At 40.8% G+C, this 52,000-nt stretch overlaps 1 protein-coding gene across 1 annotated transcript; it reads right to left on the bottom strand.

Moving 5' to 3' along the window:
* Nucleotides 1-19,710: 19,710 nt before the first annotated feature.
* On the bottom strand, nucleotides 19,711-47,132 carry LOC311077217 (interleukin-1 receptor type 1-like). Its single transcript, XM_084139041.1, has 11 exons — nucleotides 47,027-47,132; nucleotides 46,499-46,597; nucleotides 44,907-45,126; nucleotides 36,924-37,086; nucleotides 35,799-35,958; nucleotides 33,692-33,748; nucleotides 33,259-33,373; nucleotides 33,022-33,161; nucleotides 32,804-32,944; nucleotides 21,224-21,382; nucleotides 19,711-20,732 (listed from the first exon to the last, which is right to left on the bottom strand). The coding sequence occupies exons 2-11, from the start codon at nucleotides 46,554-46,556 to the stop codon at nucleotides 20,353-20,355; spliced, it is 1,593 nt and encodes a 530-aa protein (XP_083995167.1). The 5' UTR covers nucleotides 46,557-46,597; nucleotides 47,027-47,132; the 3' UTR covers nucleotides 19,711-20,352.
* Nucleotides 47,133-52,000: the final 4,868 nt, after the last annotated feature.

The raw sequence follows: 52,000 nt of genomic DNA on the forward strand, positions 1-52,000 counted from the left end.
GTCAGAGCTGAAGACACAAGCCTTAAATGACTTTGATTTGAATCTGTAATTGATGGACTGTTGGGGTGCAGGGTTGAAAGTTGACAAATACAAATGGGCACAAGGACATAGAGAAAAATCACAACGCAGAAAAGGGCATAATAAGACAGCCACTAAATGAAAACAAGGGTTAGGGTTTTTATATGCATACATATAAAAAATAAACAAACAGTAAAGACAAAAGAATTTATACAGTACATTTCAATACAAAACACAATAGTTTTAGTACATGGGAATGGTCATAAAATAGTCAATGGGACAGGGCCATTAAACAGCATAATGGCTAAGAGGGTAAGGAACATAAATGAAAGATGTATAGAAGACATTAAATCATAAACACAAAAAGCAACAAAAAAAATAGGCTTAGAAAAAAATGCAAAGACAAGAGACAAGAGTAGTCAGAAATACAAGGGATGGGGAACACACAAAAAAAAGGGGCCATTGAGACAATAGACAGAAAAACAAGTCTTAAACTGGATACATGAGGTGAAGGTGAAGACATAAATACAAAAGAAACAATTTCAGGAGTATTAAACAGAAATTTAATTTACGACAGTCAATAAATGATGTGCAGGGCAAACTATTAAATGTATATGTAAATGTATTATATTGTAAAATAAATAAATAAATAAAATAAATTGCACAAATCCAAAGAACTCAAACGTTTAGGGTTAAAATAAAACAAGTCCCTTTAGACCTGTTAGGGATACAAAGACAGTCCTTATTAGAAATGGTTCAGATTCAAATCACTAATTCTGAAGAGCTGTGGGATAAACACCATTCAAGCTTTGTGTGGGATGTAGCTGAATGTTACTCACCCTTTTCCAGTGACAATAAAAAAGCAATGAACTAATTCCTCATATTCACACATCGTTAGTGTCAGGGTGCGGTGCAGGCAGAAAAAGATGAGGAGTCAAAAGTTCCAATGCAAAACATTTACTAATAATATAATTCAAACAGGTACAGACAGGCAGAAGGTTCTCACACACACACCTGAATACAACGGAGAACAGACCAAGACTGACTGAACTGAAGGAACTTAAATACTAACACAGATGAACACTAATTAACCCAACACTGGTGGTGATGATGATGATGATGATGATGATGATGATGATCATGATGATTAACTAAACTCAGATGATACAGATGAACTGATAATGATGATGACACATAACATGAAGACAGGCAGACGAGTCCAATGAAAACAAACTAAACAGAACACAACTGTGACAGTTGTACCATGAAGCCGGTTTAGGTGGCTAGCCAGCTATGTTTCAGCTTAGTTAGGGTTAGGTGCTCCGGGGCAGGTTATGTTCTGGATTCAAGATCTCAGACTGAAGTTTGACCAATCAGCTGAGAGCAAAGAAACATATAGGTGACGTAACTTATTCCAAGTGTCTGTTGCAATGACTTCACCTTTTCTTCTAAATCCGGTGGACATCTCAGCGCAAATTGTTTGACGAGCACTTCGTAGAGAAAGTTTTTAGCCAGACAAAATCCCCTTGCCTTTCCTGATAGTTACTTGTATGAAAGATACAGATTTTCCGCAGAAGGAATGTCTTATCTTTGCGAACTTCTTGAGCCGCACATAAAGAATTTAACACGTCGAATTCATGCACTTACTGTACCGCAAATTGTATTGTGTTGCGTTTTTTTTTTTTTTGCAAGTGGTACATTCTTGCACGGTGGGTGACGCACAGAAGCTAGGGGAAACATATGTTTGTCAAACCATTCGCAAGGTGGTCCTCGCTCTGCAGGAGTACATGAATAGTTTCATTAATAGTGTTCCCCGGACATTTATCGACCATGTCCATAAAAGAGGGCTTTTATAAAATTGCCAGTAAGATATATTGATAGGGTGACATCACATGAACACTTGATTTTTTTTTTTTTTTCAAAAAGCAAATTTCACAAATGTACTATACAATATAATACATGTTAAGAATTATTTTTAATCTTTTTTATTATTATTCTGTTAATCTTATGATAGGATTCCCAAGTCATTGCAACATGTATGCAGTCTATTGCTCCAATCTCCACTGCTCTAGGGAACATGAGGCAGATTGTGTTAATAAGAAGTCCTATCACAGCCATAATGTTCAGGTAGAGATATGTTAGATGATTATTTTCTGTGAGATGAATCTTTAAATTAATAGTAACTTTAACAGATATAACAATGATCTACTAAACATTTCATCTGCAGACGACTTGTGGTCATGAACATATGATCAAGTTTGGATGCCAAATGGCCTGGCTCCAGTGCTTGTCTCACAAATTTTCCATGAGTCTGTGTTGTGTCAGCACTTTGAGGAAAGCAAGTTAAATTTGGTACAGTACAAAACACTGTTAATTTGAACTGAGCTAGAAAAACCTACACAATAACCCCCTATCATGACCCTCAGACAGGGCCACAGCACCGCTTCAATGTGCCCCTCAGTAAAACCAGAGTGAAGATAGAGATGACCTTTGGCATCCTAAAGGCACGTTTCAACTGTGTTCGGCGCTTCAGAGTCACCAGAGCGGGCATCACAGATAGTGGCTGCATGTGCCATTCTGCACAATATAGCCACCAGTAGAAAGGAGCGAGAAACACCACAAAACCAGCTTCTCCCCGATGAAACTGACCCGATCACACTTGACCACCCAGCTGGAGATGTAGATGCAATCACCATACAATATTACACTTAATAAAAGCACAATGAAACTGCAGATAGGTCTCAAACTGTTTTATTGCTTTTGTGGGATGGGAGGGAGAAAGAGAGCAAGAGAAAGTTGCATTAATAAATATTCATACTAAAGTGTTACTTGGTTAAATAAGTTATACTAATATATATATATATTATTATATATATATATATATAATATAACTATATACATACTGAGATCAGTTTTATCAAGCTGTTTGATTTTGTTTGGAGCCTCCTCAGCTCACAGTCAGCTCCTTTAGTGAACAGTCTAGTTCAAGTCTCCTTTAGTGTGCAGTCTAGTTCAAGACTCCTTTTGTACAGGGCCCTGACTGAGTCTGTTTCCACCTGAAACATAATTCCACCACAAACATGATCATTACAAGTTTTCTGGAGGCTCATCAAAATCACAAAAAGTTCCTTGACTTCCTACAAACACAGGACTGACTGTAATTTATGTCAAGGGTTTTAAATCCTTACACATTTCTCAGTTTCTGGGACAGGTTGTGAAAAATCCTACAATAAAAGAGATGTGTAAGGGCCAGTCCCTTTTTTATGCCATACATTCAAATGTTTGCCATAATAAAAAGCCCAGTGCATTCACATCAGCAACTGTCTGAGAACACACAGACAGAGTGTCTTCATTTCCTCCACCCTAATAAATAAAAATAGGCCAATATAAAGCATAACTGTTGTAAAGCAGGTTATGTTTGGTGTTCTGTCTGCTGCATACTGACCTCTGTGTGGAAGACTGTGTGTATGTGTGCTGGCTTCAACAGGGACACTGTATTTCCCTCTACTGCAAAACATAGTCAGCTATATTTAAAACTTAAAAAAGTAGTAATGTATTGCACACGTACCCAGTGTTACTTGCTTAGAGGAGCCAGCACCAGGGTCAGATTGTACAGCACCTGTAATCCATAATCGTCCATCCCTTATTGCCTACTCAGAGCCAACTCCTGCGCCACAGTGTATTCTGGTTTTCTGAATTTAACTCTTTATTTCTGTTTGCTGCAAACAAGTGTTTGTGATAAAATGTTCACAAAAGTAATAAAAGGTTGTGGTAAATACTCACCACTTTGAATTATATTTTTATATTTTGTCTTTATCTGCTGCCAAGAACATTTGGAGTTGGGGTTGCATCTAAAAATCAATGAATATTATTCTTTCTTAGTACATACATGCACATTTTTTATATATTATAAAAATAGGCTATAGGCTATATTACACATAGGCTACACACACATATACATACATACAGTACATACATAATTTTACATAAATATAGAACGTATTTGTTTACACATTTGTCACAATCACCATCTGTCATCGCCCTGTCTTCGTCTTCACTACAGTTCCCAGAATCCTACTTGTCTCCTCACCTGAACTCACTCCCTTCATTACCCACCTGTTCGTCATCATCATCATCAGCATCACCTGTCTTGTGTTCATCTGTCTGTGTATGTTCCTTCTGTTCACTCATCACTGTCGGTCAATGTTAATGTTTATGCCAGTGTTTATCTTGCTCTGAGCACACGCTCCCTGTTTCGTGTATCCTTGATATTTAGTATTAAAACCTTTGATTCTTCATCCTCGAGTTTGCCTCCTACTTCATCCACCCTGAAGCCTGACAGATTGACCGACCAAAGAAGGAGTCAGCATGGGAATCATTATCACCCCGGTTAACCCAGCTCACACTCTACTCACCATTTTCCAGGACGGACATTCAATAGAGGCTTACATCGCCGATTTCCTGGAACTCTCTGCTGGGGTAAGCTGGTCAGATGATGTCTTTAAATCTGTCTTTTGGTTGGGCTTAGACGATCATCTGCACCAGCAAGCCCCAGCAGCAGCTTTTCCAGGAACCTTCGCCAGTTATCTTGATCATGTGTTGTGGTTGAGTGGGTCAGCCCTCACCGTTGGTGAGGCTGAAGATGACATCACCACTCAACCACACACACCAGCCATCTTCACAACGCCACCCATCATCATCCGGAATTCAGTCACCAGCACTAGCGATCCGGCACTTCACGCCAGTCCAGCCGAGCCTGCACTTCACGCCAGTCCAGCCGAGCCCGCACTTCACGCCAAATCTGCTGAGACCAAAGCAGTATGCGTCGTGCCCGCTGCCCCAGTGACAGTGAGCGTCATGCCTGCCGGCACAAAGTCTTCACCGCTGGTCCCGTCCAGCACAAAGCCCTCTTCGCTGGTCCCGTCCACCACAAAGCCCTCTTCGCTGGTCCCGTCCAGCACAAAGCCCTCATCGCTGGATCTGCCCAGCACAAAGCCCTCATCGCTGGATCTGCCTAGCACAGAGCCCTCATCGCTGGATCTGCCCAGCACCGAGCCCTCATCGCTGCCCAGCACCGAGCCCTCATCGCTGCCCAGCACCGAGCCCTCTTCGCTGCCCAGCACCGAGCCCTCTTCGCTGCCCAGCACAGAGCCCTCTTCGCCGCTGGTTTCGCCCAGCTCAGAGCCCTATTCCCCGCTGGTTTCGCCCAGCTCAGAGCCCTCTTCCCCGCTGGTTCCGCCCAGCTCAGAGTCTTATTCCCAGCTGGTTCCGCCCAGCTCAGAGCCCTCTTCGCCACAGGTCCCATCCAGCTCAGAGCCCTCTTCGCCGCTGGTTCCGCCCAGCTCAGAGCCCTCTTCGCCGCTGGTTCCGCCCAGTTCAGAGCCCTATTCCCCACTGGTTCCGCCCAGTTCAGAGCCCTATTCCCCACTGGTTCCGCCCAGCTCAGAGCCCTCTTCCCCGCTGGTTCCGCCCAGCTCAGAGCCTTATTCCCCGCTGGTTCCGCCCAGCTCAGAGCCCTCTTCACCACTGGTCCCATCCAGCTCAGAGCCCTCTTCGCCGCTGGTCCAGTCCAGCTCAGAGCCCTCTTCGCCACTGGTCCCATTCAGCTCAGAGCCCTCTTCGCCGCTGGTCCTGTCCAGTCCAGAGCCGCCTTCATCACTGGTCCTGTCCTGCCCAGAGCCGCTTTCGCCCCCTGCCTCTTCCAGTCCAGTGTTAAAACCTGATATTTCCCCAAAGGAATTTTGGGGGGGGGGGCTATCAGTCGTCCCTGCCATGGCCACCCGAAGGGTCCGCACCGCCATGGCCACCCAAAGGGTCCGCACCGCCTTGGCCACCCGAAGGGTCCGCACCGCCATGGCCACCCGAAGGGTCCGCACCGCCTTGGCCACCCAAAGGGTCCGCACCGCCATGGTCCCCTGCTCAGCCTGTACCACCATGGTCCCCTGCTCAGCCTGCACCACCAAGGTCCCCTGTTCTGTCTGCACCGTCCTGATCACCTCCTCTGTCTGTCCTGCCACCATCCTGGAGTCCGTACTTCTGAACCGGTTCCACCTTCCCGTCACGGACTCCAGGATGCCCACCCCCCCTCCCGTATGCTGCCTTCGGCGCGGGACGCGCCTTACGGGAGGGGGGAGTAATGTCACAATCACCATCTGTCATCGTCCTGTCTTCGTCTTCACTACAGTTCCCAGAATCCTACTTGTCTCCTCACCTGAACTCACTCCCTTCATTACCCACCTGTTCGTCATCATCATCATCAGCATCACCTGTCTTGTGTTCATCTGTCTGTGTATTTAAGTTCCTTCTGTTCACTCATCACTGTCGGTCAATGTTAATGTTTATGTCAGTGTTTATCTTGCTCTGAGCACACGCTCCCTGTTTCGTGTATCCTTGATATTTAGTATTAAAACCTTTGATTCTTCATCCTCGAGTTTGCCTCCTACTTCATCCACCCTGAAGCCTGACAGCATTAACAATCAGCAATCTTTCTCCAACAGTCTTCTCTTGCTTTGGCAGCAGAGAACGTATTGTTTCGAGCTTGAAATACATATTTAAATTCATCGTAATTCTGAATGATTATCTCTTGCTCCTCCGCGGAAAAATAGGCCTCAATCGCTCTCGCTCTACTACCCGCGATTGGCTGTTCAGTGTCGACGTCACTCTTTTATGTGCACGCGCGCGTGGAGTAATCATAGCTTGAGGATCAAAGCCTGAGTTGACAGAGAAAGTTGATGAGCTGCATCATGGTACCAATAAAGCCTGATCGCATCGGTTTGGTTTTGTCAACTCAAAACTAATCCTGTAACCCCGAGTTTGTTCAGCTACCTTCATGGTACAGGCCCCTGGTGTATAAAACAAGCCACAATTAAACTAACAGGAAAAATAAATAAATAAACCAGTAAAGACTATAGAAACGCAAGAACAGAAAAATATACAAATACAATATTTGCCAAACCTGGACAGTTCCTATCCTCAGACAGTTTATCTTCAATCTCTTGACACAGCTTCTCACTTCCATGTCCCAATCAAACTCTTGTGTCTACAACAGCACTCGTTAATGAAACAACTCTTGATTGGGTCATTACATTTAAGCTCAATATTAACATTTTTTATGAAAATACAAATATACATAATTTGTCTTGTAGATCTCTAATCTTTAAGTACAAGTGAAAAATAAACAACATTAAAATACATTTCTTACCCTCACTTCAGTTGGTTCTTCCCTCTCCAACCATCCCTGTCTGCCTCGCTGCCTGCTGTGAGTGTGTTTGCTTCAGTGCTGTAAGCTCTGTCTTAGCCTCGTATTTCTTTGTTTTGAACCATCCTGAAAGGTGCTTGTGTGACAGTTAGAAGGGCCATGCCCCTTTTTGATAGCCATAAAGCTGAGGGGATTAGAGACAGTCATTCAAAATCGCCTGATGAGAGCTGTGGTCGAGCTTGAAACGCGTCGAGAAATGCCCCTGAATGACGCAGACTGTAAAACACAAAATGGCCGCCATCATTGGAGTGTTGTGATGTAGCTGAGCCGAATATAATTTTTTCTCACCGCCCAAACAGGCGTGAGTTAGTCTGTTTAATGTTTAAATGTCTCCCTTCGTCCATACAGACATGGGTAAAACGTATTTACGCCCTTCTCATTTTCACACTAAAACCTACCAGTTGTTTTTCTTGCATCAAGCCCTCATTGGCACAACCCACGGTGAGTTAACCCTGATTTTTATATTTTTATACATTCCTCTGGACATTATGTTGGTCCACCCCTGTGTTTGTGTTTGAAGCGGCCAGTTGTGTAATGGCCCGTGCATAACCAGACATCAGACCTCAGGTCTGGGTCTTGGATATTTATTTCCCCTAATCCAGCCAGTGCCTTATACTCTGGACTTCAGCACGGCATTTGGGGGTTCCTCATGGTGTTTGTGAGTGTGTGTATAGATTTATAAAAAATTTAAAAAATAAAAACAAAGAGTTTGATATGCATTATTTTATGCTGAAAGGTGCTTGTGTGACAGTTAGAAGGGCCACGCCCCTTTTTGAAAGCCATAAAGCTGAGGGGATTAGAGAATTATTAATACTAATTTATGACTGAAGTCTTGGATATAATCCGTCTTTTTAGTGGTACGGGTGTAGAGTAGATGCACGATACGCGAAAAAAAATGTTTGTTTGTAAGTGAGCGTGGAGAAGACGCGTTCAGCCGTGATCCCCAGGAGTAACCTTTAAGAGTATCCGGCGTTGGATCACTAATAGGCTTGAGACGCGTCTGCTCAACAGTCCGCGTTGTAACTATGAGGTTTGAGCAGCAGTGCTTCTCAGTGAAGAAAAGTAGAAAATGTTCGTTGTAAGTGAGTTTAAAGAGAAAAATCAAGAATTATAAATCAGATCGATGGAGCTCCAAAGACAACGCGTTCAGACGCGACGCATGCCTATTCGTCAACCTAACACAACAATCAAGTCTTTATTTTCTCCTGTGAACGGCAGACTGCCTAAGTTCTTTTGTGACTGAATAAATTCCGTTATCCTGCACCTCTTGCATTTGGGTCCTCTCTCCGATCCCTGACAAAATCAACTGGATTACACTGAACAAGGAACTAAACTATTATTGAATCAATAACATGACAGACAAATAACTGAATTATTCACACACATCAGTATTTGTTAAACAAATAAATCATTAATACAAATATTGATTTCTTTAAAACTTTTATTGAAAATGATTCTCATTAATGGAAGTGGCCTAAATTTTGGTCTGTTCATCATACAAATCCTATAGTGCACAAGTTAGGCACTATATTTATGATACTATATGGTGAATATTTGTTTTGGTCCATTTTGGAGCTCAACAGCCCCTGGTTACTGTCTGCTTTCATTATATCATATGAAAAAGAACAGTGTAAACATTCTGATAAATCTCTCCATTTTTATTCCTTCATATGGGTTTGGAAAAACATGAGGGTGAATAAATGCCAGAATTGTCATTTTTTACTGAACTACTGATTTCTTTATTGTTAATAAAAGTATAATTTTATGAAATTACATAATGTTGTTATAGTTGGTCAAAATTAAAAGATTGCAAGAGGTGTTGATGTGTTTCTTGATGCTATCACAAAATTTGTGAATGAGAGTAAAAGTATGAAGTACGTTGTCCTACAATAAGTGCTTTTTCCATGACTAAAGGGTATATAAATAAACATTGTAGTGGTGGTTAAAAAAGGTTAGGGTTAGGGTGTAACAGACAAGTCTGTTACGAAGTCTTTTTACTGCAGTCTTTCTTCCATACCACTAGGGGTGCTATTGTTAGCTATATATATCTGATATTCCGATTGTCAAATACATGCAAGTGGAAGTATACAGTATTGTTGTTTAAACACCTTTATAACGATCGCGTTAGTTGAGCTGTATGCGCAATGGGCGCCGGCATGTTAGTTTGTGCCGCACACGCAGTTCAGAGAATTGGATCTGTTGGATTTACAACACGTGAATTCATAGACTTCTCCCGAAATACATAAAAGTAAGTGGCTGGTGGACTGGGATAAGAATAGAGTAAACATTAAAGTTACTTACACAATGTGTATCTGATATGAATAAAACGTGTCGAATTATAATGGAAAGGATTATTATTACCTCTTCCATAGACATCAGTGTGTATTTTACAAATTCTAAATGTTTTTTTTTTTTTTTAGTACTTATGTGAATTTATATGTCTGAAACCTAAAATAAACAGTATGTGGTTGAAAACACTGAAAAGTTGTGATATATGACAGCTCTGAGCGCGACTGTCTCTGGCTAAATTCAACATTTTAATTTAGCAGTTGATCATGTGATGCACTGACCGTTCTAATCACACCGGTGTGATCATACTCCAGGGACCAGCCTAGACTGATTACACCGGTGTGATCGTATGTGCGAAAGGCTTAAAAACAAGACATTTTATGACACAAAAGTTTTAAATGTAGGCTTTAATCAAACACATTTTAATTCAGATTCTGAATTTCTATATATACATATATATATATATATATATATATATATATATATATATATATATATAAAAGAAAAAAAAAAGCTGGCTGACCCCCCTGTTCCAATGTCTATGATGCTATGTACAAAAAAAATCAGATGAGCCCAGAATATAAATGCAACGTTCCAATGAACTGCCGTAGCCAAGGCGACATCTATCTAGTGTATATAAACTATGACTTCGCACGACAGTGTAATTTACTTCCGGGTAAAGATGCGATCAGTCAAATGAAATACAATAAACGTACAAATAAATATTACAAATTAAAAACCGATCGGAAATGTCGTCCAATTTTCTAATACTATTATTTGATAACAAAAATACATTTGGAAAACAAAATACAGCCGTTTCTGCTTTTTTTCTTTTAAACAAAAAACCAAGCTGCACCCTTTTTTAAATTTCATCTTTCATTCCGAAATAGAATAATGAATGAACGAAAAAGTACACGGACCATTCAAGCACTTCGCATGTGATGCTTGGGTAAAAAAATTGCAGAACGACTATAGGTCTCGCACCATGTTTATAGTTCTTTTATTTATATTTGTAGTTCTGAACTTTTACAGATATTGATATCACTGGCATTCATCGGGTAACTGACCATTTATTGACTGATGTTAGCACATTAGCACATTAGCTGTTGTGTGCGGTGTAAGATTTGTCACAAACTGACAGCTGTACTGATTTCCCAAACTTTTAAACTGTTACCTATTATACTTACACAGCTGACCACTGCAAACTATTTATTTTACTGCTTTCAGTATAAATAATGCATCATTATGTGATCAGGGCAATTCTATTTGTAACAAAGACTTTACTGTTTGTAAAGGAGAAGCCTTTTTGCAAACCATAGTATTAAGTGTTTAGAAAAATGGATACAGTTGTCTGTTGTGATATTTCTCATTAGATAATAAACTACATATTTAATATAATGCAAATATGAGTTGACAGTTCAGGAAACCTTTCACATCATTTGGTAGTCTCTTATCAGTCCTGCATATATTTAAGATTTCAGCCAGTGGAGTCAATTTTTATTGAACTCATTCATCTTCAAAAAGAGTGTATCCTGAAGGTCTTGTAAGTTTTAACAGTGAAATTGATGTCAGCGTATCCTGCATGGGATACACAATAGTGTAATTGCCTGTGTTGATTATTAAAAAGGTATTGGAATAGCGATCTATGTCTGAGCAGCATTAAAAGCTATTGTGATTTGACACCAAGTGCATTTTGTAGTTATGATGGCATAAGACAATGCAAATGATTGTTCTTTTGTTTTATGTACACAACTTTAGGATAAACATCAGCTCAAAGTGAGATGGAGCTCCTCACCATGGCAGTGTTCATTTAATCAGCTACAACAGAATTGGTTAAATTTAACGAAAGCAAAAATGAAATATGTATTAGTAAATTTTAAACCGCTTGTTAAAAAAACGCAACTTGATCATACAAAATTAGTCAATTACAGGCCGATCTCAAATCTGCCTTTTCTGTTAAAGATGCTAGAAAAAGCAGTATCCTCACAATTGTGTTCCTTTCTAGAAAGAAATGATATCTCAGAGGATTTTCAGTCCAGATTTAGACCGTACCATAGTACCGAGACAGCTCTCATTAGAGTCGCAAATGATTTGCTCTTATCATCCGATCGTGGTTGTATCTCGCTATTAGTGTTACTCGATCTTAGTGCTGCATTTGACACTATCGACCATAACATTCTTTTATATAGACTCGAAAATTATATTGGCATTAGTGGAATTGCACTAGCATATTTTAAATCATACTTATCTGAACGTTATCAGTTTGTAGCAGTAAATGAAGAGATGTCTTATCGATCACAAGTTCAGTATGGCATACCACAAGGCTCAGTACTTGGACCGTTGCTGTTCACTCTGTACATGCTACCATTAGGAGATATCATTAGGAAACATGGAATTAGTTTTCACTGTTATGCCGACGATATTTCTTCAAAACCTAACGAAACCTACCAATTCACAAAATTAACGGAATGCATAGCTGATATAAATGGATGACTAGTAATTTCCTACTACTAAATTCTGAAAAAACAGAATTTCTAATTATTGGACAAAAAACTTCCACACGTAATAATCTAGAATACTGTCTAACACTTGATGGCTGCTCTGTTAAGTCTTTGTCGTCGGTTAGGAACCTGGGTGTGCTCTTTGATACCAATCTTTCATTTGAAAGTCACGTGTCTAGTATCTGTAAAACCGCATTTTTCCATCTTAAAAATATATCTAAATTACGTCATATGCTCTCATTTAAAAATGCGGAACAATTAGTTCATGCGTTCATGACCTCAAGGCTAGATTATTGTAATGCTATTATGGGTGGTTGCCCTGCACGCTTAATAAACAAACTACAGCTAGTTCAAAACGCAGCAGCTCGAGTTCTTACCAGAACCAGGAAGTATGACCATATTAGCCCCGTTCTGTCAACACTGCATTGGCTCCCTATTAAACATCATATAAATTTTAAAATATTGCTGATTACTTACAAAGCACTAAATGGTTTAGCTCCGCAGTGCTTGAGCGAGCTCTTAACGCATTATAGTCCTTCACGTCTATTGCGATCTCAAAATTCTGGCCAGTTAATAATACCTAGAATATCAAAATCGACTGCTGGCGGTAGATCCTTCTCCTATTTAGCACCAAAACTTTGGAACAGTCTTTCTACCATTGTCCGGGAAGCAGACACACTCTTTCAGTTCAAAGCTAGATTAAAGACACATCTCTTTGACCTAGCATTCACATAATACATTATAGACTTCTATAATCCAATGTTAGGCTGCATAGATTAGGTCAGCTGGAACCGGGAACACTTCCCATAAATCCTGATGTACTCGTTACATCATAAGAAGAATGGCATCTACGCTAATTTTACTATCTTTGTTTATCCAGAGGTTTTCCCGCAGCCTGCCGGATCCAGGCCGTATCCAGATCTGACGAAGGTCCTTCGCCTGGACCCGATGACAACGCAGTGCTGAAGTGCCAACTAGTCTCTCCCTGTGAAGGATCCCTTTCCCACTCTACAGATAAAGCGTTGTTGGAATAATTTCGGTTTCGCATATCTACCCCGAAGTGATAAAATTCTGTATAAAATTTTAAGGCCAGACAAGTAGTTTAAGGGTTGGTTTGTAGGGAATTACAAACCTGCGAACATATATTCAAATGTGCATAAATATAGAATTAATTCTTGATGCGCACGTGAGCACGTGACCTTTTACAACGGTGTTGTGTTAGCGGCCCCTAATTTAATAACTAATGATCCTTGCGACAGAAGTGAATCAATCAAAACAAACTTTAGCTGGAAAATATTTTTATTCAAGAACCGCTATAAAGCCAAAACAATCTCTGTTACCTTAAATTATTCGTTTGTTACTGTAAAGCCGCTTTGAAACAATCTACATTGTTAAAAGCGCTATATAAATGAAGATGACTTGACATGAATAAATGATATTAAGAAGAGGATCTATGACCTCTGGGAGCATCTCTTCCAGTAGCTTAGTCAATATAGGGTCTAACATACATGTTGTTTTGCCCCATGCACACAACAAGCCATTTAGACATTTGCAACAGTTTATTTTTTTACACAAAGTTTGATTTTATGCAATTAATCTGTTTTGCAGTTCCTGACTCGCTTTTTGTTATTGTTTTCGCTTGCAAATTGCTGTTCACAGGCCTGTAATGCTTTTGGCCGTATTTGTGCGCAAAAACCGCGCCAAAAGTGTAAGTGCGGAAAAATGGCAGTCAGAAGAATACAGATCCTATTTATTTAGCATTAGCATGAAGCTGCAGTTTCACAATACACGAATTACACTTACGAATAACAGTAAAATGCTGCAAATATTTTTTTCTTACACTTGAAAGGCGATTTACACCTTTACAAATCTTCTCTTGCGCATGCAAATTTAATTAACGCTTGCAATCTTATGTACACTTTCACAAATCTTACCCTGCGCATGCGATTCTTTATGGCATCATATTATCTTCATACAGAATGGGTTAGGGTTAGGGTTAGGGTTAGGGTTAGATGGGATTTATCTGACCTTGGTGACGTGAGGCCGCTCACAGACGGTCGGTTAAGCCAGTCTGTCTGCTTTCTGACCTGAGCCCCAGATTGTCATGTTTGAGCTCTAAGACTATGTGCCATATTACTAGAGAGAAGAGCAGCACCATCCCAGGAGGGATGAATACAAGGGCTGGGTAAAAAATATCGATTTCTCGATTTTAATCGATTCTCATTTTTACGAACCGATATCGATTCTTAAAAATCCCAAGAATCGATTAGTCATCCTGTTTTCAGTTGATGAATGAATGTAACATGTAGCGCGCATCCCATCCAATAAATTGCAATAATCTTTCTGCTTTGTTACTATTGATATGAAACAAAGTCTCAGATTTCAAATTACGTCCATTTTCTGATGAAATTCAAAAACATATAGCCTACCGTTTTGGCGCTGTAGTGAGAAATCACTCTGGCGCAGCTCAGCTCTAGAGAAGCAGCAGCGCACACATGATCTTCTCTTCCGCCTAAATAATAATAGCAGTTACAGCGTGAAATAAACATGAATGAGCATCTGAAAGTATGTTAAAAGGTAGAGTACAACTTATCGAATCCGTATCATGTCACATGGAATCACTCAATCAGTGTTTCAACCGTGGAAAGACGTCAGTAAATCAGCTTGTAAACAATGTCATGTATCGTCACATTTACCTCAGAAAAACCATATCCAGTGACCATAAACTTGTTAAGTCAGCTAGAAAAATTAACTCTAGAGAGGAGCATTTTGCTAAATAATATGCACCATATTACATATTCATTATAATATTTTAATGTTCTTCAATTTTTAATGCATGTTTGAATAAATCTGGCAGGACAGCCACCATTTAAATGTTTATATTTCATATAACTTTATTAATATAAAAATAAATAAAAGTGTAATTTAAGTGTTTGTATACAAATCAGTAAATTTTTACCTTCAATATTATAGTAGGCTAATGAAGCCAAGTAGGCTACAACTGACTCCCATAGTTTACAGCATTAGTTAAGAGATTTGTTTTCCTTGAGAAAATTTGCCATGTATTGTACCAGATATCCAAAATAATCAATATTGAATCGAAGCGAATCGAATTGTGAAATTTGTGTCAATACCCAGCCCTATACCATCTCTTTTCAACAGGTCAGGTCTGCCCCAAAAACATTTCCTATTGTCTATGAATTCTATATTATTTTGCGGACACCACTTAGACAACCAGCCATTGAGTGAGGACAATCTACTAACTATCTCATCACTCCTGCGAACAGGAAGGGGGCCAGAGCAAATTACAGTGCCTGACATCATACTTGTGAGTTCAAACACCTCTTTAACGTTAATTTTGGTGATCTCCGGCTGGCGAAGTCGAACATCATTAGTGTCGACGTGAATAATAATCTTAGAGAATTTACGATTAGCATTAGCCAGCACTTCTAGATTTGCTTTGATGTCAGGCTTTCTGGCTCCCAGCAAACATGTGACTATGGTGGCTGTTGTCTCTATTTTCACGTTCCGTGTAATAGAATCGCCAATAACTAGGACACATTCAACAGGATTCTCAGTGGGTGTTTCACTGAGTGGGGAGAACCTGTTTAATGTTGTTATCGGAACGGAAGAGCGGCGTTTTGTCCCGCGACTATAGCGTCTCACCATCACCCAGTTTCCCTGCTGCACGGGCTCTACAGCCGGAACCGAACAATGTACAAAGTTCACTAAGCTAGTCGCATCCAAAGCAGTATCTAAAGCACTCTTACTATCCTCAATTAAAATGTGGAAGTCTCTAGTTCTGAAATCGTCTCCGTCAGTCTGACTATCTCCCTGTAATTATCACATGTAAATCCTGTGCTGACAGAGAAGGCTATGCTATACATGTGACACGAAGTGCAAGTGACAAGGAGTAGAAGATGACATGACTCACTGTGTTTGTTGACTGATCCTACTCACCACAGTTGTATGATGGACTTGTCATCTTCATGTATATAACGCTTTTAACAATGTAGATTGTTCCAAAGCAGCTTTACATTGATAATAGGAAATTTAAAGTAAAGTGTTTTGGATTTATAGCAGCTCTAGAATAAAGTTATTGTCCAGATAAAGTTAGTTTGATTGATTCACTTCCGACGCAACGATCATTAGTTATTAACTTAGGGGCCGCTAACACAACACCGTTGTAAAAGGCGTGAGAGAAAAAATAAATAAATAAAGATGGCAGGCACGGATGGTGCGAGCGCATGAAAGAGAAAATATATAAATAAAAAGAGGGCAGGTACGGATGGCGCGAGCGATAAAAAATAAATAAATAAAGACGCAGGCACGGATCGCAAGTTAATAGGCTACCGAATTACTAGCGTGTTGTGCTAGCGATAACAATTTAGATTGAAGCTAGCGATATCAGGTTAATGTGTGGTGATAAGTAAGTTATATTTAGCAATATAAACAACAAGGAATGATGGTAAATAAAGATTCAAAACAGAAAGCTATGCGTAGCATACAGACGCAAACCACTCATCTGTGGTTGCAAGGCAGACAGGAACAATTGATCAGATATAAAGTATATATAAGTGTATATTATGTACAATACACAGCGTGGGGGGCCCCTTTCTACGGAAGCCCTAAGAGGCCATGAATTATAATTATTTTTCTTTTTTGTTTTCTCGTTATCACAACTTAATTTTCTCGTGATCTCGAGATAACAAAAGTTGTTTTCTCGTTATCACGACTTATTTTTCTCTAAGTTACACAAATGTGCAAACAGGTGGCAGTATAGAACCAAATATAACTGATGGGGTGTGGTATATCTTACTGTTAGTTCATATTGGCCTAAACCCAGATTGTGCGCATTTGGGACAGACATAAAGACCTTACCGCAATAGCATTCAGTGCGATTCTAAACATATTGCTTAGTAAAATTAATTTTGATGTCACTGACACAAATTATAAAGCCCTAAATGGCTTAGCTCCAGTCTATTTAACGGATCTTCTATCGCCCTATAATCCATCACGCTCTTTAAGATCACTAAATTCGAGGCTTTTGGTCATACCTAGGATATCCAGATCAACCAAAGGAGGGAGAGCATTTTCACATTTAGCTCCAAAACTCTGGAATAGTCTTCCTGATACTGTTTGTTGTTCAGACTCGCTCTCCCAGTTTAAAACTAGATTAAAGACGCATCTCTTCAGCCAGGCATTCATATAATACTTTTAATCTTATAGTTAAATCCGACCTCTAGTTCATAAAAATGCCAGAGGAGAACTGGCCCCCGACTGAGCCTGGGTTCTCCCAAGGTTTTTTTTTCTCCATTAGGTCACCTGATGGAGTTTTTCAGTTCCTTGCCACTGTTGCCTTTGGCTTGCTCAGTTGGGGATATTTGGGGATATTTAATTTAATTAATCAATCAGCAATACTATTGATCAGCATTACCAAACGTGGACGTTTTCCACTAGAAACAAGCATTGATGTATTATTTTAATTTAATACTGTGAAGCTGCTTTGATACAATCTGTATTGTGAAAAGCGCTATATAAATAAACTTGACTTGACTTGACTGTATAGTATTCTGTTTGCACCTTATTGTGCATCTTTAAGACGCCATTTTAATCATCGCAGTTTCAACTGTTAGTTTACCTCACTGTGTCATTCAATGTATATTGATATGAAATATGATTTATAGCCTATGTAAAGATGTGTAGCAGCCTATTATTTAATTCAGTGATAGTGTGTAACCTATTGTATTTTCTATATTTCTTTGTAGGAAACCACACACATATAGATAAACTCTTCTTAAACAGCATCCCAAGATTGTACTTGGCCTAAAATTAAGTCGTGATCATGAGACTTGTTATCTCGAGATCACATTCCATGGCCTTTTAGGGCTTCCGTAACCCTCAGATGCCAAACACCCCGTGATGTCCACCTATGGCAAGGACATTAGACCTCTGCTAAAAGTGTCTGTCTGCATGTGTTCAGCGATTAGAAGTTAAAGCTTAAAAAATATTTATCATAAACTAGCAATAAGACCCAGAATCTGCCCTACCTAAATGTACGGTCAGGAGCCACTACTTGCTGAAAAGAGTTTGTGAAGCTGTTTCATACCTATACATGACAAATGCTCTTTCTGGGTCAGAAGACAGGTCTGAATATTCACTGAGATTTTGTTAAAGGTTTAATAGACACAGGAGAATCACTGTATTTAGGAATAATATTGCATGGATGTTTGAACTGTACCCCGTCCATGTTTATCAGAAATGGTTACACATATCTCAGAACTGGAAGAAGTTATGTGTGTAATTGTAGCTGAATCCTGAATAAAATTTCAAAAAAGTTCTGTGTGAAATATTGTGTAACAAACAGCAGTTTAGACTCTTCAGCCAAACGACTTAACCAAACGAACACACATAATGCATTTACAACTTATATTTATTGTTCAGATTCTAAATGATGTTTAATTAACAAAGTTCGGGAGGAACACGTTCAGATAATTAACACGAGTGGAGAGCACTCAGCAATCAACGTTAAGAGGTGTATATATATATATATATATATATATATATATATATATATATATTCAGCAGTCTCCACTCAATTCATTGACAGTTTAGCAGCATCCCACCACCACCCCTTCTACACACTTAGTCCTAACCATTTACATAGTCCTAACCATTTACATACAGGGGGAGTACTCTGGGTTCGGGCCTAACTTCGAGCTAAGAGCCCTCCCCCCGGACAGCACGCCGAATACGCATTTAACTTTACTCCCTCTAATTGTATGTAAGTGTGAACTCGTGAACTGAACTGAGAACAGTCTGTTTCGGACATGTTCGACATGATGAGAACTCACTGCTCAGGATTTCATAAAAATTTAGCAAAAACATACATAGCAAACCCCTTCTAAAGTAAGTATATTTATCAATGTTTGATCTGGGTCATTTAACAGTGGTCTAGTGGCAGTTCTTGATTCACCAGTGTGTCTGATAATTTAATCAAATCCAATTTGCAAAGATGCAGTTCTCTAAAAGATAGTGTCGGACACGTTCCAATGGTTATTGCTTGTTGAGGCAAGCATCACTATTATTATTGCTCATAATTATAGTGTTGGTGATTAGAACAAACCCAAACTACTGCATAAGTTGACCTAAAATATGAGGATTGACTAAAATCATGTTTTGTTGTTGAAAGATGTGCTGTTCCTATAAGTCTAATTTACAGAAGCAGAAGCATTATAAAGTCTACTGCCATTAAAAATAAGACCATTTAGATTTTTAGACATTAGTTTAGAAATAATTGCTTCTATTAGATAAATAATTTGTTCATTATTCATTCATTATTAGAGAAGTTTATGTGACAGCGCAGCCATATGACATGTTCAGAGCTTCATGCTTATGAATTTATGTGGAAATAAAGCCAGACATGTGTTTCCAGCCATGGAAAGACAAAAAGCAAGAAGAGCAAGAACTTCCTGTTTTCTCTTGGGGGCAAAGAAAAGTAATCTCAGTTACTAGAAAAGTGCAAAACACACAGTGACAGTGTTAATTTCCTACAGGTATGGCTGCTCTTAGACACGACATTTAGTGGAAAAACACCCTGAACTCACCCTGAACTCTGATGGAAATCACTAAAATACTTACTGCTTTCAAAAAATCCAATAGTTACTTTTTTATTAATTATAATAAAAATTACAATATACACTTATGTCACCAAATAATTCAAAAAAATTCAGTTGGCAAGCAGCTATGACATGAATTCAGACGAAAGAAATCAGTGATTGTTTTTGTTGCATTGTTTTGTTTTGTTTTTCTCCAAACAAAAAAAGAATTTACAGAAACTTGTCTGACATGAACTGTAGAAGCTGTAAAAGCTGACTATTTATTATAAAAAAGTATTGAAGGAAAAACAAATAATAATCATAATCAATTAAAAAATAAAGGAAAAATAAAAACAAACAAACAAATAAAACGAATAGAAAGGAATGGCTGTTGCTCAAACAACTGTAAACACTGTCGAGGTTTTGACTGTGTCCCAAACCAAACTAAACACTGTCCCAGACTAAAATGCATGTTTGAGCTGTTTTAACTAAAAGCATATCTTAAAGATGTTAGTGCCATTGTTTTGTCTCTAGATTCACACCAGTTTTTTTCTAGGGCACATTTATAAAATCAACTTAAATGCCCTAATAGAAATAAGGCCTAATCCTGGCTTAATCTAAATCTAATCCAATCCTATCTGTGAAACCGGACCCAAATGTGCAGCTGCACTAGTTCAACATGCTGTATTTACCGCCTCTGAGCCGGAGGCATGTGGTACCGCACGTATTTCCAGAACCTTCTGTTTGCACGATCACTGGCGTTCTGCCTCCACTTGAGGATGCCTTTGGTGCGACGGATGAAGCGCAGAGACTCGGGCAGCAGATCTTCTTCAACACCGTCCTCCACCTGCACCAGGAGGACCTTCAGACCCTGCTTCACCAGAGCGTCATACAGACCCACTCGCTGCTCGTACGCCGCACACATCTGGGCAGAGGACGATTCTTCCAGTTGCACAGCATTGTCTGATATCAGGGATTTCTTGGTGGCATCGGTTTGAGACTGTGATGTAAGAACAATGATCAGCCTTCGACTTCGGCTCATTCTGTCAGCAATGACTTCATGCACCGCTGAAAAAGAGACTTGATTAGTGTCAAACTTTTGTTTTTTAGCAGGATTGCACTACAAAATACACTCAAAAATATTTAGGTCTGAATTTAAGATTTGTGTATTTTTTTGCATATAAAATTTCCATCCATTTGGATTAAAAATATAAAAAAACAAATAAACTTGTTAAACATGGCATAGTTTAAGATTAACTATTTGCATCTATTTCATTTATTCAAATAATCATATTTTCCATTTAGTGAAAAATGGTGTGAAAACATACATTCATAATTTGAACAGGATGTTATTTTATTTTACTTCTTACATTAAACAATTTGAATGACTAATTTGATTAAATGATTGAGGGAATCATGGGGAGAGAAATCAAGTTATTTCAGAGCAAATACATAAATAGACATTCATACTGTCTAAAGGCTGAAAATGGTTGAGATACATATTTTTAGCTATAGACCGAGCAGACCCAGTTGCTGTGTTCATGTGACAAGATGTTTACCTTCCCCAGGAAGTTCATCACGACCACTGATGAACAGTTTATAACCATAAAGATCTTCAAGCATCTCAGGAAGGAAATGCAGGGCAAAGGTCATTGCGGAAGATGAGATGAGTTGGTCACCATGGAGATAACTCACATACGCATCATACGACTTTCCATCTTAAATGAAGCATAAGAATAATCATTACACAATAAATTTACAATATAATTATAATTTGATGATTAATATTGATGAACAAGCAGTGCTATGCAGTTTTTGTCACTGATTGCTGATTGTGATTCAGGTCTGAGAATCAGGTCCCTTTCTGTCGTATCTGATACATGCTTTAATTGAACAATCAATGAGCTGTTCATCTTTGAGGCAGATTTTCAGTCAATATTCTATTGTTTATTGTGGAGATTTTGTCCACAACCCAGTTTTAAATTTTAAACTAATATCAGGGCTATTATTTTCAGTTCATTTTATTCACATTACTGTAATGACAATAAAAAAAAAAGATTAAAAAAAAAAAAAAAGTATATTCTAACATAGTCAAGTCAAGTCATCTTCATTTATATAACGCTTTTAACAATGTAGATTGTTCCAAAGCAGCTTTACAGTGATAATAGGAAATTAAAGTAACAGAGATTAGTTTGGCTTTATAGCAGCTCCAGAATAAAGTTATTGTCCAGATAAAGTTAGTTTTTATTGATTCACTTCCGTCGCAACGATCATTAGTTATTAACTTAGGGGCCGCTAACACGACACCATTTTAACAGAAAACTCGGTAACACTTTATTTTGATAGTCCGTTTGTTGAGATTTTACTAGTTATTAGTAGCCATTCAGTAACTTGTCAACAGTGCATCAGTTGACATTCAACAACACTGTTTTAACAGACAAGTAACATATGTTCAACTTACTGCCTATAGACTATAAGGTACAATTCAAGTGTTAATCTACAGATTTTATGAAAAAGTGCCTGTTGACTGTCAATGTTATTTTGCAACAGGTTATTAACCAATTGGCGACTAACTTTCAATTGTCAACTAACTTTCTGTAGATTGAGTACCAACAACTCAAGATCAATCTGTCAGTTAAATGTCAACAGTCATGTCAGCATATGAAGTATATGATACTGTATATCCTACTCAAGGGGTCTCATATGCATCAAATTAATAATTATTTTAGCTGATTTAAAATCTGTTGATAGTCAACTAAAGATTACATGTAGTTGCTTATTTGTTGCTTGTCAACAAAGAAATTGTTTATGATCAGTAGACTATTAACAGACATTCTCAACTAAGCGTTAGTAGATATATTTTAGGACTATCTAATTAAAGTGAAAAAGAGTTTATATCAGTAGAAAGTCTATAACCTATCAACAGATTAATATATTGTTTATGATCAGTTGACTATTAATAGACATTATCCACTAAGTGTTAGTAGATATCTTTTAGGACTATCTAATTAAAGTGAAAAACAGTTTATATCAGTAGAAAGTCCATAACCTATCAACAGATTGCATACCTAACCTGACTGAAGTAGAACAAACACTATGGCCAGCACATCAGAGAAAGAAAAAAAACACTTTTATTAAATAAAAAAAATAATACAACCCATTATTTACTAGGATATCACGATCACATCTGAACCATCTGATTATGTGAAAAACATTATATTGAGCATTCCAAATGAGAAAACTCTCAATAGTCTACATCATTTCAAATGCCCGAGGCCAAGATCAAAAGTTATAAACAACAAATAACAATAATTATTAATTAATACATTTAGCCTTTCATGACAGTAAGTTTTACAGAAAATCGCATTTATTAAATGCAGTTTAACGTTATAACAGTTAGGGTAAGTGTACCCATTAAGCCCACCAAAATCTAAATCTAGGTTTTTTGACATAGTTTATAAGAAAATTTTTTTTTTTAAATGCAAGATCAATCTCTCATTTGTAAATGTATTAATTAGTTGATGTACATTTTAGAATATAAAATTAAGATAATTTAGGAATAAAGTCAGAAGTCTGGCATGGGCTTAATTGGTACTTTGGCACCATTTAAGCCCGCATGTGTTCCAAATAAGCCCACATCATCTTTGATTCACAAAATATAATTTTTTTTATTGATTTTAAAGAAGTCAAGTCAAGTCAAGTCAACTTTATTTTTATAATGCTTTTCACAATACAGATTGTATCAAAGCAGCTTCACAGTATTAAATAAAATAGTACATCAGTGTTTGTTTCTAGTGTAAAACGTCCACGTTTGGTAATGCTGATCAATAGTATTGTTGATTGATTAATTAAATTAAATATCCCCAAATATCCCCAACTGAGCAAGCCAAAGGCAACAGTGGCAAGGAACCGAAAAAACTCCATCAGGTGACCTAATGGAGAAAAAAAAAAACCTTGGGAGAACCCAGGCTCAGTCGGGGACAGTTCTCCTCTGGCGTTTATGAACTAGAGACCGGATTTAACTGTAAGATTAAAAATATTATATAAATGCCTGGCTGAAGAGATGCGTCTTTAATCTAGTTTTAAACTGGGAGAGCGAGTCTGAGCAACGAACAGTATCAGGAAGGCTATTCCAGAGTTTTGGAGCTAAATGTGAAAATGATCTCCCTCCTTTGGTGGATCTGGATATCCTAGGTATGACCAAAAGCCTCGAATTTAGTGATCTTAAAGAGCGCAATGGATTATAGGGCGATAGAAGATCCGTTAAATAGACTGGAGCTAAGCCGTTTAGGGCTTTATAAGTCAGTAGCAATACCTTGTAATTAATACGGAACTTTATAGGTAACCAATGCAGTGATGATAAAATTGGTGTTATATGGTCAAATTTTCTTGATCTAGTAAGAACTCTAGCGGCTGCATTTTGGACTAACTGTAGCTTGTTTATTGAGGATGCAGGACAACCGGCTAATAAAGCATTACAGTAATCTAGTCTCGAGGTCATGAACGCATGAACTAACTTTTCTGCATCAGAAACAGATAGCATATTACGTAGCTTAGCAATGTTTCTAAGGTGGAAAAAGGATGTTTTTGTAACATATGAAATATGATTTTCAAAAGACAGGTTGCAGTCAAGTATAACACCCAGGTCTTTTACTGTAGATGATAAAGTAACAGGACATCCTACTATGTTAAAGTTGTATTGTGAGAGGTTTTGTGGGCGGTTTTTTGAACCGATAAGTATTACCTCTGTCTTGTCTGGATTTAATAAAAGAAAATTGCGCGTCATCCAATCTTTTATATCTTTAACACACTCTGTCAATTTGGATAATTTAGCGTTTTCATCCGGCCGTGATGAAATATATATTTGAGTGTCATCAGCATAACAATGGAAACTAATTCCATGTTTCCTTATAATATTTCCAAGTGGCAGCATATATATTGAGAATAATAGAGGGCCTAACACAGATCCTTGCGGCACTCCATAGTTTACTGGAGTTATGATCGATTTTTCTCCATTTAAATAGACAAAATGGTATCGGTCAGATAGGTATGATCTGAACCAGCTTAATGCTTGTCCTTGAACACCAGTATGATTTTTTAGTCGATCTAAGAGTATTGTGTGATCTATAGTATCGAACGCAGCACTAAGATCAAGTAAAACTAGTATTGAGATACAGCCTTGGTCAGAAGCTAAGAGTAAATCATTTGTGATTTTAACGAGCGCAGTTTCAGTGCTATGGTGCGGCCTGAATCCAGACTGAAACTTTTCATAGATGTCATTTTCTTGTAAGAAAGAGCCTAGTTGGGCAGACTCAACTTTTTCTAGTATTTTAGACATAAAAGGAAGATTTGAAATGGGTCTATAATTTGCTAGGTTATTTGGGTCTAATTGTGGTTTCTTAATGAGTGGTTTTATAACTGCCAGTTTAAATGTTCTTGGAACATGACCTAAAGTTAAAGATGAGTTAATAATATTGAGGAGAGGTTCTTCCACTATAGGTAACACTTCTTTCAGTAGTTTAGTTGGTATGGGATCTAATAAACATGTTGTTGTTTTAGAGGAAGTGATAAGTTTATTTAACTCTATTTGTTCTACAGTTGTAAAGCACTGTAATTGTTCTTGCAGGGTGATAATCGAGGCTGAGTTAGAGAAGAAAAACATCAATATATTTATTCAGTGACAGGGAATAATAAAAAAAAAATGCTTTTGCTAATGTTTGATTAAAGCCCTGGGTGGGATGGGTAGGTGTTAGTGGCCGGTGGTCTGGAGCTTTAAGTTGGCTTGACTGGAGTTGTAGCTGGAGTCAAGCTGGAAGTTAGACCGGGTGTATCTCGGGAGCCGAGCCGAGTTGGGGCTCCATATTCTGGGCTTGGGGGGGCTCCTAGTGGGCCCCCCACACCGGGAGTCTGGAGCCTTAAGCCGGCTTAGCTCCCAAGTTATGCCTGGTCAAAGGTGGAAGTTTAACCGGGTGTATCTTGGGAAGGAAGCCGAGTTGGGGCTCCAGACTCTGGGGTTTTTGGGGACTCTCAGGTCACACCGGGAGTTTGCAGCCTTAGGTCGGCTTGATTCTGGAGTTATGCCCAATCAAAGTTCCACTGGAAGTGACCATACCTCGGGAAGAAAGCTGAGTTAGGGCTCAATACTCCCGGCATAGGCGGCCCACTGGGTGACCCCTCCATGCCCTGAGTCCAGAGCCCCATCTCGGCTTGGGCCCCAAGTTTTGCCCGGTCAAAGCTGGACAGGAAGTGGCGGTATCTCGGAGCAGGACGGTCCCAGGGGCTCAGGACTGTGGGGAATATAGGGTCCCTCTGGGACCTCTCCATGCCCAGAATCTCAAGCCTTAACTCAGCTTGGCTCCCGAATTATGCCCGGTTATACATACAGGACTTTAGGACAAACCGGGCTCTATCTCATTTGAATGAATGTGTGTAATTTGTGTGCAAGTAAGGTAAGGTTAAAAGGTTAGTAAGGTAAAAGCACACAAAGACATGTTATCTTTAAACACTTTCAAAAAATGTATCAAAGTTAGGGTTAGGGTTAGGGTTAGATGGGCTTAAATGGTGGGCTTAAATGGTACACAGTGAGTAATGGTGAAAAAAGACAATGTTTTCCTTTAAAAATGTAAGCTATGTTTACAAATACATGCATGGAGCTTAAATATACTGTGGACTAGTATCATAGTAATTTTCATTGTGCCCACATTGAGAAATGTTAAGTTTTTTTCATTCAAGGTTAGCTTGTGTTGGCTCTAGTTTGCATGCGTTTTGTGGCGCTGTACCATTTAAGCCCATCTTAAAAAAAAGTTAATTTATAAAAATAATCTTCTCTACAAAACAATTTATGATGCATTTATTTGTAAATGAATGTAAAATGAATCACAAAACATTCATTGTTTGCAGTTCACATGCTTAATTCTTTGGCAGTCTATCTTTCTGAAAGGCTAATGGTTTGACCTAGAGATTAGCTTTGAACGCAAGCTAATAAAACTCATCTTTCCATTTAAAGAAAAATTATATAAAATGATAAAAGTACTATTTGTTCATACACAAAAAACAATACATTTATCTCTTATTTGACATAATATCAATGTAGTTACCAAAGAAATGGCTGAAAATTGCTGAAATGTGTTGATTTCTGAAGGGTCCCGAAACACCAAAGTTTTGGGGTGACACTGTGTGAGGTCCCCTGAGACAGCATGCACATGGGTGGGGCTAACTCAGCATTGGCAAATGTAATTGGTATGCAATTAAAAATGCCAGGGAAGTAACAAATCACTGGATTGGTTAAAATAATAAGCAGCATAAAATATTATTTTCTCTTTTTTTAATTTGACTTCAGAGCTGAAAGTGGGCTTAAAGGGTACATGGGCTTAATGGGTACACTTACCCTACTCATTTAAGAAATAATCTCTGTTCCTGCTGCAAACTCGCTTCGGAGGATTAACAGACAGGACTATAGTTTAAACCCTTAACAATACCTTCTTTAATCGTTTAACCATTTTGTAACATTTAGTTTATTTAACGTTACGTGAGACACAAAAGGCGTTTTCTCCTATAGAACCATAATACACCAAAACACAATATAAATGAACAAAATACATATTTTTTTATTAGCTAACATAACGTTAGATGTAATCCAAATCTTTATAATCCATACGCAAGCAAGAAACAGATCCAAATTCAGCCCTTCATCCACATCCAGCGATCTCCATTTCCATTTCCATTCTCAGCAGCGACCGTACATGTCAAATCCCGCGCTCGTGATGAATTTAAATTCAAAAATTGCGCCCTCAAGAAGCGTTACGACATGTTTTACGGCAGTGATATCAAACGTTCATTGGCTCTCGCCTGCTTCGTCACAGATTGCAGCATGCCGTGTTTCAGTTGAAACAACATTGAAATGCAGAAGCACGTGCGCCGTCTTCATGCAGAGGGAAGCTGCCTGGGTTAACATTTTCATGGATTAATAACTTAAATTCTGCTCTGTCCCTTATACAAAACTATTATATACTGCCAGAGAGGACTGCAACACATCGTCATTTGAGCGACTTTTGGTACCGATTTACATTTTCGCAATAAATTATTATGATTACACATCTGTTGTTTTTCTTCATAATTTTAGCCTGCATAGTTTTAAGAAATGGTTATGGGTAGGTTTAGGGGCAGGAGTAGGATTAATGTTAGTGGCTCGAAATATATTTTAATGCTATTAATAAAACTGGCATTTACCTACACATCTCTGTCCATAAAGTGTTTTATTCTTTTTATATTCTGTATAAAATTAGTAATGTATATTAAGGTTTGGGAGTAGGGTTAAGGGAACTTACATTTATCTATAAAACAGTATAAGGGAAATGATACAGATATCTTTATGATTCGTAAACGTTTTGTAGCTGTGAATTCGTAATAATTCTACGTTGCAGATATATCTATATCATACGTTTCAGCATCTATCCAAACGTACAAAAAAAGTATGTTTACAATCTGTTGATAGGTTATAGACTTTCTACTGATATAAACTGTTTTTCACTTTAATTAGATAGTCCTAAAATTTATCTACTAACACTTAGTGGATAATGTCTATTAATAGTCTACTGATCATAAACAATATATTAATCTGTTGATAGGTTATAGACTTTCTACTGATATAAACTGTTTTTCACTTTAATTAGATAGTCCTAAAATATATCTACTAATGCTTAGTTGAGAATGTCTATTAATAGTCTACTGATCATAAACAATTTATTTGTTGACAAGCAACAGATCTAATCTTTAGTTGACTATCAACAGATTATCTACAAATGGTTAACAATTTTTTAAAAACAGTTTTAAATCAGCTAAAATAATTATTAATTTGATGCATATGAGACCCCTTGAGTAGGATATACAGTATCATATACTTCATATGCTGACATGACTGTTGACATTTAACTGACAGATTGATCTTGAGTTGTTGGTACTCAATCTACAGAAAGTTAGTAGACAATTGAAAGTTAATTGACAATTGGTTAATAATCTGTTGCAAAATAACACTGACAGTCAACAGGAACTTTTTTGTAAAATCTGTAGATTAACACTTGAATTGTACCTTATAGTCTATAGGCAGTAAGTTGAACATATGTTACTTGTCTGTTAAAACAGTGTTGTTGAATGTCAACTGATGCACTGTTGACAAGCTACTGAATGGCTACTAATAACTAGTAAAGTCTCAACAAACGGACTATCAAAATAAAGTGTTACCGAAAACTCTTTAAGTTATCTCTACGCAAACTTTAAAAACGCGAACCTGTGAGAACGCTGATGGAGTGCACATGTGTATTACGAGTTCAGTCTATAAGGATGTGTGTTTGAATATATGTGTGCGCAGGCGTGTAGTCCTTCCCTACAAATCAACCCTCAACTACTTGTCTGGCCTTAAAATTTATAATACAGAATTTTTATCGCTTCTGCGTAGCCACGCAAACCGGAATTATCCCGACAATGCTTTATCTGTAGAGAGGTAAAGGGAGGCCTTCACAGGGAAGAACCTAGTTGACACTTCAGGACTGCGTTGTCATGCATTATGATACTATTATTTAACTGCCTTGCTGTAATTTATATCTTCAGAATTACTAAGTCTTGTTTCAAATATAATACTTTTGAAGTGTTGGTGCTTAATGTAACACTATCTAGTGTAAATGATAAATCACGTTTGAGATTTGTGCTGGCTAATGTATACAGGCCACCAGGGCACCATAAAGACTTTATCAAAGAATTTGCTGATTTTCTATCAGAGTTAGTATTGGCTGCAGATAAAGTACTAATTGTTGGTGATTTTAATATACATGTAGATAACGAAAAAGATGTTTTGGGATTTAAAGACATTCTGAATCTGAATTAGACAACACGTGTCAGGACCTACTCATTGTCAGAATCATACTTTATATCTAATATTATCACACGGAATCAATGTTGATGCCGTTGAAATTGACAGCGATGTCATCTCAGATCATTATCTAGTCTCGTGTAAACTTCATTTAGCCAAGGCTGCAAAGCCGACTCCGTGTTATAAATATGTTAGACCTATCACTTCTGCCACTAAAACTTGCTTTATCAATAATCTTCCTGATCAGTTTCATCATCTCAGCATCCCAGATAGCTTAGAAGAACTCGATATTGCTACACAAACTTTTAACTCTCTCTTTTCCAGCACTTTAGACACAGTTGCTCCGTTGCGCTTAAAGAAGATTAAAGAAAATAGTCCAACGCTGTGGTACAACGAGCACACTCAGGCCCAGAAAAATGGAGCGCAACTGGAAGAAAACAAAACTAGAGGTATTTCGCATTTCATGGAGAGAGAGCTTGATTGCATACAGAGAGGCCTTAAAAGCTGCTAGATCTGCTTATTTTTCCACCCTATTAGATGAAAATAATAAAATAATAAAATAACCCTAGATATTTATTTGAAACAGTGGCTAAATTAACGAAAAAGAAAGCTTCAACCCCAGATGTTTCCAAGCAGCACAGCAGTAATGACTTTATGAACTTCTTCACTTATAAGATTAATAATATTAGGGAGAAAATTAAAACTATGCAACCGTCTACTACAGTATCACATCAGGCAGTGCATTGTAGTCTCCCTGAGGAAAAATTTGATTCATTCGTTGCTATAGAAGAGGAAGAATTTTCTAAACTCGTTAAATCCTCTAAATCGAAAACATGTATGTTAGACCCTATACCGACTAAGCTACTGAAAGAGTTGCTTCCTGAGGTCATAGATCCTCTTCTTAATATTATTCATTCATCTTTGTCTCTAGAATACATACCAAAAACATTTAAGCTGGCTATGATTAAACCACTTGTTAAAAAAACGCAACCTGATCCTACAGAATTAGAGGCATCCTATCGCAGCAAACAGAAAGTGCAAAACATGCAAACGTTTTTAAAAGAAGTCTCTTATGCTCCACAAGACTGCAATTTTGTTAAGCAAAATATAGTAATATTGTGAAATATTAATACCATTTAAAATAACTGTTTTCTATTTTAGTATATTTTAAAATGGCATTTATACCTGATGGCAAGGCTGAATTTTCAGCATCATCACTCCAGTCTTCAGTGTCACATGATCCTTCAGAAATCGATGTTGATAATAATAATATTATCTTAGTATTATCAATGTAAAGTTATCAATATTAATAATTAGAGGCGGTATCCTCACAACTATGTTCCTTTTTAGAAAGAAATGATATCTGCGAGGATTTTCAGTCAGGATTTAGACCGTACCATAGTACCGAGACAGCTCTCATTAGAGTCACAAATGATTTGCTCTTATCATCCGATCGTGGTTGTATCTCTCTATTAGTGTTACTCGATCTTAGTGCTGCATTTTATACTATCGACCACAACATTCTTTTAAATAGACTCGAAAATTATGTTGGCATTAGTGGAATTGCACTAGCATGGTTTAAATCATATTTATCTGACCGTTATCAGTTTGTAGCAGTAAATGAAGAGATGTCTTATCGATCACAAGTTCAGTATGGCGTACCACAAGGCTCAGTACTCAGTACCGTTGCTGTTCACTCTGTATATGCTACCCTTGGAAGATATCATTAAATATCATATTTAAGAGATATCATATCTCATATCTCAATTACGTCATATACTCTCAATGACAAATGCGGAACAATTAGTTCATGTGTTCATGACCTCAAGGCTAGATTATTGTAATGGTCTACTGGGTGGTTGCCCTGCACGCTTAATAAACAAACTACAGCTGGTCCAAAACGCAGCAGCTCGAGTTCTTACCAGAACCAGGAAGTATGACCATATTAGCCCGGTTCTGTCAACACTCCATTGGCTGCCTATTAAACATCGTATAAATTTTAAAATATTGCTGATTACTTACAAAGCACTAAATTGTTTAGCTCCCCTTGAGCGAGCTCTTAACACATTATAGTCCTTCACGTCTATTGCGATCTCAAAATTCCGGCCAGTTGATAATACCTAGAATATCAAAATTGACTGCTGGCAGTAGATCCTTCTCCTATTTAGCACCAAAACTCTAGAACAGTCTTCCTAACATTGTCCGGGAAGCAGACACACTCTGTCAGTTTAAATCCAGACTAAAAACACATCTCTTTGACCTAGCATACACATAGAAAATTATACATTCCTATTATTCAAATCAGTTAAATGATTATTAGTCTGCATAGATTAGGTCAGCCGGAACCGGGAACACTTCCTATAACACCCGATGTACCCGTTACATCATAAGAAGAATGGCAGCTACGCTGATGTTAGTCTTTCTGATTATTCCGAGGATTATTGTAGTCAGCCGGATCCGGGCCATATCCAGATCAGATGGAGGACCTGCGCCTTTTTTTTCTCCATTCTGCCCTGATGGAGTTTCGGTTCCTTGCCACTGTCACCTTTTTCACCTTTTTCACCTTTGTTGCCATTGGCTTTTGGCTTGCTTAGTTCGGGATATTAAATTTAACATTTATTTTAATATTCAACAATATTATTGATCTGCCTGCATTGACACCATTATATGAGAACTGAACTGAGCTGGACGATGACATCACAGTTTTCTCCAGAGCGGCTGTATATATATAAATTAACTAAATTAATAACTTTTTTACAATGGAAATGAGCCATCACTGAACTTACTTAAGCTGGACTGTGACGCTATTTTCTTCTGGAAACAAACTTTGTTGCATTATTTTCCTGTTACCTCTGTAAAGCTGCTTTGAAACAATCTGTATTGTAAAAAGCGCTATATAAATAAATGTGACTTGACTTAAATTTAGGCTGATTAAAAATGCTGTATTACAGTAATGATATTCTTACGAGACTATAAAAAATAACAGGAGTTTAAATAAAAAAACATTCAAATGCATTATGATAAGGAGAATTTTAAAATGTGCTTAATTGTCATAAAAATAATGTTTTTTCAACAACAACAAAATTATGCAAAATAAAATTTCTATTTTTTCAGTTAATTTTGATGTTGCTGTGAAATTCACTCACTTGTAATTCATTATAAATATTTAATACCATTTATGATCGAATCAGTTTGATTTTTAAACAAAACCATTGACATGTAATTGAAAGCATCTCTACAGAAAAGTCAATAAAAATCGGAGGTAAAGACGTACCGCTGCATACGGCAGAAGACGAGCAAACATCCCTGTAAACCAGAACCAGATCGACTCTGAAGAAGAATGCCACAGCGCCCAGTAACATGACCAGAGCCACCAGACCGAAGCCGATCCAATAATGACGCTCCTTCTGACTAGCTGAGAGAAAAAGAGAAGGAGCAAGTTGGAAAAGGGGACATAATCAAAAGTATTGTCCAATGCAACCTAGACCTGACCTGGGATAAGACGGACTATTACAGAATCTAAACCGACCGGGTGTTGAACGACACATATGAGATCAGTGTTCAGATATTCAGCTGTGACTTCTGAGATGGATAAATTAGAAAGCTTGTACAGCTGCTCGCTCTCCTCCTTCCTGGAAAAACAAGACATGCAGAAACAAAATGGTTAGTCACATCATAAACAAAACACTCTCTCATTATACAAAGAGCAAACGTATCTTTTATCCTTACGTGAAGCTCTTGTAGCTCAGAGTGAGAGAATCAGAGTCACTCGTCCAGTATATCACAGTTTCGTCCATGTCGTTCTTCCCAACAAGAGCTTTGCAGCTCAGCTCGAAACTTTCACCTACGGTCACATGAATATTATTGTGCTTTTCAAAATGTTTCAGTTTCATGACTTTTCTTTATATTGCAATTCAATAAACTCGTCTTCATGTCATTCTAATTCAAATTCAATTTAATATGCTGTTTTTTTACAAATTTAATTCAAATTCACACTCATGAATGGAAAGAGATAATTCCTAAATGCTAATATTTTTGCATTTGTTTGTTTGCAGATCACAAAAACGCATAAATGGCCTTGAGTTAAAACAGTGCAAGTACTAATTCGATTTGACACGTACAGCAACAGAAGAGTTTTAAACGTGTCATTGTCGTCACTCACCTAGTGTTACGGTGTGTGTTTCTTGCTTTGGGAAGATGATTTTAGGCTTCGTCACCACTGTTACACACAGAGAAACATTCATCACATCATCCATCAGAGTCTCTCCATCAGCGCTGAACTGCCCTCTACTGTGTGTGGATGTTATTAGGGCATGCACTTCACATTTCAGGTTCTTAATCATTTACTATATCAAATTAAAGGATTTTGAATGCAGGATTGTTTTTTAAAAAATAAAAAGGACAGACTCATACAAAAAGAATGCCTCTCAATCATCACTAGAAGTGCCTGTAGTTTATTACTTTCTTCTTGGATTGCTCGGGACGTTTCTGCCCTGTGGCCAGTGTGTCGCCTCAGCCAATCACGACACAGCATAAGCGCTCGGGGCTCGAGCACCCACGGAAAAATACCAGATATTCTCCATTGATTTTAACCAATAAAAAAATCTATTGCAGCTTCTTCCACTTTTTATATTTATTTGAGGCCGTTTCTATGGCGTTATTTTAATCACAAATGTCGAGAGTGCATACAAGTAATGTACAAGCACAAATCGCTCAACAGGCGGATTTCCATCACTCACATTATGAAATAAATGCTTTTCTCCTAAACACACTGGCCATAATTAGACTATGACGCTATTTTCTTCTAGATCTCAGTAATGGTCTGCAGAGGAATATCCTAGCCAATGGTTCCCTTACTGCTGTTAGTACCGGGATGAAATCAGGCAGTTTTTAGATGACGAAGGCATTGACCTCCTGGACACTCTTGGCGGCTTCGGATGCTCCGATACATAATGTCCCAGAGGTTCTCAATTGGATTTAGGTCTGGGGAATATGAGGGCCAGTCAATGGCATTATGTATCGGAGCATCCGAAGCCGCCAAGAGTGTCCAGGAGCTCACTGATGCCTTCGTCATCTAAAAACTGCCTACACACTCTGTCCACATGAGGCTGGGCATTATCATGCTCCAGGACCAGCATGAGGTCTAACAATGGCTCTGAGGATTTCATCCTGGTACTAACAGCAGTAAGGGAACCATTGGCTAGGATATTCCTCCGCAGACATGCCACAAGACATGCCATTGACTGGCCCTCATATTCCCCAGACCTAAATCCAATTGAGAACCTCTGGGACATTATGTATCGGAGCATTCGAAGCCGCCAAGAGTGTCCAGGAGCTCACTGATGCCCTGATCCAGGTCTGGGAGGAGATCCCATAGGACACCATCTCATCAGGATGTCTCATCCCAAATGTTGTCGTGAGCGGATACAGGCTCGTAGCCATTCACACCACTGACTTACATTATGAGTTGTTGTGAAGAACTTCATGCAAGTTGGATCAGCCTGTAACTTCTGATTTTTACATTGATTTTTGGTATGATTTTGAATCCAGGACTCAGTATGTTGATGACTGTTGTCACAAAATTTTGTTCTTAACAAATTATAGAATGTAGAAATATTTTCAAATTTAATATTTCATTCATTAAAATCAAATGTGAGTTTTAAGTGTTCCCTTAATTTTTTGAGCAGTGTATTTTGAGTGCTGTAATTTTACTTTAAATTGAATTGAATTGTCTTTTTGTCAACGCAGTGCTGAAGTGCCAACTAGTCTCTCCCTATGGAGGATCCCTTTACCACTCTACAGATAAAGCGTCGTCGGGAAAACTCAATTCGCATACCTACCCCGCGTAATTGATAAAATAAAATAAAATTCTGTATCACAAATTATAAGGAAACACCAGTACTTTGTTTAGGCTTGGTCTGTAGGGAATTACAAACCTGCGCACATATATTGAAACGCACATAACTATAGAACCAATTCTTAATGCGCATGTGAGCGCCATCAGCGTTACTCACAGGTTCGCGTTTAAAGTTTGTGTAGAGAGAATGGTGTCGTCTTAGCGGCCCCTAATTTAATAACAAATGATCGTTGCAACGGAAGCGAATCAATCAAAACTAACTTTAGCTGGAAAATAACTTAAAAGCTATAAAGCCAAAACAATCTCTGTTACCTTAAATTATACGTTTATCTCTGTAAAGCTGCTTTGAAACAATCTACATTGTTAAAAGCGCTATATAAATGAAGATGACTTGACTTGACTTGACATTTACCAAAATCTGAAGGCAGGCTGTAGAGTTTTGTAGTCTGGGCAGCAGAGTAGTTCAGTCCTTCAAAAGTAAAGTTCACAAAGCAAGTAAAGAGTCCAACCATCTCATCTGATCTGTTCACCGGGAAAACCTTCCCGTTTTCCCCTTTGAGTGGATGGCAGTTCTACAGAGGGAGAACAGAGAGATTATAATAAGCATGTACACACATGCACAGGCAACGTTTAAAAGTGAAAGTGAATCCTTTAAATGAGAAGACCATGTACTGTACATAAGCTCAACGTATTGATGACTAAAGCAATGTTTTGCCATTTACAAAACTTGTTCGACATTTGCTATTTTTGATGAAAGTAATATTAACCACCAAATGTATTAAAGTCAAATGATTTTTAGTCATTTTTAGCATGCTGGTTTAAGCTGGTCTTTTCAGCAATGCACACTTCAGTTCTGTTTATGCCTACACAGATCTTGTGTAAATGTGGTCACCACTTCTGTAACTCGGTGTTTTAAAAACAGAACAAGAACGAGATCTGGGCGGAGTCTCTCTGCAAGCGCACTGCACTCACAACAAAATGGATAAGCACAAAATCATATTTTTTTTATTATTACACCATTTTTATATGATTAAAAATACATACTGAGTGACTGAAACAGTATGTCATAGAATACACTTGTTTCGTCAGTTTGAATGTTCTTTCATTTATTTTCAAGATCTGAGGTGAATTATCCATTGTTGCTTTAAGTACGGCCATAAATGATATTCAAACTCACATTAGATCACATAAATGTTGGTATGAATGTGAAGTATTATGTGTTATACAATGTAACCTCTTGTCTGTATTCGTGCTTGTTCTAAGGACCCCCTCGAAAACGTGATGGTGCATCTCAAGGGGTTATCCTTCAAATAAATTTCAAATTAGACACTTTTAACATTAAATAAAGCACATAATCTGAACCTGAGATAACCATCGTCATAATTTGTATGTTGTTGTTCCAGCCATGACGTTACAGAAATAGAAACCGTTTCTAAAATAGAAATTGCATGTTGCGGCGTGTCCGGTCAGGAAACAACCATATTAACCTGTAGTGTGAATATGTGTTTCACTTATGGTTTTTGCAGGCACCCCTTACCTTTCGCCAGGTCACTTGAGCTCCAGGGTCTAACTCAAAGACATGAGGAAGGAAACATCTGAGTTCCTCTGTGCTCTTTACGTAATCTTCTCTGTTCATTGGGGGGCATGTTTCGTTCTGAACGGAGACCTCAAATATCATTTCCTGGGTTTCATTGCCATCTCTGCCACATAGAACACAAGAAGAACAAGAAGAACAACCGTTGGGATGAAAGAATGGCCGATATGGAATTCTGAACACAAAACATACAGTGCCAGTGCAAAGCTGTTCCCTTTCAAGGGAACTCGCGTTGCGTCGAGTTTGACGCTATGGGAACGCTTTGCGTGATGACGTCTTGAAGCACATGTAAAATCAGTCCAATGGTGTAGCGGGACGTCAGAGGCGGGTGACGTCACGTACCAGGAAGCTATAAAAGCCGGCCTGAAGCAGGAAACAACAGCTTTCTGAGTCTTCAGTAGCGCTCTGTGTTGAAATCTGTCTGTCTTATTTGGTGTTGTCTGATATATATATATTATTCAGTATGGCGAGCAAGCAGCAGTTTAGAGTGTGTGTCCATCCCTGCCCGCGTTATTTAACGGGAGGTGACACACACACTCTTTGTGTTGTTTGTTTGGGAGAGGAGCATGCCCAGTCAGCACTCGAGGGTGGTGACTGTGAGCATTGCTGTGCGCTTCCTTTGCGTACGCTCCGATCCCGCTTGGCTCGGTTCAATCCCGACCACGTTCCCCAGGGCTTTGGTCCCGCCGCTGCCGAGGCACGGCGTCGATCTCAGACCTGGGGTTCGCAGATGGATCTATCAGTGGATGTTGAGACGGGCTCTGCCTTATCTCAGCCTCCTTCTGATAGATCCAGTGCCTCTCATCAGGGTGTGGAAGCACGCGCTGCGGTTACTTCCCCCCCGATAGAGGCACCAGTACTGCAACTATCCAGCTCTGAGGAGTTGGATGTTGTAAGTATTGATGCTGAGTCTGAGGATTCGCCACCTCAGTCTCATGCTTTTGAAGAACTGCTCGATGTGATCACGAGAGCAGTTGACAGATTGTCTATTGAGTGGCCAGAGGATAGGCAGGACGTTCGTTCAAAAAGCAAACTCGACGAACGCTTCCTGCCATCTCGTGCTCAGCCCCAGCGTAGGAGCCTGCCGTTTTTCCCCGATCTCCACACCGAGGTGTCGAGATCGTGGGGGAGACCAGTCTCTCACAGAGTGTACACACCACACACCTCTCTATATTCATCTATTTCTCAATATAAAGAGCATGGTTATGGGGGGATGCCGAAGGTGGAAGAGACGCTCGCGGGCTATCTCTCTCCAGCAACGGCATCTTCCCTGAAGGCTCCTACACTTCCCTCAAAGCCAGTAAAATTAACATCTTCCCTGATCAATAAATCGTATGCAGCCGCTGGTCAAGCTGCAGCGTGTCTGCATACGATGTCTATTTTACAAGCCTATCAGGCAGAATTATTGGGGGATTTAGAGGAGGGCGGGGGAATCGGTCCCGACACTGTGGCTGAACTGCGCAGAGCCACGGATGTTTCTCTCAGAGCCACCAAGGAGACCGCTAAATCTATCGGGCGGTCTATGGCAGCCCTGGTGGCCACTGAGAGGCATCTGTGGCTCAACCTGAGCGATATTAAGGACAAAGAAAAACATGTTCTGTTAGACGCTCCGGTTTCCACTGCCGGGTTATTTGGGGATGCAGTAAATATTGCGGTTGCAAAATCACAAGAAGCCGCTAAACAAGCAGCTGCTCTCCAAAAGCTTCTCCCCCGCCGTTCTTTCTATGAGGCTGCTGAGCGGGAGCAGCCTCACTCCTCTAAAAAGGGTGCTGAGCATCGTGCCACTCAGAAGCAGAGCGTGTCCTCCCGTGCTCCCCCACAAAAATCTCGGGGACACGGAGGGCGCGCTCAAACCCAGCAGTCTTCGAGGGGTAGAACGGATCTGCGGACCGTTATTACCGCCAAGAAGGCTGCTGGGAAGAAATCCTGACGTCCGAGGGCTCAGGATTAATGAGGGTAGTCCCCCCCGAAGCAGAGCGGTTAACACCTCTTTTTACGGTGCCCGTCTCTCTTCGGTACCCTCAGGGGACCGTTCTGCCAACCCTGCCGCCATCGGTGTTACAGGGCGCAGCGGTCTCCGGCGAGCACATATCTCAAGGACCACCCGGAAACGTAGTGGCCTCGGGATGCCCGCCCCCTCCGAGGAGGGTGTTAGAGCAGTCTGTTCGGTCGCTCCCTGCCGGTGCGCCGTTACAGGGCGTCGAATTGACTGCTCAACAACAACAAAATCCAGAAACCAGTCTCGAGAGGCTGGTACCTCTAGTAGAATCTTTGACAGCGTGGAAGCTACTGTCAAATGTTTCTCGTTGGGTCCTGCAGACCGTGGAAAAAGGGTATCTGATTCAGTTCGGGAAACGCCCACCTCGGTTTATGGGGGTTCTGCCCACTGTGGTGGCCCCCGAGCAGGTTCTGGTTATGGAACAGGAAGTAAACACTCTGTTAGAGAAAGGGGCCATAGAATATGTACCTCCCTCCGACAGGGAAACCGGGTTTTACAGCCGGTACTTCATAGTTCCAAAAAAGGACGGGGGATTGCGTCCCATTTTAGATCTTCGAGTTCTGAACGATTCAGTCATGCAGCTCAAGTTCAAAATGTTAACATTGAGACAGATCGTGCCACAGATCAGATCCGAGGACTGGTTTGTCACGATAGATCTCAAGGACGCATATTTCCATGTTTCCATCCGTCCTTGTCATTGGAAGTTCCTGAGGTTTGCTTTCGGGGGCAAAGCATACCAATATCGTGTTCTTCCATTCGGCCTAGCTTTATCACCCCGCACTTTCACCAAATGCATGGATGCAGCTCTGGCGCCTCTGCGCCTTCAGGGGATTCGCATCTTGAACTACATCGACGATTGGTTGATTTTAGCTCAGTCGCATCAGTTGGCGGTTCAACATCGAGATGTTGTTCTCGCCCACATGAAAGAGCTGGGGTTACGGCTGAACGCCAAGAAGAGTGTGCTTTCTCCACTCCAGAGAACCACTTTCCTAGGCGTGGTTTGGGACTCAGTGTCGATGCAGGCGCGCCTGTCACCGCCACGTATAGAGTCCATCCTTGCAGCTGTGAAAAGTGTAAAGCTAGGCCAGCTACTCACTGTCAAACAGTTCCAGAGACTGTTGGGTCTCATGGCAGCAGCTTCCAACGTGATACCTTTTGGACTGCTGCACATGAGGCCCCTGCAGTGGTGGCTCAGGACCAGGGGGTTTTCCCCGAGGGGCAACCCATTTCGCACAATCAAGGTCACGCGGCGATGCCTACGTGCCTTGGTTATGTGGAAGAAACCTTGGTTCCTGTCCCAGGGCCCAGTGTTGGGAGCTTCTTGTCGTCGCAGACTGCTAACGACGGATGCTTCCCTCACGGGTTGGGGAGCGATCCTGGAGGGTCGCTCAGCTCAAGGTCTGTGGGAAGACCATCATCGTTCCTGGCATATCAATCGCCTAGAGATGTTAGCTGTCTTCCGGGCTCTGAGGAGCTTTGTCACAGACCTCAGGGGACACCATGTGTTAGTGCATACGGACAACACGTCGGTAGTCGCCTACATCAACCACCAAGGGGGTTTGCGCTCGCGCCCATTATCAAATCTGGCACGCCATATCCTCTTGTGGTCCCAGGGGAAGTTGCTGTCACTCAGAGCAGCCTACATCCCCGGGGTTCAGAATATAGGAGCAGACACTCTGTCGAGGCAGGGGCCGAGGCCCGGGGAATGGAGGCTCCACCCCGAGGTGGTGGAGCTGATATGGAGGGAGTACGGCCAAGCACAAGTGGATTTGTTTGCGTCTCGAGAGACGTCTCACTGTCCACTTTGGTTCTCCCTCACGCATCCAGCTCCTCTGGGACTGGATGCTAGGGTTCAGACGTGGCCGAGGCTACGTCTGTACGCCTTTCCCCCAGTTGCTCTGCTCCCGGGAGTTCTGGAGAGAGTTCGCAGGGACCGGGTTTGCCTGCTTCTAATAGCCCCGCGTTGGCCGGGCAGAGTATGGTTTCCCGATCTGGTCTCCCTCCTCGACGGGCATCCTCTGGAGTTACCCGTCAGGAGAGACCTTCTGTCCCAGGCAGGGGGCTCAATATTTCACCCCCGCCCAGAACTGTGGAACCTGTGGGCTTGGCCTCTGAGGGGGCCCAGCTCATAGAGTCAGGTCTCTCAACTGAGGTTGTTGAGACCATTCTACAGTCCAGAGCTCCCTCCACGAGGAAACTTTATGCCCTGAAGTGGAGAGTATTCACTTCTTGGTGTAGTGACCGTCGGTTGGACCCAGTCCACTGCCCAATTGGTACAGTGCTGGAGTTCCTGCAGGACCGGTTCACTGCAGGTCTGACCCCGTCCACTTTAAAGGTCTATGTGGCGGCCATAGGTGCTTACCACATTCCTTTGGGTGGAATGTCTGTGGGGAAGGACCCTCTGGTATCTCGTTTCCTTCGTGGCACTTGGAGGCTGAGGCCTGCAGTCCGCTCTAGGGTGCCGCCATGGGACTTGTCCATTGCTCTACAAGGCCTGTCCCTGGCCCCCTTTGAGCCCATTGAGGAGGTTTCGGAAAAGTTTCTGACTTTGAAAGCTATTTTCCTTCTTGCCATTTCTTCTCTTAAGAGAATTGGGGATATTCAAGCATTGTCGGTTGCTCCGTCCTGCTTAGAGTTTGCTCCGGGTATGGTGAAAGCTTTTCTCCATCCCAGACCGGGTTATGTCCCCAAGGTCCCCACTAATGTGGCCAGACCTATTATTCTGCAGGCCTTCTGTCCTCCTCCCTTCCAGAATGCGGACCAGGAGGCTAATAATTTGCTTTGCCCAGTTCGGGCGTTAGACGCCTACGTCCACAGAGCTGCCCTGTGGCGCAGAAGTGATCAGTTGTTTGTTTGCTTTGGCTCCCCTAACAAGGGAGGGCCGGTGTCTAAGCAAAGAATGAGCAAGTGGGTGGTCGAGGCTATCTCACTTGCTTATGAGGCGGCTGGGCAGCTTTCTCCTTTGGCTGTCCGGTCGCACTCTACAAGGAGTATGGCGGCCTCTAAGGCCCTTATTTCAGGAGTTTCACTACAGGATGTCTGTGATGCGGCAGGCTGGTCCTCACCGCACACTTTCGTCAGGTTTTACTCTTTGGATCTAGACTCTGCTCCAGGGTCTCATGTTTTGTCATCCTAGTGCTGCTCTTCATGATTTCACACAGGACAGACATTTGTAGCTATGGAGGCGTTGGTATAGACGTTCCCATAGCGTCAAACTCGACGCAACGCGAGTTCCCTTGAAAGGGAACGCTCCGGTTACGACTGTAACCTCGGTTCCCTGAAGAGGGAACGAGCGTTGCGTCACCTTGCCATATCTCCTTCATGCCTGTCAGCACGACTTCAGACTTTACTAAGCTGTTGTTTCCTGCTTCAGGCCGGCTTTTATAGCTTCCTGGTACGTGACGTCACCCGCCTCTGACGTCCCGCTACACCATTGGACTGATTTTACATGTGCTTCAAGACGTCATCACGCAAAGCGTTCCCATAGCGTCAAACTCGACGCAACGCTCGTTCCCTCTTCAGGGAACCGAGGTTACAGTCGTAACCGGAGCGTTTTTATTTTATGTTTGCATCTTTACACTCTACACCTTTATTTGATAATTCTCAGTTCTCAATATTTGGTTTAGCATTAGAACCACCAGGGACGTTGTATACATAAAACCACCAGTGGGTAAAATTTACTCATACACATGACTACTGTTTTGATATGGCTAAAAAAAAACTTATTATGCCACTGTCTTTACAAAGTAAAGTCTAGATTCATGAAATTATTGCTTTTAGTCATCAACTATGTTTTTGTCCTGTTGTTTTATGTTCAAGACTATTTTAAGCAGTCTAATCACTTTTCTTAATGGTGAATATAGGCTAACCCAGCCTGCAATGACAACTAGAATTAGAAGGAAATAAATACATATTTGGGTGGTGTAATATTATAATAAAATGTCATTAATCACATATTAAAATTATTTAAATGACTAAAATACCCTAAATAGACAATAATGAGCTATAATAATTCACCGCACAGCATAGGATGTGTGATGCAATGACAAATTCAAGCACACAGTTTCACCTGATTAATTATTCATTTTGTTTAGTTATATCATTTATAATTTGAATATAAGAGAACAACACCAATAAACTTGGGTTTATTATTTTAAAAAAATTCATTACATCATAGATTGGAAATATTTTTTTTCAGGAAAGGGTCAGACTTGAATAAATAGCAAGAGTAGCGGTTAGCGCTGCACGATTAATCGCAATTTATATGTAATCGCACTTAAACCGATTTGGCTTATCACGATTGTGAAATGGCAAATGCTGAGATTATTTGTTATGCGCAGCTTGTCATTGATGATCGGCTCTGTAAACGCGGCTCACTCTGAAAGCACTGCGAGTTTGAGTCACTTATAATGTGTATTTGTAAAAGCAACACGCGTCAAACATGAGAAGCATTTATGAACCTCTTGTCCAACAAAAGACAACATTTAATAACATGCTTTTACTCCAAACTCATATCATAACGTCAGTTGAGCTCCTCCTTCTGTGAGATGATGAGCTTCTGACACAGAATAAGGCAGTCGTGTGTTTATTAGTCATGTTTAATCGATCAAAGCGTTTCAATCTTCTGTTTATTCAGATACAGAGAGTGTGATGCTCGACAGGGACTTCCTGGAATGATGTGTGTTATCGTACTTCAGCGGGGCATATTTGGCGTGTGTGTGTGAGACGCCCTCTGGTGTTCAGAGGGATATGTGGTGTGTGTGTGTGTGTGTGTCTGACGCCCTCTGGTGTTCAGAGGGATATGTGGTGTGTGGGTGTGTGTGTGTGTCTGATGCCCTCTGGTGTTCAGTGGGATATGTGGTGTGTGTGTGTGAGAGACGCCCTCTGGTGTTCAGATGACGTGTGTGTGAGACACCCTCTGGTGTTCAGAAGGATATGTGGTGTGTGTGTGTGTGTGTGTGTGAGAGAGAGAGACGCCCTCTGGTATTCAGAAGAATATGTGGTGTGTGTGTGTGTGTATGTGTGTGTGAGAGTGTGTGTGTGTGTGTGTGTGAGATGCCCTCTGGTGTTCAGATGGAGCATTTACAACCGATCAGCCTCTGCACTGACAAACTGAGCATAAAATAATCGCAGCCTTTGCCAAATCGTGTGCGGTTTCATTGCGATTAATCGTGCAGCCCTAGTAGCGGCCATTAAAGGATAAAAATTGCATAATTTTAAAATTAATAATTAATCAAAAGTTTGAACATTTATGAGTAGGCTAAAACACCTTCATTTGTACGTACGTTGCCCAAACACAGCGCACAAATAAAGGCATTATATAGGTTCATTTGATCTGCTGGCAGTTTAAGGTATATTTTAATCTGGTTTTATCTAAACAATTTTTAACAACAAGCCCAGACAGCAACATAGTGTAGGCCCACATCTGGTACGCGTTGAATCCACATGTAACGGATGTGGCCCGGATCTGGGCCGACACTATATTGCTGTCTGAGGGGAATTGTAAATAACACAATTTTAGTAAAGTCATTGATTGGGCGATTTTATTTTAAAAGCTGTTATGTACATTCGAAAAACAGCCATGGATAAATTTTACCCCGTGGCGGTTCTAGTGTCAGATTCTTCTGATGAATCCTCCACTACGTTAGAAAGAAGAGTTGGATATTTGTTAAAGAACCCTGATCAATCCGCCATTTCATTTTCATTTAAAAAAAAGACTCATTAATGCCAAGAGAGTGTTAAAATGACTCAGGTCCATTTTGAATGACCAAAAGTGTATGAACATTTTCAACTTTACTAACATTGTAAATGGACCTTAGCAGGAAAAAACAACATGGTTTGTGGATAAACAAGTGTTGTGGGCTTCAGTATTCAGTATGCACGTGTCAAACCCAACTCAATAGAAACGTAGTGAACTGAAGCAATACCTGCTGAAACAGGAGTACTCTCCGCTGTGGACGAGCTCGGCTGGAAGGAACCACAGCATGTTGTCCTTAATGGTTATTCCAGTGATATTTCCCAAGCTCTGACTGGGAACACGACTCCAGCTCACACTCACATTCTGACCGTTTCTATTGCACTGAAGATTAAATACAAGACCAGCAACGAAGTTCTCTGATCTGCGGTGCGTTATGTGCATCTCCATCTCTTCAAGAGGAAAACATGAAAATAAATTTGTCAGTGAGGGACTAATTACTGTTGTAATACAAGTGTAGAGGAGAGGTTTTCAAATGACAGGAGTACTAGTTATTCCATGTCATTTAACCCTGAATTATGTTTGCACTTATGGTTAGCACAACAGGTCAAAGAACACCAGGGTCAGGACAAATGTAGGGTCGCTGACATTTCTGTATGAAACAGTGTTGCTCTATATGAAACAGTGTTCTGTATGAAACAGTGTTGCTCTATATGAAACAGTGTTCTATATGAAACAGTGTTCTGTATGAAACAATGTTCCGTATGAAACAGTGTTGTTACGGAGTTTGTCCCATAGTGTAGCTTAAAGGACAAGTTCGGTATTTTACACTTAAAGCCCTGTTTACAGATCGTTTCTGATGAAATAGAACGGTTAAGATTAAAATTTGGACACATGCTGCTGTCCCTGAGAATTTTAGGTTTCTTTCACTTTCCCCCCGACCTACAGAATGGCTGCCTATGGGCACTGGAACAATCCGCATTAAACTTTCGTTTACAAAGATGTGAAACTCACCGAGTGGTCAGGGGTTTTCACTGATATGCTCACACAAAAATCACTGCAAAAAATGCCGTTCTATTTCATCAGAAACGATCTGTAAACAGGGCTTTAAGTGTAAAATACCGAACTTGTCCTTTAAGGTATATGCACATTAAAGGGTATATTAAAGGGATTTAGTGTATGCCCAACCATTTTATATCTCAAGCACCACTAGCAGCCCATACTAATTCTCAGAAATATGAAAAATAATAATTTAATAAAAAAATTACATGGTTCTAATTTTTAAGCGCCACTGTTTAAAATAATATCATTGCGCATTGTTGAACATGTCTTATTTAAGCTGTTGTATAATTATTATTTTTTTTAAATTAATTTGGTTCAGCAAAACAAATGTGTTCATGTGTACTTATTTTGAGTGTCTCTTTTACTTCTTATATTCTTGAGCGACTATTAGCGAAGTCTGAACTTTGCTTCTGAGACGTTAAAGAACGGAAGGTAAAAGGGGCAAAGGCTGATTTCAGTTCAGCTGAGGAGAACACAGAACGCGTTTTAAAGTCAGCATGTAAAAGACACTGAACGTATGAATTGGGGAAAATTCGACATAGTTACCGCCTAGAACTGAAACTTCAACATCATCACAAACTATGGTAAATGATGCAATAGCTAATATCTAATCAATGCATAGATATTATTAATTCTTTCCCGTTGTTTGAACAACAGCGAACGCGACAGAAACAAACTCGAACTTGAAGTCCAAACTTTCCTCATGGAGCAACATGATCATAAATCGAACCATTGAATTCAGTTAAAACAGAGACTCCCTACCTGCAAACCAAAGGGTGGATAGTAAAATCCATTGAAAATAAACTGTGGAAAAGCTCATCTCGGGTTTTAAGGTGGTTTGACCGGTTCTAACAGCAGCGCCTGCATTGACAACAGAAAACAGAGACAAACACAATCTTCATTACAGGCTTTAAAACACTGTCTGACAGAAACACTATCCATTACGAAACTCAATTACAAAGCATGTAGCTGTCATATTTCCCGTTTTCTCCTGAGAAACATAACAAAAGTCCTGCATTTCAGTTATGAACGCGATATTCTCTGTGCAAGTTTAACTATTTACGGTTATAAAACTATCATAAACGATCAATAGAAATTAAAAATTATGCTCAGTCTCGGGTTTTCCGTGTGAAATTCGTGTGTCAGGGACGATTGCAGGAAGAATGAGGGATTTCCCCGAAGAAATATGCGTGTGTGGAACAAAAGTTTAAAGTCGATATAATAACACAGATACACGAAAGTATAGACATACAGGTTTCTTACTGAGAGTGAAGGGTTAGTGAGTCTTACCTCAAGCAGTTGATCAGACAGTAAGAGCTCAGAAACAGCGCGCTTCTCGGAAACTCTTCCAGACTGCCACACACTACCACACACACACACTGACCACGAAGCACTATTTCTGCTGAATATGCGGTTTAACACGATCGTGGAGGGAAACGCTTCCCGACGCTTCAGTAACACAAACACCTGCCAATAACCGTCATTCTCAGTGCAAGCATTGCTATTGCACTTTTATGTATTCTCTATTACGCATAATGGAAATCATTTCAGTTTTCTTTAAATCATAATGAAGTGAACGTGGTGAATTTGAAATCATTTTTCTCTTTTGATTTGAGTGGAATATTTGAATTATATGCCCAAAATTAAACCCACTCCCTTTTTTTAAGTGAGTGAAAGAATAAAGCCGCATCTTTATACAGATGAACACAAATGTTTAATTTCACTTTATTTTTAAAATGAGCATAAGTGTCTGATCTGAATGAGGTCCGAATGTCACAGAAACTGGCAGTATTGAACGGAAACCCGTGGAACAGAATCTGGGTCACTCTTTGTGATCGTTGCCTTTTCTGAAAATCTTCTCATGTCATTTCTGTACTTCTAGTGTTGGAGATTTTCCTTTGCCTCATGTAAAAGTATGTATTTCTGTGTCTCAGTCAGAACCCAGCTTAAATCAGGATACATCAGGTCAAATTAGGTCAAGTGGTCTGTGAGGATGAAAGAGTACCTAACAAGCTCAGAGAAAAGATGTGTATGGGTAGCTGATATGGTACTAAAAAACGTCAATTAAAAATGATGGATGGTATGACAACAATGCAGATGCATTGAATCATATGACCAAAGATGTTCTAGAAAATGGGTATGACCAAAGATTTTTCCACCAATAGAATAATGTCTCCGGGAAAGATGATGCTAACGGTAGCGAGATCTCGATAGCTGATTGGCTACCTAGTGATAAGAAAAGGTATAAAACCTGAGGTTCTGACCATTGCAGATCAGATGAACAGCTGCATCTCACTTTGTTGCTTGTCAATAAAGTTACTTCTTCTGACACCTGGAAATTCGACTCTTGAGAGATTTCTTCGAGACCCGATTTGAGGACTTAGAATTTGCTACAACATAATTGGTGAGCGAAGCCAGGAGTGGCGAAGGGGTCGAGGAGTAGCCACGGTGGGCGTGCTGGCAGAAGCCTCACAAAACAAAAGGCGCCAATAAAAATAAGGTAAGCAGCTTTTTGCTTATATATTTGTTTTGTGTGGCTCCTGGTAGGCGCCTGGGTGGTGACGGCCTTAAATAAAAGACCCCACCAAAAAGAACCTAAAATTGAAAAGGAATCAAAAGGAGGGTAGTTTCCAGGTCTCAAGAAGGAGCGCATGCGTAAGTAGGCCTAAAGCAAGAAGTGCTTAAACGCAGGAAGTGCGAAATAAACGCAGGAAGTGCGAAACACAGGAAGTGCGAAACGCAGGAAGTGCGAAACGCAGGAAGTGCGAAATAAAGCAAGAAGTGCTTAAAAGGCAAGAAGTGCCTAAACGTAGGAAGTGCGAAACGCAGGAAGTGCGAAATAAAGCAAGAAGTGCTTAAAAGGCAAGAAGTGCCTAAACGCAGGAAGTGCGAAATAAATGCAGGAAGTGCGAAACGCAGGAAGTGCGAAATAAAGCAAGAAGTGCTTAAAAGGCAAGAAGTGCCTAAACGCAGGAAGTGCGAAACGCAGGAAGTGCGAAATAAAGCAAGAAGTTGTCACGGTTGTTGAATGCATTGTTTCCTTTTCGTCTCGTGTCCGTGTTTGTTTATGTGTGAGTGGGCGTTGTCCCGCTCACGTGTCTGTCAGCGCTCCAGCTGATAATCATTATCATCACCATCACTGTTCACAGCTGCAATTCATTCCCGTTCCCTTCATATACTCACACCATTCTCTGTTCCAGTGTTGGATTGTTTGTTTGAGGTCCCATGGAGTTGCTGTCTCAGTGTTTCGTCTTGCCGTGTCTTCCTGCCGTTCGTGTTTTCCGTCACTGAGTTTCACCGCACTCCAGCACTGGGATTTGGACTCTTCACTTCACCGCACCAGCGCACCACAGACCATCTAGTCCCTGCACGAGCCTGAGTCGCCGCCCACCAGAGAATCTGTGACTGTATTTGCTTCAATCTGAGTTTAATAAACATAAAGTACCTGCACTTGCTTCCATTCTTGTTTCTACCATGACAGAACAATCCGACCCGACCATGGAAGCAGCAGGTGGCGCCGCAGCAACAATGGAGGACTTTGTTCGCGCAAGTATTCAAAGGATGGATGCACAGGACCGCCATCAAGGGGAAGCGGCGCGCGCGATTCAGGCTCTCGTCACGCAGGTGTCCGAGCTGACCCAGCGATTTCAACAGCTGCAACCTCCCGCTGTGCCAGCCGCACCGCCCGTCCCCCCCACACCACCGATGCCCGCCTCTCAGTCCGAGCCCCGCCTTCCGACTCCTGAGCCATACTCCGGTGAGCCTAACTTTTGCCGGCCGTTTTTGACTCGATGCGGTATGCATTTCGCACTCCAGCCCCGGACCTTCGAAGGAGAGGAGACTAAAGTGGCGTTTGTATTGACATTACTGACCGGGAGAGCGGCACTGTGGGGGACGGCGGTGTGGAAAAACCAAGAGCCATGCTGTTCCTCGTTCCAGGACCTCTCTACAGAGATGAGACGGGTCTTCGACCGCGCGGTCGCGGGGAGAGAGGCTGCCAGGGTCTTGTCAGAATTACGCCAGGGGGAGCGTTCCGTTTCTGACTATGCCATCGAGTTCAAGACCCTGGCGGCCGAGTGTCGCTGGAACGAGGAAGCGCAGTGGGGTAGGTTCCTGCATGGGCTGGCCGACCGCGTCCAGAGGGAGATCTACGCCCTGGACCTACCCCCTTCACTGAACGGACTTATAGACTTGGCGCTGAGGGTGGACGCTCGACTAGCCCGGGTCGGACCACGCGCTCCACCCAGCCTGCCTCGTGGAGGGGTGGAACACCAGCGGTCCAGTGGCATGGACGCGGCCGGTCCCTCCGATCCCGAGCCCATGCAGGTGGGTCGAGCTCGGCTTTCCCGGGAGGAGAGGGAGAGGCGGAGGTCCCAAGGCCTTTGCCTGTACTGCGGGGGAGCGGGCATTTTGCAGTTAACTGCCCGGTAAAAGGTCAAGCCCGATAGTAAGCATGAGGCTACTATCGGGTGGGATCTCCGCCGAAAAGTCCTCATCTACATCCACCATCCTCCCGGTAAGACTTAGATGGTCTGTCCACGATCACCACTGCACCGCACTTGTGGACTCCGGGGCGGAGTAGGTAATTTCATGGATCGCACCTTTGCACTACAGTTTCAAGTCCCACTCAGAACACTTCCCCAAAGAATCACTGTACATGCACTCAATGGACAGTCACTACCAGCGATCTCCCAGACCACGGAGAACATCACGCTCATCACCTCAGGGAATCACGCAGAAACCATATCATTCTACATCATGGACTCCCGTCACACACCCATTGTCTTGGGCCACCCCTGGCTCAATCAACACAACCCCCGCATTGACTGGAAACGAAGAACTATATCAGCCTGGAGCACTGAATGTCATAGTTCGTGTCTTGTGTCTGCCTGTTCTGTTGTCTCTGTTTCTGTGTTGCAGGAGGAAGCAGTGGATTTATCAAACGTGCCCGCAGAGTACCGTGACCTGAGGGAAGTGTTCAGTAAGTCAAGGGCTGCTTCTCTCCCTCCGCACCATCCCTACGACTGTGCTATAGATTTACTGCCAGGTAAGTCTCCGCCTAAAGGCAAGATTTATTCACTCTCGGTTCCGGAGAGGGAGGCTATGGAGAAATATATTTCTGATTCTCTAGCATCCGGGTTCATCCAACCTTCCTCATCTCCAGCGGGGGCGGGGTTCTTTTTTGTGGGGAAGAAGGACGGGTCGCTGCGACCTTGTATTGATTACCGGGGGTTGAACAACATCACGGTAAAGAATACTTATCCTTTGCCGTTGATGTCTTCAGCCTTCGAGAGGTTGCAGGGAGCGTCCATCTTCACAAAACTGGACTTACGTAATGCTTATCATTTGGTCCGTATCAGGAAGGGGGATGAATGGAAGACTGCCTTCAACACCCCTAGGGGGCACTTTGAATACTTGGTCATGCCTTTCGGTTTGTCCAACAGTCCCGCAGTCTTCCAAGCGCTCGTCAATGACGTGCTGCGAGACATGATCGATCAGTTTATTTATGTTTACCTGGATGACATTCTGATTTTTTCCTCGTCTCTCCAGGAACACGTGCAGCACGTCCGACGAGTACTCCAAAGGTTGCTAGAGAATGGGCTTTTTGTCAAGGCGGAGAAATGCGCTTTTCATGCACAGTCGGTCCCTTTCTTAGGACACATCGTGTCGGCTGAGGGTATGCGTATGGATCCTGACAAAGTTAAGGCTGTGGTAGATTGGCCAAACCCAGATTCCCGTAAGGCCCTACAGAGGTTTCTGGGGTTCGCCAACTTCTACCGGCGTTTTATTCGCAACTTTAGCCAACTAGCCGCACCTCTGACTGCCTTGACCTCTCCCAGAACTGCGTTCAGGTGGTCGGAAGCAGCCGAGACTGCTTTTTCCAACCTCAAGAGCCGCTTCGTTTCGGCTCCCATCTTAATCGCCCCTGATCCGTCACGCCAGTTTGTGGTGGAGGTCGACGCGTCAGAGGTGGGGGTAGGCGCAGTTCTTTCACAACGCTCTCCTTCAGACGACAAGATGCATCCATGCGCGTTTTTATCTCATCGCTTATCACCCGCTGAACGAAATTACGACATTGGCAACAGGGAGTTGTTGGCGGTCAAGTTAGCCTTGGAAGAGTGCCGCCACTGGTTAGAAGGTTCTGGGGTACCCTTTATCGTCTGGACTGATCATAAAAATCTGGAATACATTAGATCCGCCAAAAGGTTGAACTCCAGGCAGGCTCGGTGGGCACTTTTTTTCGGCCGTTTCGATTTTACCCTC

The sequence above is a fragment of the Abramis brama genome, assembly GCF_963993115.1.
Source record: "Abramis brama genome assembly, contig: SCAFFOLD_79, whole genome shotgun sequence".
Lineage (NCBI taxonomy): Eukaryota > Metazoa > Chordata > Actinopteri > Cypriniformes > Leuciscidae > Abramis > Abramis brama.

Coding starts and splice junctions, on each gene's coding strand:
- LOC311077217 (XM_084139041.1), bottom strand. CDS start 46,556: ATGAGCTTTTCCACAGTTTATTTTCAATGGATTTTACTATCCACCCTT. Junction 32,945..33,021: donor AATAGTCCGTCTTATCCCAG/GTCAGGTCTAGG, acceptor TTTTTCTCTCAG/CTAGTCAGAAGGAGCGTCAT. Junction 20,733..21,223: donor TGATGAACTTCCTGGGGAAG/GTAAACATCTTG, acceptor TCTCTTTTTCAG/CGGTGCATGAAGTCATTGCT.